Source organism: Conger conger, chromosome 14 (genome assembly GCF_963514075.1).
Source record: "Conger conger chromosome 14, fConCon1.1, whole genome shotgun sequence".
In the NCBI taxonomy this organism is placed as follows: domain Eukaryota; kingdom Metazoa; phylum Chordata; class Actinopteri; order Anguilliformes; family Congridae; genus Conger; species Conger conger.
Genome location: NC_083773.1, coordinates 23,282,790 through 23,339,336, shown reverse-complemented (window position 1 = coordinate 23,339,336; position 56,547 = coordinate 23,282,790). Strand labels below are relative to the sequence as shown.

The 56,547-nt window shown below is 44.5% G+C and overlaps 6 protein-coding genes across 11 annotated transcripts; 2 read left to right on the top strand and 4 right to left on the bottom strand.

The window, feature by feature from the left end:
• Nucleotides 1-3,824: 3,824 nt before the first annotated feature.
• On the bottom strand, nt 3,825-10,027 carry fblim1 (filamin binding LIM protein 1). Its single transcript, XM_061218704.1, has 9 exons — nt 9,974-10,027; nt 9,570-9,688; nt 7,027-7,404; nt 6,447-6,610; nt 5,567-5,687; nt 5,298-5,467; nt 4,941-5,119; nt 4,522-4,642; nt 3,825-4,403 (listed from the first exon to the last, which is right to left on the bottom strand). Exons 3-9 carry the CDS (start codon nt 7,397-7,399, stop codon nt 4,290-4,292), a joined length of 1,242 nt encoding a protein of 413 aa, XP_061074688.1. The 5' UTR covers nt 7,400-7,404; nt 9,570-9,688; nt 9,974-10,027; the 3' UTR covers nt 3,825-4,289.
• Nucleotides 10,028-12,031: 2,004 nt separating this feature from the next.
• LOC133110505 (transmembrane protein 82-like) lies at nt 12,032-16,687 on the bottom strand. 2 transcript variants are annotated; one of them, XM_061220675.1, is made up of 6 exons: nt 15,992-16,530; nt 15,755-15,827; nt 15,228-15,414; nt 14,608-15,025; nt 13,806-13,990; nt 12,032-13,466 (listed from the first exon to the last, which is right to left on the bottom strand). In XM_061220675.1, exons 1-6 carry the CDS (start codon nt 16,071-16,073, stop codon nt 13,317-13,319), a joined length of 1,095 nt encoding a protein of 364 aa, XP_061076659.1. In that variant the 5' UTR covers nt 16,074-16,530; the 3' UTR covers nt 12,032-13,316. The 2 variants fall into 2 exon arrangements, with proteins under 2 accessions (XP_061076659.1, XP_061076660.1); XM_061220676.1 differs by lacking the exon at nt 15,992-16,530 and adding an exon at nt 16,543-16,687 and having other exon boundaries at nt 12,033-13,466.
• Nucleotides 16,688-17,135: 448 nt separating this feature from the next.
• On the bottom strand, nt 17,136-26,176 carry slc25a34 (solute carrier family 25 member 34). Of its 3 annotated transcripts, none has more exons than XM_061219362.1 (7): nt 25,679-26,170; nt 24,308-25,372; nt 22,831-22,887; nt 22,259-22,324; nt 21,074-21,226; nt 20,511-20,645; nt 17,136-19,329 (listed from the first exon to the last, which is right to left on the bottom strand). In XM_061219362.1, the coding sequence occupies exons 2-7, from the start codon at nt 24,788-24,790 to the stop codon at nt 19,141-19,143; spliced, it is 1,083 nt and encodes a 360-aa protein (XP_061075346.1). In that variant the 5' UTR covers nt 24,791-25,372; nt 25,679-26,170; the 3' UTR covers nt 17,136-19,140. The 3 variants fall into 3 exon arrangements, with proteins under 3 accessions (XP_061075346.1, XP_061075347.1, XP_061075348.1); XM_061219364.1 differs by having other exon boundaries at nt 19,190-19,329; nt 22,809-22,887; nt 25,679-26,176; XM_061219363.1 differs by lacking the exon at nt 22,831-22,887 and having other exon boundaries at nt 25,679-26,166.
• Nucleotides 26,177-27,828: 1,652 nt separating this feature from the next.
• On the bottom strand, nt 27,829-37,388 carry fbxo42 (F-box protein 42). Of its 3 annotated transcripts, none has more exons than XM_061219359.1 (10): nt 36,901-37,388; nt 34,990-35,291; nt 34,740-34,856; nt 32,830-32,964; nt 32,442-32,595; nt 31,980-32,090; nt 31,043-31,139; nt 30,235-30,291; nt 29,993-30,109; nt 27,829-29,693 (listed from the first exon to the last, which is right to left on the bottom strand). In XM_061219359.1, exons 2-10 carry the CDS (start codon nt 35,285-35,287, stop codon nt 28,638-28,640), a joined length of 2,142 nt encoding a protein of 713 aa, XP_061075343.1. In that variant the 5' UTR covers nt 35,288-35,291; nt 36,901-37,388; the 3' UTR covers nt 27,829-28,637. The 3 variants fall into 3 exon arrangements, with proteins under 3 accessions (XP_061075343.1, XP_061075344.1, XP_061075345.1); XM_061219360.1 differs by having other exon boundaries at nt 34,990-35,288; XM_061219361.1 differs by having other exon boundaries at nt 34,990-35,271.
• A 1,969-nt stretch (nt 37,389-39,357) lies between these two features.
• On the top strand, nt 39,358-46,730 carry LOC133110668 (SUZ domain-containing protein 1-like). The gene is made up of 4 exons (XM_061220921.1): nt 39,358-39,488; nt 43,063-43,112; nt 43,213-43,482; nt 44,411-46,730. Exons 1-4 carry the CDS (start codon nt 39,438-39,440, stop codon nt 44,520-44,522), a joined length of 483 nt encoding a protein of 160 aa, XP_061076905.1. The 5' UTR covers nt 39,358-39,437; the 3' UTR covers nt 44,523-46,730.
• A 1,308-nt stretch (nt 46,731-48,038) lies between these two features.
• necap2 (NECAP endocytosis associated 2) lies at nt 48,039-55,074 on the top strand. Its single transcript, XM_061219691.1, has 8 exons — nt 48,039-48,221; nt 49,823-49,923; nt 50,641-50,745; nt 51,221-51,302; nt 51,805-51,913; nt 52,001-52,151; nt 52,412-52,496; nt 53,286-55,074. Exons 1-8 carry the CDS (start codon nt 48,127-48,129, stop codon nt 53,326-53,328), a joined length of 771 nt encoding a protein of 256 aa, XP_061075675.1. The 5' UTR covers nt 48,039-48,126; the 3' UTR covers nt 53,329-55,074.
• The last annotated feature ends 1,473 nt before the right edge of the window (nt 55,075-56,547 follow it).

Here is a 56,547-nt window from a genome sequence, read left to right as displayed (position 1 = left end):
AAAAGATACAAAGATATGTGGTTCTATATAAGAATACAGATAGTGGGGTTGAGGTGGAGAGATTAGCTGTCAAGTCAATTTCTACAATTTGTGTGCACCAATGGATCTCAAAACCATTTGCTTGGAGAAAAACTTTTTCATCAAGCCAGAAGGCACAATTGGGGAAAGTATATCATTTTGGCTTCATCAACTTAGCTTGTTCTAGAACTTAGGTGAAACTTAGATCATGACTAGTAAAATGTGCACAAATGTGTTGTTTAGAATTTTGTGCACATTTAACTCGCTAAGTAACAGTTGAAGCCAAGATTGTATATGTTCCCCAACTGTGCCTTCTGGCTTGATTTTTTTTTTTTAAGTTTAAAAACATAATACATAATAAAATATAACAACCCCTTGATTTAGTTAGACCATGTATTGTTTGCTTACTGTTAACATGAATGTCTCCAATTCAATCAGTTGAATCCAGTCTCTACTACATATAGCCTATTGCATTACAGACTACTTTAAAAAGCTTAAAATATGTCAGTGACAAGCCAACTAAAGATGTTTTTTGTAGGCTAGTTAACTCTAATGCAATGTGTGTGGTAGAGATTTGATTCAATTGATTGAATATTCATGTGAACAGTGAGCAAACAATACATGGTCTAACTCAATTAAATAGATCGCTGTGCTTTATAATCATTCAGGTTATTATGCACACATAAAAGCTATTGAAACAGAATACCAACGTTTACTCCAAGTCAAAGTTTGACTGCTTCAGCTGCTGTGGTCTGTCAGCACTAGTATCAAGCTCTCCTTGTCTCTGCTGGCAAAAGCAAAACTGGGCAGCTTGCTACTATGCGGCAAAACAGAGTTGGTATGCTGGTGCGTACGCATGCGTGCTATTTGCTGTGTGTGACTGAGTTGTCGGGTCGGTTCATGGCATAAATCAATGTGGAGTTACTTTCTTAAACCGTGGTCATCAAACAAAATCAAAGCAGGATTAAAACAGAAAATGTTTTGTCGTTTTTCTTCCACAAATAATCATTGAGGATTTATTACAAGATGCAAACCCGGCGTTGAACAAATTTTCTACATTCACTTCACAAAACTGTTTAACCTCTGAGGAATGTAGCTATTGTGGAGATAAATGGCTATTATTTTAATGTTCGCCATGGAAGCAATCTGGTTACACCTGTTGTGATTTCCTGGATTTAAACGTTATCGTAACAGTTTCGCTAAATAGTTCCTGTCATTGGTTCTTTGAGAGGATAAGCTAGTGTGATGTAAAATATAAATAAATCGACGTAAACAGACGAATCGACTAAATCCTAAATCTAGCAATGTTTTTAGAAGCTTTCAGCTATTAGCATACAAGTAAATGTGTATTTGCTTGGCAGTCACTTTGCTAGTTGGTACCTACTAAAAAGTGGTAACGCTAGCTAGCTAACTTTGGTGATGTTGACTAGTCTAGCTCTTGTCCTAGCTGTGATAGCTAGCGCTAATATATTAACAATTTTGCTAGCTAGGTAACGTAACTTACGTAACGTAAATATTAAACGTATTAAATACGTTTAATATTTGACATTCTAGGGAACAGGGTGGTCTTGGCACAATTCAATTATTGAGGTTGTTTGTGGTGTTTCTGTGTTCGTCGTAGCATTTCAAATCGCCTTGGAGGTGTAGAAAGTTTGTTGTGAGCTTCCATGCCAGACGCCATTTCGTGCGGGTGGGTATCCGCCATTTTGGTTTAGCCAACTAAAATGTCCTGTGCGTAGATCGTAAGTCAGTAAGCTTGTCGGCAGTGCGCACCCTGAAGTCTAGGTTATTGTTATGGTTGTGATTGGGGATAATTAAATATTCAGCCAGGGTAATAAGTTAGTAACTTCATTTCGTTTTTGTTGTAAGTGAAATCCATTCTTATTACATGAAATAAGAACAAAGTCATTTGTTAGGTTTCCATATAATGAATTGTATGTGGTTCCTGTCAAATTAAGCCGTCCCATTGCTTTCACAGATCCAAAAAGTATATGCATTAGACCCATAACTAGGGGTACAATTCTTTATAGGGTTATCTATAGGGTACCACCCCAGTGACAAGCATTGTACATGTTCAGGCACTTTTTGGAACCTTTTTCTTTTTTGTGTTGAAGAGTTTATGTTCAGTAGCCGCATTTATTACTATATTGTTTTTTTCCCCCCTGGTTCTGGTTTAGCTTTTGAATTTTGAAAATGAAATGTTAACAAGACCACAGACCACTTGCTCTCAATTATATTTTTTAACTGTAAAAATAATACATTATTTAAGATGCTTTTCTGCTTGAAAATGGCTGTTGACTATGGTTGTTATTTGTCTGAGGTATGATGTAATTTTACCTAACAGTCCTACCACACTGTAGTCTTCTTGTCATAAACATCTGAGGCTAAGCATGGTTGGACTTAGTTAATTGTATAAATCCCATGGGAAAACCATTGCATACAAAAAGCTAAGCACCACAGACTGTTTCGAAATGGAATGATGGATGCTGAGGTCTGCAGCTTGTCAACCATTCTTTAAATACTAATAAGACCTCACCCATCCATGTGCTCTTTGTGAAATGATTTCTGTTGGCTCCACAGGGAGTCAGTTTTCCTTCCAAATTCAATTAATTCAGTGCATTGATGGGACATTGTTCTTTATATTTATCAACATTTCTGGGTGTAAACCAGTACTAAAAACTTATTTTTATAAATAATATAAAATGTAATATTTTAACTGGCTCTCTTATTATCAACTAATCTCCAATTATTATGTCGCACAATCCTTTGTGTTTTGTGCCCACCCTGATTCCCCAGGTAATTATTGTAAAAGATAAGTGCATTGTCATGTGATTTGTTGAATCATTAGTACAGTATTATGAGCAACATGGAGTTCACTTTTCAAATTTGCTTCAGGGGAGGTTATTTATAGTCGATATAAGTGTAGACTGCCCCCTGGTGGAGAAGGTCTAGCCTGCAACTCCGCAAACAGTAAGCAACATTTTAGTGAGCAGAAACTGTTCTTGTACAATATATCTTGATGGCAGAAACAATGTGGGAATTATGAGCAATCAGAAGCAATAACCAATGATTTTGTCGTTGAAAAATACAGACAGCATAAGTTTGGCCAGAGTTTAAATGATAGTAATCATAGGTGAATGAGAAGTTGTGTACAACAAATTTTGAAATGATGTTTATCAAATTATTCCCAATGAAACACAAATATCTTTCTCTACCCAAATTTTATACAAAGTAAATTGTAATATTTGTAATGCACAATAAATATAAATTTACTCTCAATAAACAACTGGACAGGTGAGCCTGTTTTTTTGGACAAATACTTGTATCAACTCTGCTGGCCACATATTACCAATGTCATTTTAATAAAATTGTTATTTCACCCATGGTCCACCAAGTTTGCATGCACAATGATGGACAGACAAAAAAATAGATTCCATTATTGTCACTGAAGAGATTGTGGTGAAAGTGAGGGAACAAAGAACTCTGGACAGACATCATTTAGGGGAACGTTTTTTCTGCCAGGCCAGGACACAATAAGACATGAGATTCAAATGGGTTTACAGCAAGATTAGATGTAGGAGTCCTTGATTCAGGAGAGAAGCCCGAAAGTGAAAAATATAATGCCTTCACTGGAGTTCAGATAATAAGAGAATCCACAGGAGGGGACCATGGCCTGGAGGCAAGGTGGACTTTACTGAAGCTTGATCTGGAGTTCTGATAAACATGGAAGAGTCATGGCCCAAGTGTAGGCAATATTAGTGGGAGTGTACAAGGAACCACAAAGTCACACAATCCACCAAATGAAATAGATTCAATATATTAGTTTTATTATTTTTTTCAATTATTTTTTTGAAATGATATAATGGTGATCTAAGCATATAGTGTATGGCATAAAAACAAAACATACATGAAATAACAAAATACTTGGAAATTGTTAAGGAATAAATATCTTTGGTGCATTGAAATTCCTGGTGCATATTGAAAAAGAGTGCACAATACATTTATCAAGTAAGAGTTGGGAAACATCAGAAATCAAAGACAAACATACACATTGCTACATTTATCATTTATATAAAAAAAAGAAGTTATGGGGACAACCATCTTTTTTATGAATACTAAAATATGAAGACATTCATTGGTCCCATTTTATGCTCACATATCATACTGAGAAATACGCAATGCACAAGCTCAGCGCAAAAGGAAGTTATTTCCCCTGGCACTGTCCACACCCTGCTCTCCGGGCTTGTCCTTCTGCCACCCTTAGAGAAACCTCAGCGATGGCCTTCCTGGACAAGAGTCAAGTGACACGGCTTGCAAAGAATCTGTCCGTCCAGAGGAAAGCAGCCTAGCTCATTTGGCTCAGTTGAGAGCAAGATGCTGCAGACCTGTGTGAATTAGAGAGGGGAGACACTGTGAGATGGACAAACTGAGTCGTTCTTCGATATGAAAAAGACATGGATGTTCTGGAAACAGTGGTCCCACACAAGCATCTCAGACGTATACCTCGCAGCGATAGCAGTCCTCATGGAAAGAGCGGCCCAGACACTCCACGGTGTAGCTATCCCTGCCGTCCTCTCCTGGTACGATCGACTGCTGGCAAACACTGCACTGCGGTGCGTATTTCCTTCAGTCCCCATGTACAGAGAGAAAACCATGAGTTATCAGATGTTCAGAGCATACAGGCAAACGTCACATATTTTCAGTGCTGGTTCTGCAGTAGCTATGTGTCTCTAATAAAGACTTTATTAACATGAAGGCAATCACAGTTGCCTGCATTTGTTTGCATGCTTCATACAAAAGGTTTTCCATTTCTTGAATAACATTAAAGCCATTGCATGCAGCAACAACAAATTTGGGCCTATTTTGTTAGACCAAGAAATGTAAGGGGGAAAAGATAAGGAATAAGCCCAGTGTGTATTTACCTGTAGTAATCAGGAAGGCAGTACACTTCTCCAACATCCCCCTGAGCAAATCTCTCCTCCCCGATTGGTCGGCTGCACGTTGTGCAAATAAAACAGGGTGGGTGGTAAGCTCGTCCTAGTGCTCGGATCACATGGTCCTTGATTGGCTCTCCACATGCCCAGCACTGTTCCAGACTAGCCTATAGGAGATGCCAAATGGAACAGCATTTCATTAGCACCACATTGTAATATGGAATAATACGGAACTGATCCTCTTGAGAAATATGTAGTTATTATTGATACAGTTGTATTCATAAATACAAATAGCAGCAGATATATTTAATACGAGTGATGATAGTTAAAATGATCTCCATGTACCAGATAGCAGTCCTCACAGAGCGGTATCCCTGCCTTGTTGTAGTACATCTTCCCAGCTAAAGCGGTTTGGCACTGCCTGCACTGGAAACAGCTGGCGTGATATGTCCTGTTCAGGGCTTCGATGGCCGAATCGGTGAGAGCCACTGCCTTTCGACAAAAGCCACACACATCTAGGAAACACACAGTTCAAGAAAACAAGAGTTCATTTACAGGGAAATTGCTGATATTATTCTGATTCCTGTGCACCTCTCCACCACCTCTAAATTCACCTCGGCTGCCTTGTTCTATCTCTTCTTCCTGGCTTGGCTGAGCCGGCTGGACCAACTTATCCTGGTTCCCACCACCTGGGGGCGATCTCTCTTCAAGCTCCCTTACAGGTACATTACTCATCTGTGAATACCACAGGGGACAACATTACGACACTTGAGTTAACACACTGCTTACTGGTTTCCTTTGATATACAGTCGACAAAGGAATAAGATTTGGACAAAGAGATGGACAAAGAGTCAAGGAGTTCTTTAGATTTCTAATGAAAAGCAAATGTAGCTTATGGGTCACAAAAATTAACAATGTGTTCTTGTGTCTGAGACCAGTTTCTTTTTGGCTATTTTAAAAAAGGAATTAAAAAGGAAATCAGTCATAAATATGTCAGTTCTCAGAGTGTTCAAAACCACTTTCTAAAAAGCAAGAATTAATTTCAGCTGGTTAGCATGACCACCTCCTTAATATGCACAATTCTACCTCCATAATAATGTGGATTAGTGGCAATCACTGACCTATAAAAGGTTTTGGGCATCAGGGAAATTTTTTTTCAGGAGAATAACAAGTTAATAAGTTATGGAGAACTCATTACAAGCAAATTCCTTTTTTACCCACAGAGAAAGAATGTGGAACAATAATCAGTACAATGTTCACATTAAAATATTTCTTATGAAGTGCTGAACCACACAGCTACCACATTAAAAAGGAACACAACTAAAAAAGTGAACTTGGAGAATGGTGTATACTCATTAATCACATAAAACAACCAAACTTGGATGCAGTTATTATATCAAGTTGACGTTGCAATTCACCAACGGCCAGCGAGGTAAACACTGAGAATTATTCACATGTCCATTAAAAATACACTGCCTCAACAGTTGATCTTACCTGAGATGCAGATTGAGGAGGATCACCCTGGCTGAGTGAGAGGGAGGGATCAGATGTGGCTTCGAGGACAGGTGGGGGAGGCAGGGGAGTGGTGAGGTCTGAACAGAGCTCCACATCCTGGACAGCCGGTGGGGGTGGGGACGGAGGGGGAGGCGGCGGAAGGTCTGAGAACAGCAAGAGAAAAGGAAGGCAGCATCGATTGAATGGTGAGTCCTCTTCATTTACATCAATGTGGATATTAATGCTAACAACAGTGTCAAAATGTTAACAGTGTCAAAGTGTTAAGGTGCTTGACTGAGAAGTGGAAGGTTGGTGGTTCAAGCCCCAGTGTAGCCACAATAAGATCAGTGCAGCTGCTGGGCCCTTGAGTAAGGCCCATAACTCCATATTGCTCTGGGGGGGGGGGGGGGCTGCTTAGTCTAACTAACTGTAAGTCACTTTGGATAAAAGTAACTTACTTCAGCTAAAATAACTACAATGTCATGTCAAAGGGTGTGAGTGTCAAAAGTATCGACCTCCTGGCCTCCCCTACTGAATATAAATATCACCTATGATAGAAATATTGATCAGGTTGAATCACCTTCGCTGTTCCTGATTCTAGTAGTCTCCTCCGTCCAGGATGTAGGGCTATGCAGGCTGGTGGCTGAGGGAGGAGGTGCCACCCTGGGGCCCGGCGAGAGGAGTGTCTGTGTGGGGCTGGGGGGTATGGAGCTGGAGGGGGTGGGAGTCTGAGAGCCAACGGACGTGTCTCTAGGCAGGGTGCTGTGAGTGTGGCGTGTGTCACTGCGCACTGTGGGTGAGAGCGGGCTGGGTCCGCTGTCCTTGGAGCTCACACGCGTAGCAGTGTGTGTGTTTGTGGTGTGTGTGCTCGGAGTGACGGTGGCACGGTGTGGGGAGGCCAAAGTGATGAAGACAGAGGACACCATCCGCTTCTGGGGAGCTGCCGATGCCATGGTAACTGTTTTAAAACAGAAATAAAAATAATATTACAGCATTAATAAGATTAAGATAATGTTGATAATGAAAACCTGAGAAGTAGGATTTCTACACACCCGTAATTCCTACACAATGATGCATGAAACATAAAAACCGACACTCAACTTCTACTGTATCTGGCAGGTTAAACTTAGTTAATTGACACTTATTACCTAGCCAAAACCTCTACTGAACTGAAGGCAGCTGATTACAATGACTTTACTATTACTATTCATATGCATACATCTGCAATTCATTGGCATACCAATATACTATTCAGGACTGCACACATACATGTAGAAATATGCACACAACCATACATGAACACAGCCACTCGCACACATCTATATTAGGGCATTTGGCTTCCCTCTGTCTGAGCTATGGGGGGAGCTACAGTACATCTACCCTGAGACCTGCAGACATAAGCAGAATAACCCCATAACACCTTTGCATACTGTTCCATCAAAGGCATAGTTCACTGAAGGAGCCTAGAGCTGCACCTCTGGCAAGGAGGCGACTCCCTCTATCAACATGAACACACAGGTTTTGTGTAGTGTATGTTTCTGAATGTGTGTGTTATGTGGCATTACTGTGCATTATCATACCACGCCTAGCCAAACTTCCGCTTACATTTTAAGCGTAGTGTCTAGTTGCACAACGTAAAAGCGCACTTCCGCGTTCACATTAAATAATCCTCGTCAGCGCAACACACTGAACGTGTAAAGGGCAGAAAAGGCTGTCGCCTGGACTGTGTCCTGTAACAGCAAGGGATCCTGCCAACATTGATGCCGCCACCTTTGCCCTTTGACCCTACGCTGGGTCACCGATGCTCCCCTGCCTCAGATCCCAGCAGCTTCGATCAGCTGTGAAATGTAACACAGAGCTGAAGGGGGTTGAAGAGGTGGCTTGCCATTCTTTGAGGCAGCCCGGTGTTGTAATCTTAAGTTACTGACTCACAGAGAATGCGGACGGGATTCTGACTCAGTGTCTAATGGCTGACTCAGCACAGGCAGACACACAGAGGGGTCTCTGGCAGGGCCAACAGAGACAGACACACAGAGGTGTCCCAGACTGACTGCACAGGCAGACACACAGAGGTGTCCCAGACTGACTGCACAGGCAGACACACAGAGGTGTCCCAGACTGACTGCACAGGCAGACACACAGAGGTGTCCCAGACTGACTGCACAGGCAGACACACAGAGGTGTCCCAGACTGACTGCACAGGCAGACACACAGAGGTGTCCCAGACTGACTGCACAGGCAGACGCACAGAGGTGTCCCAGACTGACTGCACAGGCAGACGCACAGAGGTGTCCCAGACTGACTGCACAGGCAGACACACAGAGGTGTCCCAGACTGACTGCACAGGCAGACACACAGAGGTCCCAGGCTAGCCCAGCACAGGGCTCAGGAGCTGCTTAGACACAGGGCAGTGACAGGAACACAGAAGAACCCTTTGTGATGTCACAATGTTGACACGCATGAGCATCACGTGCACACACACACAGCCGTGTGTTAAACTACTGCAGACAGATAACATACTGCATACACTGGCATTGTCACACATTTTTGGAACCACAAGTTTGGAACCACATTGCCAAGCTATGCATGTTCTCTATTTGAACATTTTCTATATACACACACTCTCAGATTCACCAATAAACAGACAGGCACATGCTACAGTGCCAAATCATTTTAATGCCTGCATTTTTTATATTCACAATTCTCATTTTCACTCTTTTACTCTTTTAAGTTTCAGTTTCATATTAATTTGGCAAATTAAATCTAGCGGGTATATTATACTCATGCCAAATGCTATAATTATTCCTATTGATTCCACTCAAACTCTTTGCCCAATTGCACATGATCTTGTTAACCAAGCTGTCCATTTATTGTACTGTTGTATTTTTATGTTTTTAGTGAACCTTGTGAAGCCATAGGCACATTTTCATTTCTCTGGACAATAAAGTTCTGTTCTGTTCACTTCATCCCCGACTAAATGGTTTGTAAATCATTATGTAAGAATGAGCTGTTTTGTAATTAGAGCAGCTGTTGTTTTAAAAGTGCCTGGCTCCAGCCTATCAGCTTTCTCCATCCCGCTGCTTTCCTCCGTTTCCTTCTTTCTCTCTTACGGCGCATTCTTACCTGAGGGGAGAACGTGTCTACAAGTTCTCTGTGTCTTTCTTCTTGTCGTCTCTCTCTCCCTCTCTCTGTAGAGCCCTTCCGCTCCTCTGTGTCAGTCCTGAGCCGTCACTGAGGGAGGACTACAGCAGAAAAACGGTGACTATCTAGAAAAAGCCACTCCTTTTCCTTCAACTCATTCACTACCTCCCTCTCCCCCTCCTTCTCCCCCCTCCACCACCCCACCCGATGGCAACAGCGCTTTCCCAACCGTAAAAGGTGAACAGTTAATCACTGACAAAACGCTATAAAATGCATGTACTCACATGCGCACAGAGACACTCGCGAGCGTACCCCCCCCCCTCCCCCCGCCCCTAGCCCCCCTTTCCCTTTTTTTGTTCTGGAAATCCGACAGGATGTGACTGTACCTGCCTGTTCCCTCGCTCTCCCTCTGTTTCTGTTTATTTTCCTCCCTTCTTCACTGTCTCACCTCCAACCTCTTTCACTCAACCTCCCTCATTGTGTCTGCCCTCACTGTTAGCTACTGCCCCTCTTTTTCTCCCCTCTACCCATCCCCCACTCTGTTCAATAGAGCACATGGGCAGTCGCTCCTCAGTCAACATTGACTCAACATTATTTATTCATGGTATTCTAATTTATGGATCTGGAAACGGAATCATATTGGCCAGATGTCACTGCAGACACCCAGGGCAATGGGCATTGTATGGCGCAGGGGCTGAGGAAAGTGTGGCTCTGATCTGTCTTCCCTCTTCAATGTAGAAAATGAAGAAAAGAAAGAGAGCAGAGAAGGTGGGGAAAGGGACGATGAAAGGCGAGGGAGAAGTAGGCAGGACAGGAGAAGAGAAGATATGTTCTTCACATCACGTCAGGAGATCTTTGTACTGTGTCCTGCTTCATGCACCACCTCCCACCCCGCTGCTGAACTCTGTGGGTAAATATTTTGGCCCCAGACCGACCGAGCCTTGTCACGCCAGCGGCACTATTTCTGACTAAGAATGTGGTGAGAGGGGGAAGAGGGAAAAAAGAGGCCAGTGATGGAGAAAAGAGAAGTGCAAATATTTTGACAGGCTGAAAAATGACAGATAAAAAGAGAATGCATGAATGGATGCATGAAAGAGTGCAAACAGAGAAAATGGGGAAAATCCAGAAAGTTTTGGGAATGCAGTTTTCGAAAGAGAGAAAGAAAGAAAGAAAGAAAGAGAGTGCGGGAGAAGGAGAGGGGGAGTCGGGCTGGGTCAGGGGGGTCTGTGTTGTTCCAGCGTCTGCAGAATGGAATGCCACAGTGATGTCAGAGCTGCAGGAAGGAGCATGCCCAGGAATGACATCACCCCCCCAAGCACGTACCCCTCCCCCACCCTTGTCAGTTAGGGCCAGGAGCCCCATTTGGAGGGGATAGCTGACACCCCCTGTAACTGGAACACCCCACTTTGCACTAACGTTGTGCTAACCCTGTTTGCAGCCTCCCTTCACTGCAAGGATAAGAGGTTCCCCAGAACACCACAAATCTACCCCACACAAGCATACCGGAAAAATAATATACCGCACTTTCCCTGCAATAGCAGAAGGGCATCTCAGTGATAGTTGGCCATTCTATAAGACTACGTAATACACTCATTTCAAGTCAAAAAAGAAAGTTTTGCTTTATCTGTTTTGCTCATTAATATGTTGAATCCATTAAAGTTAAACATAAAGGATCCTGTTGTGGGTGTACTACTGTGTGAGTGCTTTGAAAAAATAATACTATGTGCAGGGATGTGTCCATTGCAAGTGTGTGTACACATTACGAAAGTACATCTAGAATGTGTGCCAGAAGAAATGTGAGTGCGAGAGATTTCATATGAAACTATAATTACATAATTATGATTAAAATAATGACAGCGATTACATTTATGAATAAGTACCATGTAAATTGGTCCCCTCTATTCCCTCCCCAATTTTTAATTCCCTGCTGCTTATGTGGGTTCCTGTTTAGTGTGCACAGTCTGGGTTCATTCTTGCCTGTAGGACGCCTCACAAATTGTTACGCACAAGAGCAGTAGCTACGTATGTGTTGCTCAGGAACCCTGAAGGTATACCGGTTCAAATGCATTTAAATGATTAATGGGAGGTCAACAAAGAGTACTGCAATGGTAACAACATCAACCAGTTAAAAATACAAAGGAATCTGTTTGGTTACACTATACGTAAAATGGTAATCTTGTTAAGAATGAAACCAATCAAAAAAATCATTCCAGACAGTTTTAAGTTTACGTTTCCTATTAGTAGTGTGTGTCTATGTGTGTGTTTGCAAGTGATGTGTGTAGTTTGTCCAAATCAGCACATTTTAATGTGACTCACTGATATGCTGCACTGAATCCCACTCATTTCCCACAATGTGAATCACGGAGCACACACACACACATGCACCATTTTTTATTTTTGGAGATGGAGCAGGGTGTGACTGTGCATGTACCTGCCTATTCCTCTATGCACAGTAGTAACATGAACAGACAATATCTTGCTGATGCAAAAAGAATACCACTCTGTAAACAAAACATAAAAGAAAAACATAGCCAAAAGGTATTAACATCTTTATGAAGCAACTTTCTTTCAAACGTGTACAGAATCATTTCAACTCAAACAAAAGGCAGTGGTGGTTCAAAGACAATAACAAATAGAAAGACGTCAACTGTATGTTAGGACATCAAAGTGAATACATCTAAAAGATAGTATACATTATCACTGCAATGGACAACTGGAATATTTATAATTTATCCATAGAAGGTTATGAAGACAACTGCATAAACAAGCTCTTTAGACTAACTCATAGCATTCTATATCTTTATTATTTTAACCCCTCTACGATGTGATTACTGGAGAATTGGTAATTAGGAACATCTGGTGTTTCTGTCAGGAGTGTTATTTATTTGTCCGTATTTGAATTGCCTGTCCCAGCTTCTTTATCGCCCCTTGGCCTTACACACTTAGGATTCTGTTCCCCCCGACCCCAGTTCCCTTTATCCACCATTTCGGCTCCTGCATGTTTTCAACCCTATCTAATCCCCACTTCACTCACTTTGTTCTTAAAGAGCAATGCACACTGGGTGTGAGTGGAAAGCAGATAAAAGGCCAGGCTATTTCAATTTGATGTACAAACAGAGCAATGTCCAAAGCAAAACGCATAATGGAATTTCTTGCAATTCAAATAGACATCAGTTTTGTTCAATTCTGTGCCGACTGCTCTGAAAACACACTGGCGGTGGCGTTACAGAAAAAACTGAACCCAGGAAAAGTGATTGTTTGGGTGTAGCCAACTAGTTTCCCCTGTGGTTCATTGATCTCACATTTTAATTCGCCATTTCAAGCTCTGTTTATATGTAACGATAATGCTTACTCTACGAAAAATGTACGTTATTTTTTTTAGAAAAAGGAATTGGATGACCTTCGTATTCACCTCTTCCTATTTATCTCCATTTTCTCAGTCTGTGTATTCCAGCGGAATTCCAGCATACAGTCTGGCCTCCCCACTCCCTGCTCCACCTTCGTCGCTGACACGGAAGCATTTGGTAAATGATTGAAAAGGACATTGAACACAGATATGTATCAGCACACAGGTCCTACAGAGAACATAGTCCCATCTCACATTTCTCTGCACCCAGCACCACCTTATCAGGTGTGTCTCTGCCTGCTCAATGCAAGTCTCTATGGGTGCAAATGTGCGTGTGTATGTGTGTTTTGTGCTTTTGTGCTTGTGTATGCATGTGTGCGTACTTATATGTATGTGGACGTTTTGCGTGTGCTCTTTGGGTGTGCACACGTGTGGGTGATTTGTGTGTGCAGTGCTTTGCTGGAGGGCATCACTGGTTTAGAGTCCACTGTCCAAACTTTTGGGGGTCTGCTTGGAGTCTCGTCATTCCCTTCCTATTGGGCAACACCAATCACCAATCAATACAGTTACAGTTTACAATAACCTTGAAATATCTATGATGTCTAAGGCAGTGGTCTCCAACCCTGTAAAGATACAGGGTTCTGCTGAGGTTTGTGTTTGCTTTGCAGCAGTTCAATCACTTAACTAGTAAATGCCAGAGCACTTGAGTAGTGTTAACTCACACCTGGTTACTTGGGTCTCAATGGAGTGCTGATTTTAAGATGAAAGTAAAGAATTAGCAGAGCCTGTGGCTCACCAGGACCAGGGCATTCCAGGACAGATATGGAAGAGCCGCAGGGGCTGGGATCCACAGAGAGGCCCAGGAATCTCACCTCCGTCATGCAGTCAATCAGGTCCTGCGAGGGGATCAGGCAGGCCGCCTCTCCTAGGAAGCACAGGAGGAGGTGTCCCACGTCCGCCCAGGTCCCCAACATCAGCATCAGCCCCAGCAGAGCCCCCAGACGCATCACCGCTGTGTGCAGAAAAACCTCTCCACCAGGGCGGCGATGCTGCTCCTCTGATACAGTGGAGAGTTTATGAGAGAGGTGTTTATTACGCATAAATGCATATGGAGATGGAATCAAATCCTTTGTGTTTAGTATGTACCTTTCATAATAAGTCTTTCAGGGGTGGCCTGTAGCGTATTGGTTAAGGTAAATGAGTGGGACACGCAAGGTCGGTGGTTCTAATCCCGGTGTCGCCACAATAAGATCCGCGCAGCTGTTGGGCCCTTGAGCAAGGCTTAGTCTAATCAATTGTACGTCGCTCTGGATAAGAGCGTCTGCCAAGTGCCAATAATGTAATGTCTCTGAACAAGGTTTCTATCCAAACCAACCCTTCTCTCCTCCCCATCCTTGACTCCTCTCCAAATACCCCTGTTCCTTTTCTATTCTATTACATTACAGACACTTGTATCAGACATTCTTATCCAGAGGAATTACACAAAAGTTTTGCATAAGATCTATTTATACAGCTGGAAACATTCTGAAGCAATTCAGGTTATTCAGGTTCAGGGAATCTGGGAATTGAACCTGCAACCTTTGGACTACAGTGTCTTGCATAAACCATTACTCTGCCTCCTTACACCTTCCACTAAGCACATCGTACACTGTGCAACTGTCAGCTCTCACTCACCCTGCATATACACCACCAGCAAGGTGTAGCATATAGTCATTGGAGTCCAGAACCTGAAAGCTTCTGCCACAGACAGGAAGTGTTGGTGGACAGTCGAGGTGGCGGCCACAGCGGCCACCGCGAAGGCCACGACCACGGCGCGGTGCAGGTGGGACAGGAGGGCGCGGCCCGACGCCAGGAGCCCCATGCACAGGCCACAGTACCGCTGGGAGCTGTGCAGCGGGTAGAGCGCTGCTGTGTGCCGCCACAGACGCTCGCTGAGCCTGGCCAGGAGCCAGCTGGGCCCCGCCGCCGTCAGCAGGCTGAGCGACCGGTGCAGTGCCCCCTCCTGGAGGAACTGCAGGCTGCAGCTCAGAGCACAGCCCAGAGAGAACTGGCACTGGACCAGGTGTGACTGGATATAATTTGACAGCCCATCCTGTTGGAGGGAAGGGAGGGGCGGGGCGGGATGGAGGAAAATAATGGGAATTACAGAAAGTACACAATCAGCGGAAAGAGGAGGGGTATTGTGATACATCCAGGGAAGATGGAGCAGGAACAAGGTGGGCACTGTCTCAGTCTGTGGGCCAAGGTCAGTTTTACTACAACTATCTTGTCATCAAACGCAAACGGGGCCTTACCGATCCGGTCGTGATCCTGGCTGACGCAGCTCGGAGACAGAATTCCAGAACCACAAGGGAAGCAACTCGAGGACCAATTAAGCCCAGCAGCACGGTCAGAAACCAGAACTGGAGCATCTCACCCAAATTGCCCTTAGCCCATCCCTTGGTGCCCGGTTGCTTTTCACCATATCTTTCCTCCTTGTTGCTACAGGAGGTGAGAACACAAAATTCTGGCAATGAGAATTCAGCAACCTTGAAATGAAATGAACAAGCATTTATGGGACTTAAAATGTCTCTGACTGGTGCAGAAATGACTACAAATCAGCTGTAAGTGGAGAGAACCTAGGTACTCTATCATTTGAAATTAGACATGAATCATGTTCACACACAATGACAGAAAAAAGTACACAACTTCCAAACCAGGTGCCAGAGCTATCATACATTTTATACTAGCTACAATACAAGGGGAACAATATGTGCGCAGGGACTCAAGCACACACACAGCCTGAGACTGAGGGATCATCAAGTTGCTCTGCCAGACTCACCTCGTAGCTTTCAGGAATAGGTGAACTCTCATCAAACTGCAAAGCACTGAAACACCGCACGCACCCACGAGTCCTGCACAACATGTGAATCGCATTACTGTCAGTTTCAGCAGTGTTCACCCGTACAGGTGATTACTAACAAATTATACACGCCTGAGCAATTGCTGCTGTAGTGGTAGTACGATGTGAAGAACTGAACGCAAATGGCCTGCTTTGACATTAACAGCAGCCGCTCACCTTGTAGGAGGCTATCCAGTGGGTTCGCCTGAAATGCCAAAAACCCAGGTACAGGCAGCCAGGAAAGTATGAAGGATAGCATTTTTCTTGAAATGTTAAATATTAGTTAACGGTAATACAGCATTAATTAAGTAAATTATTTTGTGCAATATTAAATTAGGTTAAAGTTCAAGCTACCTAAACCATAATGAACAAAGTCCAAATAAAATAACAAAAAACTTGAGCGAACAATATTCTGCGGTTAGTTATAGCAAAGTGGCAAACACGCACGCTTTCTTTACTGCCCTAGATTAAATGACAAATATAAGGACGTTTCGCTGTAATGTAGCATTCAATTTAGCCACGTGTATCCTTCTCTTTGTACAGGTCTCTTTTTCTTCAGTAAGTTCGTGTTTCAAAGGTCGCCAGAGATTGCTCTCCCAATAAATCATTTTTTCCTCCGAGCAGATTGAGTAATTTATCTGCACAGAGGGGGCAGAATGACCAAGGACAAGATTACATCGTGAGGGGAGATTGCACATGGCAACACTGAGCATTTAATCGCCCTTTACCTCATTACCAAAACACTGTTTCAGAAATCCCTGTGCTTATTCCCAGTGTTAACAGAAGCACAATATCCACGTGCATTATTCCACACGTATGTCCAGTGTTGGTTTTAGTAGACTGCAGAGTTGAAAAATTCGACAATTTGCATTAAAATCTTTTGTCGAGTGTTTTCTTTGAGTGAGTTTATTGGTAAAACGGCGCCGCCTTATGGTTGTCGTAACGCACATCAGTTAAATTGGACCTGAGGTTTAATGTGATGTGCATTCGTATGAGGCTATTTTGGTTATTCTGCCTTTGCGGCCAGTTGAATCCGATACAGCGTATGGTTGGAATCCAAGTGACAAATCTTATTGAAACAAGGAATTTCATTCATAATTTATCATCCAACGGATTACCAATGGGCTTTTCTCATACCTCATTCTCCGACATTCACGAATCAGTCAGGAAGACTCTCACTTCTCAGAAGACACCTTTTCACCTCACATGGCGCTTATATGACTGTAACTGCACATCTCTCGTTTCTTGTTTCTTGCTAAATGGCGATTTGATAAATGATTAATGTTATTACAAATTGTTCACACCAAAAAAACGAAAACCATTGTTCTTCAAAACTTGCCTTTATTATATTTCAGAATGAGATTCACATCAAAAAATTAAGACATAATTTGCAAAAACGTCCAGGACTGAAAGGTACAGGAAACAGAAACAAGAAGAATTAAAAAGACACAAACCCCTTCCATTCCTAACAAGATACAGTTTATCATTATGATAAAGGCCCTTTGTGAGTACGTACAGCAGCATATTAATAATATTACAATATTGCACCCATCCGTCAGTAACCCATCGACCACTGCTTCTCGTAGCAATGGGACCAGACCTCTGGGTTCAGGGAGCTTCAAAGGGAACTTCATTGATTCATGGTTCTAGTCTTACATTATGTGCAACAGAAGTGTGTTACTAAGGAAAATGTCCAGAGCTCTTTCTTCAGTATTCTGTATGAGGCAATTCTGGGGAGTGTGTGCAGCACTTTGTGAACCTGAGACAAACTTAAGAGGTCACTCTTTAACACTAGCACAGTACAGGCTGAGTGAGCACAGGTGACTGTACTGAGTATACATTCACAAGGCTGTAAATGGCACTTCCAATCAACAGCTGCTTAAGCCATGTTAGATTTCACTGGAAGCTTCAAAATGTCAGCAGTATCACACTGAGCCAAAGCCACCAGTGGCTGGCGGGGTTGTACTCCAATAGGATGGCTTACATTGCTTTGTGTTGGGAGAGCAACGTCTGCAACAAACAGAGCGGTCTTTGGACAGTGACACCATTTTTTGCAGTTTTGGCTCTGTATTGCAGCACAATTGAAATTGAAACAGAATAATGACTACAAGCTCACAAGTGCTTCTTAACAATGTACCAAACTGTTTATTTTGACACACCCAAGCGGTCTCTGATCGATTCTTTCAGATTTGAAAGCCTCATGGTGGCCTGCTTTAATGGCACTGACATGTCTTTGGTCCTCATGCTGAGAGACAATAGCAACAAATGCTTCAAATGCAAATGCCACACTTAGAATCAACCCCGTGACCTTCCGTACGCCTTATTGTGCATAAACTAATGATGCAATGACACACAGCTGGCCAAGAAACCGCTAAGCAGTCACCTCTCCATTTACTCAGGTCCCCTCAAATGGGACATTTATAAAAAGGGCTGCAGTTCCAAGCAGGTTCGCCAGATATGGATGTAAATACCCTCAGATTAGAGTTCACTTTAACCTGGTATTTATAGTTTCATTTTCAATCCAATGTGCTGGCATACAAAGCCCAAAAAATTTCATTGTCCACATATTTATAGACTACACTTTAAGTGAATTCTGATCATCCTCAGTTGACAACTCTTCTTGTATAGTTCAGTGTTTTCCTGTGAGGTATTTCGTCAGCAGTGCAGTCTTTATGTTCAATGTTTGGTTTGAATCACTGATTTTTTGGCAATTTCAGGATAATTTATTTGTCCGCAATCCTTGTGGACTGACATATTATGCATGTGATGAGTGATGACAATGAACCCACTACATTGAATGATAATCCTTGTTTTGACTCATTTCATGGCCAATTGGGTCAGTGCCCACAACGGCATGGCTGTTAAACTGGAGATGAGATGTGATGCGATGCCTGTAATATAGTGTCATAATGCCTGGCCATGGAATGGGCTGTCTGGTGGAATATGACCATAAGAAAGAAACCAGGCAAGGAGATGTGGACCTAAACTATTTTCTAGCCTGACATGAATGAGTTGACGGAAAAAAAATATAAATGGAAGCTAAACCAATGATTTATGAAGGATTAGCTTATGTTAATACTAATATTTACTAATTATGTCAAATTTAGTCTCTTGCTCTTCTACTACACCACCTCCCACCACACATACAAGCACACACACTCACTCTCACACACACTCACCTCCCTTCCTTCGTGAATTGGTCAGTCCAGCATTTGTTCCCTTTCAGGCCATATTTCCAAAAACCAACCTCTCGTGCGATGTCCATACCCTAAACCCCACATCCCCCCACTCTCCGACCCAAAGGCCTTAAAGTACCGGTCCCTTTCTCAGTTCTGACCCTGGCCTCTGTAGTACCGAAACGCCCTTTGTCTCAGCAAGTCCCAGAAGAGCATGCTGAGCACAGTGTGAGGAGCCAGGCGGAAGAACACGGGGCCCATTCCTTTGTACAATCCCAGGAGCCCCTCTGTCTGATACACCTTCAGCAGGCAGTCCAGGAAGCCTCCATACAAGCGGCCCTGAGTGGGGAGGAGGGAGAACGTGGGTAAAGAAAGCAAAGACATTCTTGCTTTTCTGTTCGCTGGCTAGTAAACCAGGGGCATGTTCCACAAATAGCTTTGTGCAGCTATCCGGCTAACTCAGTAATCCTGTTTTGCGGAACAGGTCCCAGGTCACAAGGAGTGATGAGAAAAGTTCTCAAACAGCAAGCAGGTCTCAAAAACAAAGCATAACATAACAAGAACGGGCCATCCAGCCCAATAATGCTTACCATTTTCCGACCACTTAAGTGTACCTAGTGCTTAGTTTACCTAAAAATAGACGATATCCAGCACTGCATCAAGCCTGGTCTTGAAAACCCCCAGAGTTTCTGCCTCTGCTACATGACCTACATGACAGAGAGCGCAAACCTTGTATATTAAGAAAACTATTTTTAAGTTATACAAACTTACTAAGTGCTGGCGTATGGACCACAAGCCAAAGGAAATGGTACAGTCAGTGACGCATTTCGTCCACAGACTTAATCAAGCCGTTTGATATACGATTTGTGGCAGTTATTCACCCAGAGGGAATTCACTCACTGCGCCTATTCTACCAGCACCTGCAGACAGCACTGAAAGCCAAAGCTTTCCTCCTACTGTATACACTTACTGTATCTGCTACTCTCTTCCACTTTAGAAGCCATACAGCATAGTATGGACGTGCCTGCCCCCATCAGAGAATAGATGGATTTCATACTGTCACACAGCTGTGCTGCCCTGTGTTATTTTTCATCCATTAACTCATCCAGCTGATTTCACTAATTAGTTCTATCTCCTGGCTGAAAAATTGTGCTAATTAGCAAAACTGAATTTTATGAACCTAGATTTCCTACCTCTGCACTGACAGCTGGTGGACCTATAGGCATCTGATGAATAGCCAAGTAGCACACAAGTCCAAAAAAAACCCAAGGAATCCCAAGGCTGACCAAGCCCAATGGGATGAAGCCAGTCCTGGCTAATGACATCTCCCGGATTTACACTAGCGATATCTTGGTTATATCATAACCAGGAGTCCAGGAGATGGGACATACGCAGAGGACTAAATGCTTGTCATTCAGTGGCAAACAGCAAGACCAATAAGGGCCGGTAAACTGGTGACAGGCAGGGACAGTTTGGTGGGGGCTGACAATGGCGCAGGGAGGTGGGGGTCACAGGCTCACCCTGTGCAGCTCATCCACAGGCTGGTTATAGAGTCGCGTGCTGATGACATCAAGTGGCGTCATGGTGATCGTCACGGCAACTCCACTGATCATGGCAGCTGTCAAGGCTATCAACCAGCTGTCTGGACTGAACCACTGCAAATGACCAAAAGTGGGTATAAACCAATCACAGATTAGATAAGAGAGAGGCAGAAACAGCAACTGAGATCTATTTTATTTTCATAACATGCTCCTCTTCCTTAACCTTAATACAAATATGAAACTTTAGTGTCCACAAAGTGGAAATGTGCCCTTGGTTTCACTATAAAAAGACATAAAAGAAACATACAAAATACACTAAACATTTTAAAAGACAGTCCAAAGATACAGTAACTTGGGCACTGACCTAAAAGCTGTGCGAGAGCTGCAGCAGCAGTCTTCGGTTCAAAATGTCAGACCCTAATAGCATTTGGGACAAAACCTTGTACCCCACTCTGCTCTCTCCTGTATGAAGCAGAGGTACAGCCTCTGACAGCAGTCAGGAGCAGGTGAGCTGATCTCCTTGCACACTCATCCCAGCTCACCCGTGTCTGGGAGACCCACTCCTTGGCAGAGCTGAAGGTGGCAAGCTGGCACGCCGACCCCACCATGACCCTGGGCACGGCTCCGTTCACACCCCTCCACAGCCCAAGCAGGCCCTCCCGCTGGTATATAGTGGCAAACGCGCTTGATACGCCCTGAGGGAAAGGGTGAATTAATTACAAAGACACAAAGGGAGAGAGAACGAAAGACATAAAACATAATTCTTGAAGGTGGTCTTGCAACACGGTGTTCATGTCTTTGGTGCACAGAAATCTGCTGTGTCAGAGACAAGGCAGACAGAAGGAGCCTCTCCCAGAAGTGGGAGAAGGGGCACTTGTTACAGTTTTTCTTGTTTTCTTTAAAGAAGAACCTACTCAGTACATTACTGCAGCTTTGCATTGCATGAAATGAGTGAAAATTTACGGTCTTCCAAACTCAATTTGCAGAAACTCAAATGACAGTTCCCATTAAGAAGGTATAGACACAGCAGAGACCTTTCAGACCTTTCACTGATAAACCTTTTCACATATGAACAGCTCACGGTCCGGGGGGTGGGGGGTTATTTTTATGAGGCGGGTGAGACACTCTTGAGTTATATCAGGACTGTCAGAGGTCATTTTGCACATAGTGGATTTGTTCCTGTCTCTGTGTGCTCATCCCTGATTGGCCAAAGCTGTGAACATCAGGGGGTGTTTCAGCAGTGGTGTCACGGTTTCAAACCCCCACCCTAAAACATGCACGCCTTCTCAAACGCACACATACATATATATGTGCACGCACACTCACTCGCACGCACACGCACACACACACACACACACACACACACACACACACACACACACACACAAAGTCCTTACCGAGCACCTACAGAGCCAGCTGCAACAGAATGGGAGAGAAAGTCGGACAGAGAGAGGGAGAGAGTGATGCGAGTAGAGACTTAACAGCACATATCTCTCAGGAAATGTACGAGACAGTAGAAAAATTAAGTCAATAGCACTGTATCCGGCAACAATGAATAACATGGAATCAATTTGCAGTGTAGCCAGATTTGGAACAGCTTTAGTTTCACAGGATGTTCAACATGAGTACATAAAATCAATTAAATTCACCTCTCTCTCTCCCCACCTCCCTCACCCGCTCTATAACCCCTGCCTCTCTCTTTCTCTCTCTCTCTCTCGGTCTCTCACCTGATGGTTGTGCTGGTGGCCCACGGCAATGGTTTCCACTGTCTGAGCCTGCAAGTGAGTCTTCACCTGGGGAAAGACACAAAACAAGCTCAGAGAGAGTCCTTAATCAGCTAAAAGGCCTTCATCATTGCCATGGGTGTTCTGTGTTCATGTTTGGCAGCTCTCATTCAAATCATTCATGTAAATCACTAAGTAACACAACACCTTTTCTGCCTTCTCGTAGATCACCCCTGCTTTTCTGTGGAAGAGGCAGCCCCCCCTCAGTGGGCAGAGGCTGTTCATTGTGTGGGGTTTATATTAGCAGTGTACCTAAAGCATAAAGACATTAGAACTGTGCACACTTCAGTATTTGTCATATTGTCATCGCTATATTCAGCATATTCATATTCTAACTGCCGGTGAGTCGTAGTTTGTGCCAGATGCACACTGAAGAAGGGCTCTGTCCGAAACATCCATGCAGTATTAAAAAAAACTACCGATGAAGTAGCGGGGTGCAGACCGTTTTTTGCCACGTCTGTTCCACTTCCACCCCTCCCTCCCACACACACACCCACGCGCTCTCTGAATGATACCGGTGACGAGAAGATGACTCTCCATCCGTAACTTGAGTGAAGGTCTCTCAGGACGAACTGTGAGTGACAGACACATCTCTTGGGTCACATGACCACAGGGCTCAAAATAGCTGTCTTATGCCCCCGGGTCAGTGTTACTTTCTGACAGTGGAAACAACACTGAGGGCAAATATATTTAGAGACCTAGATATACACAAACAACTCACACAACATAGTACTCCCAAGGAAGGGTAGATGAAGTACTTGGTTTGATATATTGATTGACAGGTGGATTTTACGCCGAAAATATTTAAAGGTCACTCATGTGTACTCACTGTACATTTATTAAGCAAACGAGTTTCACAGGATTTCATAAGCATGTGTCAAACAGGCGTATTAGGTGGCACACCCTTTGCCCAAATGAATGAATGTCTACATGTGTGTATGCCAACTGATACAAGTAAGATGGAAAATATGTATTACTACATTTCCCAGGGAATGCAGCTTTCATTTCTACACTTTCAGATTGCATAAGTCACTTTCATCTTTGCCAACTGTTCTCTATCATGGAAACAGTATCAAAGAACAAATAGCACTTCCACATTTAACAGGGGCATTCAGAAACCACACATGTCTTGAAGAGTTTTCTTCCCAACCCCTAGGACAAGGAACATCTACATACACTGAAATCAGCTTATTTTGATGTGTTAATGATAATTCACACCAATGTGTGAGAACACAAGCAGTGTGTTCTCACAGTTTACAGATTTCATAGGATAGTGTATACTGGAAATACGGACTGCAACAGTGACCTTCATTCCTGGTCCCGGAGAGCCACAGGGTCTGCCGGTGTTTATTTTTATATTACATTACATTAATGGCATTTTGCAGACGCTCTTATCCAGAGCGACATACAGTTGATTAGACTAAGCAGGAGCAATGCAGGGTTAAGGGCCTTGCTCGAGGGCCCAACGGCTGTGCAGATCTTATAGTGGCTACACCCAGGATCGAACCGACGACCTTGCGGGTCCCAGTCATGTACCTTAACCACTACGCTACAGGCCTCCCTGTAGCTATAATATCAGCAATTGCCATAATATCAGCAACCAGTAATCAATCAATTGCGGAGTAACAACAAAAACCAGCAGACCCAGCGACTCCCCAGGACCAGAAATGAAGATCACTGGACCAGAGTGTATCGAGACAACAAGCTCTTAATGGGGGCCATATATAAAACTTGCTTTGAATTGAAAATCACTGAAAATGCGATGGGGGCCTCAACCATCAGCAATGTTTAACCTTCTGCCCCACCCCCCCACAGTCTCTTCCTCTTCTACCCTCCCCACACATACACACATACACACATACACACATACACACATACACACATACACACATACACACACACACACATACACACACACACACACACACACACATACACACATACACACATACACACACACACACACACACACACACACACCTGCCCACTCACCAAATAGGCAGGTGAGGCGATGAAGGCACCCAAGGCTCCAGCGGTGGCTCCTGCGAGCAGGCTCCCCCCGGGGGCTGAGGTGAAGCTGGCAGCCTCGGCGTAGGAGTAGAAGCCCAGCCGCACGCCGTTCATGACGGCCTGGTACAGCAGGCCAGCAGAGAGCCCCTTCTGCAGGCCCCGGAGCCCATCGGTGCGGCCCACCACCCACAGGGCCTGCAGCACCCCACGGTAGTGCCTCTGGTACGAGCCCCTGGCCCGCAGCTCGCCCTGCAGCTGCAGACGTGTCTTCACCACCTCCAGGGGGTTGGTGAACACGCAGGCCCCACAGCACGCCAACGCCCCCAGGGCAAAGTCCAGCGGGGGCCAGGGTGCTACTGGCAGGGCCAACGGGAGAGGGGGGCCCGAGGGTGACAGGGGGCAGGGGGCAGGTGACCCGAACCGCCCATCTCGGGGAGTGAATTCCAGGAGTTGGGGTCTTGTCATCCTTGGGTTTTGAGTGCTGAGTGACCTTGGCAATAAATAAATCCCTAATGAGAAACCTGGTCAGGCTCTGCAGGACTGTCAACAAGTAACTTCTGAAGCTGGTCTGCTATTGCACAACGTCAGACGTTTTGGTGAAGCAATTTGCACCTCTTGAACCATTGCACAGTGCTACATCTGTGCCTGGCGAAACCCGGACTGCCTGTGTCCTCTTCAGCCTCACTGACTACTGGCCTCACTATACATGAGAACCTTCACCTAATTTCCCATATTTACGCAACCAGACTGCATTTAACACTGTGCCCATACAGCCCATAAGTGGACCACGTATATTTAAACATCAAATTGTCTTCATCCTTGATGTCTGTAAAGCATCCAAAAAAGTAGAAATGTTAGTCTGGATTTTTATATAAAGACTAAACATGTCTGCACTTGTGTGAAGACATGGTTAGTTGCCATTGCTTGAGCGTGCAGGTTGACTTTTGTGCTGACGACAGCTAAGCTGACTCAGTCTGCTTGTGGAGAGGATGGAATTCCGTCAGCAATAAAAGTCTAGTTGACTCCGGTTTTCAACCATGGCTGAACCTGGGAAGGAAATGGAAAATGTCCTGGTCAAGTCAACTAATTACCGTAGCAAGGTGCAACTGACATGCATTCGGCTGAAAAAAGGTAAATTATTTGTCATTCTAATCTCACTATTTCTCTCTGTAACACAAAACACACACACACACACACACACACACACACACACACAAGGAGCGAGCGAGAGAGAAACAAAATTGCACATGCAATGCACGTGGCAAATACAATGCGAAATCATTGAAGAAAGGACAATTTAATCTAATCAATCTATGATCCGTGTTTCAGTAATTTTCCCATTTACAAACTCACTCTCTCGTTGTTGCTCGTTTTTCCTCCTCACCGAAGTCAGCACTGGTAAACATGTGAATGCTCTAGTCAAGTCCATTGTGATAGGCCGACCCATGGCTTTACCCTCCAGCCAATCGCGTCCCGGCGCGTTCGACCACATCAACCCGTTGCTTGTCACCGGCCAATGAGGGTTTATGCTGGCTGTTCCTTTCATGCCATTCATTCTCTCAGTCGAGGAAAGGGGAGGGGTAAATTGGACGACTCATAAAAGATGAACTAGTACTTCTTTGCCAGACGAGAATTGTGTCCACAGATGAACACACGGAAATCGACTGACTAAATACCTCGTATCCGCCCACCTGGGGTGCTATCATCCAACCGTAAAAGGAATCTCATTTTCGACCTCGGTGAATGTGCCTGAACAAAATATTTCCTTCATTCTCAAAGCGTACGAGTTTGTGTTTTAGCATCACCAACAGGGCGATTGACGTGTAAGCGAGGGGAGTAATCAGTTAAACATACGTATTTTAATGGCCTAAAGTTATTTAATGTCATAATTCCTGTGGCGATTTACAGTGACATAAGCTCACTGCTAGCACACACTGCTGAAACGTTCCCATGGTGCAAAATATTAGACTGAGAACATTGAAACCCTGTTCCTAGAGATTTACTATCACTAGCTCATTCACGTTCCAAAGGGCACAATTATTTAAATACATTTGTATTTCCACCGCTCTTTAAATGTAGGCTACACGTGTAAATGAACAAGCTCCAAAAGCGAATTAACTAGACCGATATACGGTGCATCCGGAAAGTATTCACAGCGCTTCACTTTCCCCACATTTTGCTATGTTACAGCCTAATTAAAAAATGGAATAAATTCATTTTTTTCTTCAAAATTCTACACACAACACCCCATAATGACAACATGAAAGAAGTTTTTTTGAAATTTTTGCAAATGTATTAAAAATAAAAAACTAAGAAATCACATATACATAAGTATTCACAGCCTTTGCCATGAAGCTCAAAATTGAGCTCAGGTGCATCCTGTTTCCACTGATCAACCTTGAGATGTTTCTATAGCTTAATTGGAGTCCACCTGTGGTAAATTCAGTTGATTGGACATGATTTGGAAAGGCACACACCTGTCTATATAAGGTCCCACAGTTGACAGTGCATGTCGGAGCACAAACCAAGCATGAAGTCAAAGGAATTGTCTGTAGACCGCTGAGAGAGGATTGTCTCAAGGCACAAATCTGGGGAAGGGTACAGAAAAATTTCTGCTGCTTTGAAGGTCCCAATGAGCACAGTGGCCTCCATCATCCGTAAATGGAAGAAGTTGGAACCACCAGGACTCTTCCTAGAGCTGGCCGCCCAACCTGTGAATACTTATATACATGTGATTTCTTAGTTTTTTATTTTAAATAAATTTGCAAACATTTCTTTCATGTTGTCATTATGGGGTGTTGTGTGTAGAATTTTGAGGAAAAAAAAATTAATTTATTCAATTTTGGAATAAGGCTGTAACATAACAAAATGTGGGAAAAGTGAAGCGCTGTGAAGACTTTCCGGATGCACTGTATGTTAATTATGCAAGGCACTTAGGTATGGTGTCCATGGTGCTTTATTCAGGTTCCACTTGGGGAGTGTTTTGTTGGGTATTCGACCCAAGCAGTTTAAATGAACTGCCAAACACGTGTTGTTTCTCAACCTACATAATACTTTGAAGGATTTTTTGTAGTATCCTTAAATCAGATTCCCATTTAATACATCCAGTGTTCATACATTATCTTAACCAATCAGCATAACCATACTACAGCCTTATGCTTTTATGTCCGTTTCACTAATGAATGGAAATTAGCCTTTTATTTTTTTGCAGACCTCCCCAGAGTAATATGAAGATTATGGAAAACTCAAAGAAAAGATGAAATGCATTGCATATAAGTCTATAAAAATGAACATGATTCTTTTTTGGGGGGGGGGGTATTTGAGTTGTAAGATGGGGAAAATGAGATCTGGTTTCCCCCATGTAAAAGAAGCATAATGTGATATAGCATTAATGTAGGGAAATAGAGACTTTTAAACTGGAGTTGGATGCATGTACATGCTCTGGAACAGTTTAAGGTTGTTTGAGAAACGGGTACAACAAAAGCAAACAAGCCACTAAGAAGTCAAATTCAGTCTCCATTTTATTCTCTGTGATTCATTTCCTTATTTATGCGCTGCCTTCTTCAAATAAAGTGTTGCTACCACATTCGCTCCTCTTCAATTTCAGCGCTCACCAACCAATCATCAACCCCACGAAAGCAGGAGCATAGCGCAGACTGAACACTTCCACTCGCTCGCACGCACGCACGCACGCGATCATCCTTGTAAACAATGCACTTTGAAAGTGCTTCTTCATCAACGGAAAAGGCTGATTAAAAAGCACACGCACATGCACGCACGCACACGCACGCACGCACGCACACGAGCAGTCAAACTCTCCGTGTCCTTATTTTTTCCCCCTCTGCATGGACACGGAGAGCCCGAGAGAGAGCCGTGGCTGAAGCCTTGATTTCGTCTTGGTTTTGGCCATCTCTTCTTCTTCACCTCTCGAAGAGTTGCGTAGGTAGGAGGAGACAAGCTTGAGGTCACTCACTCGTTAGCGTTATAACAGCTGTGTTCACACACAGAAAGCGTCCACAAAGTCCAATGCACATTTGAAGCCTTCAGAATTCGACAAGACCTTTCAAAATTTGAAGAGAGGAGGGGAACAGGGGGCAGGGGAGAGAAGAGAATTAGAAGAACCATGACAGCGAGTGCGCTCGTTTCCCTCTCCCGCACACCTGGAGTAGCACAGCCCTTTACAGCGCTCAGACGCAGTGGTCTACAGAGCCCCTCTGTTTCTGAAGCCAGGGCGGACCACCCCCACACTTCTCCCTCTAGGTCCCGCTCTCTCAGACGCAGTTCTCTGGACCTCCCACACTGCACTGCAGCATTATCTCTTGGCTCGCACAAAGTACAAGGCATTGGTTTTTGGGTAGTACTTCACGTTCTGCTTCTTGTCCATCAGGCCCCCGAAAATGATGAGTTCTCCCCGGCCCTGGACCACGGTGTGAAGGCTGGTTTCCGGTGGTCCCACCACAGCACCCCCGCTCCCGAACACCTTCCAGGACACCACTGCGGCCGTCTTGGCTCGGGACACGTCCAGCACGTACATCTGCATGGGCTTGCAGTTGAGGGACTGGTACAGGGGCTTCCCCACGTTCAGGCTCTGGGGCGGGTGGTGGCCCAGACGGCGTGCGATTGGAGGGATGGAGTGTCCGTCAACCCCTGCCCCTGCCTGGGGTGGGCTGGAAGACGAGGAGGAGGGGGGCGTGCCTGCAGAGGCCCCTCCCCCAGGGGCGGGGCCATGCGACTGAGACAGGGAAGAGGAAGACAGGGAAGAGGAGGACAGGGAAGAGGAAGACAGGGCTTTAACGGCCTCCAGTCCTCGCCGCAGGGCCCCGGGAGACACAGCCCCAGCCGGGCTGCGGGGGGAGCCGGGCGGGGTGTGGAGCCCGTTGGTGCTGGCGTGCTCCAGGGCGGTGACGGCGGTGGAGGAGGGCGGGGACTCCCAGCCGAAGTCGGGGGGCATGGGCGGGTGCGATTGGCCGGGGGGCTGACGGGGCGGCGGCGAGGCGGCCTGGGCGGGGCTGGTGCGGGGGGAGGGGGAGGAGCCGTTGAGCAGCGGCGGTAAGGGCGGGCTGTCAGAGCCGCGGGAGGGAGACTGCTGCTGGGATGAGGAAGGGCTCCAGTCCCTGCCCCCGCCTCGGGGGGACGGCCGCGGCCTCAGTGTGCCCCAGCGCCCATTCACACAGGGGGCCTCCTCAGCCGCGCCCAAAACCACGCCCGCCGCCCCGCTCCGCACCGGAGACTGGGAGCGCAGAGAGGGGGGGTCGGGGCCCAGGGGAGGGGGGGTAGCACTGATGGGCGAGGGGCGGGAGTTGAGGCTGGGGCTGAGGGGGGCACGGCCAGAGGGAGCCTGGGAGAAGACCACTACACACAGGCCCACCTGGTGAGACACAGGGGATGGAAGGTCATTACAGGACAGTCACCATCGTGACCCTCCGTTCGACCAGTGGTAACCAACCCTGTTCCTGGAGATCTACCATCCTGTAGGTTTTCACTCCAACTCTAAGAAAGCACAATAGCTAGAGATCTTGTTGAACTAGTATAAATGCATTAGACCATAAATGCAGGAAAGGCAGTGAAGTGGGCAGAGTGAACGGTTCACAGTGGGGAGAAGTTCAGCTGTGGGGAGGGGCAGGGAGAGACAGGGGCAGGAGGGGGGTTATAGAATCTCAAACGTACCCTGCAGGCTGGGTGACACCACAGCTCCGGGGCACCGTGCTCATCGTTTTCAACCCGCAGCTGCTGCCACGTCCATGGGGGGGCGCCCATGTGCAACAGCCAGGCATCCTTCAACAGCTGGGAGAGGAAAGAGGAGGTTCAATGCAGAGTAGTATAGGCAGGCAGTGTGGACAGGAGAGAGAGAGCGAGAGCGAGAGAGAGAGAGAGACGCACACACACTTTTTAAAAAAGATGGCACTTACTGCATTGGGACCCCCACAGCCTCCCAAAATCAACAAGGTCTCATGATCAATAACAATCTGTAAGAAGGAAAGAAACAGACAAGAGAACAATAACTAACCCTGTCAAAATGTGGTTAAGCAGGCCCCTGCACACGGAGATAAGGTTGAAAAAAACAGGATTCACTGCCGAGAGGTCAAAGTTCACACATTCAGTGTGCGCAGACATTAACAACTTTTCAGACCTTTGACCTCTCTCAGATGTCTTTGAGTGTGGACTGCTAAGAACTTAAAGCGAGGGTAAAAATACATTCGCAGCCATGATAACATTTGCTGACAACTTGTTTTTGTCCCATGGTAAGAAGATATACATCTCTGCTTTTACAATATACATAAGGTTGGTAGGAACATGCTCATGAAATCTCTCCATTGACATAGGTCAACAGCAAAAAAAACATCTTTACTTGCAAATGTGTCAATATTTCATATTCATATTCATTAAAAAAAAGCCAAATTTCACTTGAGATATATCCTTTATCTCCGCTGTACTGAGAATTACATTAACATTATTGGCATTTGGCAGACGCTCTTATCCAGAGCGACGTACACTTGATTAGACTAAGCAGGAGACAATCCTCCCCTGGAACAATGCAGAGTCAAGGGCCCAACGGCTTATTGTGGCTCGAACCGGGGATTGAACCACCGACCTTGCGGGTCCCAGTGATGCACCTTAACCACTACGCTACAGGCCGCCCTGAACTGCTTCAACATTTTTAATGCAGACATTAGCCTAGATTCGCCAGGAAAGCTGGGGATTGGGGGTAGCAGTTACCTGAGACTGCCCCCCACGCGGATGGGGAGATGGGCCTGTGATGGGGGGTTTGGACCATGACCACTGCTCCAGATCCAGAACCCAAAGCTCATTACTCCTGAAAGAGGGGAGATTTAAAAATGAGAGGTGGTTAATTCAACACAGATACACACCAATAACCAATAAAAATTAGTCTCTACTGTAAGCTGCTTTCAGTAGTTGGTGTGACGCACTAGGTAGGGCCCATTCAATGGTAATGGTGTTTAAGGCCATTTTCTGAACAGTTACCAGTTGCTAACACCAGGAATAAATCTGACCTTTTTCTTTTTTTTCTTGTTGCAGAAAATGAAGTGTCATTTCTTGATCCCCTGGGGAGGCTATTGCTGAGACATTGCACATTGCAAAAAAGCAGCAGTCTAATATGTGCACCTGAATGAGCAATGGTTAAACCATAAGCTGAAAGACTGCAGTGAAAGACTGGTATAAGTGTTACTTAATGGAGACATTCATCAGTTACAGTTCATATTCTTACTGGAAAAAGTGCAATTTTGTGCATTCCTTAACAAGTATGTGATTTTCTCCAGTCCCTACACATCGCGAGTCCATGTTTTGAAATTCAGCAGAATGTCATTAGCTGTTTGGAGTTCACTTTTCAGCCTGATTTACAAAGTGTCCCGCCAAATGACTTCCCTGCTGTTTATGTACATGTAGATTACCGCCTTGTGCCTTTTAACTTTAGAGGCCAAAAAGTGTGTTCGCACAAACGGCACCAAAGCAATGGCTTCTCTTTACGGCTGCTTTTTGAGAAATATTCCAGCATTTCTGTAAGGAGAGTGACAAATACATCATCCCTCTTAAACCTCCATTTTAAGGCCTCATCCTTAAAGGCTGCATCAGCATTCAGTGTTGAGATCAGATGAGCGCTGGGGCTCGATGTTGACTCCGGAAGGCCACTCACATCTGCCGAGCCCCGAGCGAGCCCCCGAACACCACCATGGTACTCCCGATGACCGAGGAGGAGTGCCCCGCCATGGGGGGAGGCCCGTGGGTGGTCACTATGCAGTTCCACCTGCCAACAACAAGGTTGGGGGGAGAGGGGAAGAGAAAGGGCATGGGTAAGAGAGGAGTGCAGCCACGGAACCATAGACTGTAGAACAATATGGACCAAGTGCCTGTGATATCACCCACTGACTATCCTTTGGCTTTATGGGTGCCTCCATGTTGTACAACTTGGAGCCAGAGACTACACAGTAGTTCTCCTCCACTAAGCATGTGAGATACAGCAACTCGGCAGAGATGCAAATTGTCCCTGATTGCTGAGCAGTATTTCTGTTTCTGAAGCCAAGAGCCAAGAAATGAGCCTCAGAACTGAAGCCTGGTTTTGGCTGCTTGCAAGGAACTCTATGGTTCCCTGGCTCACCAGTTCTTCGATGGGGAGTAGGTGTGGATCTCGTCGAAGAAGCGTTCTGGCTGGTGCAGAGGGTAGGGGCTGGGCCGGGTCCAGCCTCCGAACAGAACCAGCAGGTCCCTGTACATCACCAGAGTTGCCCCAGCTTTTGGGGAGGGGTACGACCCTGATTGGATAGAAGGACAGGGGGCATAGTATTATTTTCAAATTGTTAACCAGTTAAAAAGAGCTTAAGATCACTAGACACTGACAAACTATATTGCGAACAATACTGATGTAAAAATATCAAAATGGATTACTGTACATTTGCTCATTCCACTATGTAAGTAACTTCATGTTTTGAATAATAAATTGAATGCAGTGAGCACAGGCCTTAAAGTGATGTGAACTGGGTGTGTACCAGAAGCCAGGGGCCGGATCCACTCCTTGCTGTTGAGGTCAAGTCTCCAGAGGTCATTAAAGGCAGCATTGCAGCTGCTCTGGGTGCAGCCACCAAACACGTACATTGACTGGTTTGAGTCGTAGTAGCACGCACCTGTCGCACAAAGACTCCCGTTTAGACAACAAACCCAATCCCTGAGGCAACTGCTACCGTATTCACACAAAGCCCCTGTAGGTTACAGATATGTGATTAGCTAGGATATTCTGAAGTGAATATTCTAATGCTGATGTAACTATTGGTAACTGTAAGCAATGGAGTTCTAGAACAGTGTCTTTAAAAGTTTTGAAAGAACATTCCAAAAAAAAATACTCTAAGACATAGAACATAAACATAGAAGAAAGGCTGAGGGCAGACTGAAGCTCTGCAGCTTGAGGAGTGGGCATGAGAGAATGAACAAAAGAAGGAAGAAAAATTCTACAAATCAAAAATATCAGAACCAGTGGAAAATTATGATGGCTTGGAAGCAAGTGCATGCCCTTGGGTTTGTGTGATGTGTATGCATACATAGTCGTCATTATAGTATGACGTGCAGATATTCTCCCATTCTATAATCATAAATATGTGACCAAAATGATCAGGTGTTTCTTAAATTACCAGTACCTCCAATTAACAAACAATAAAACATGCAGCAAGGCAACATTCTAAGTGGACTGCAATAATAATCGCAATTTCACCGGCCACGTGTTGCCTTGAACAACATATTGCTACATTTTTCTGTTAATTACTTTGTCATGTTGGCTACATTTCTTGCACTTCTCATCACCTTCTGCAAGGTTTGGTATTGGAAGTAAGACTAGGTAAGTTAACTAGGTAGCATTATCTTAAAGAGTAAGGGTTTGGCTGGTTAGTCAAGTCTAATATTTCATTTAGATTTAAAAAATACTAAAGATGAACCAAAATGAGTCTGTCCTCCTTTCATACTGCATTTTGCCTCACTCAGACAGGGAGGGAGCAGAGAGAGAAGGGACCACAGCAGAGAGTGCCATGGCAGGGATTGTATCCCCGCTCACGCAGAGCTAATCATGTTGAGTCAGCTGCCCGGGAGACTGCACCACACACCTCGCCCCACCCTGCCGTCACAACATTACACACTGCATAGCCAAAGCACATTTACTCACATTTACTACCCTCACTGTATTAGCCAAGATACCACTAAAGCTCTCCCAGTGTGTGCAGATGTTCACTACCCTCACTGTATCAGCCAAGATACCACTAAAGCTCTTCCAGTGTGTGCAGATGTTTACTACCCTCACTGTATTAACCAAGATACCACTAAAGCTCTCCCAGTGTGTGCAGATGTTTACTACCCTCACTGTATCAGCCAAGATGACACTAAAGCTCTCCCGGTGTGTGCAGATGTTTACTACCCTCACTGTATCAGCCAAGATACCACTAAAGCTCTCCCGGTGTGTGCAGATGTTTACTACCCTCACTGTATTAGCCAAGATACCACTAAAGCTCTCCCAGTGTGTGCAGATGTTAGCCTCTTTGAAATTAAATGTCATGGTACCTCTTCAATGTGGCTTCCTTTGTATTCACACCAATGACTATCATTGTGTAGCTGGGTCCAGGCATGGGAATGCTGTGCTTTGGCCCATAGAGCAATAAGACATTTTTTTTTATTTCACCACCGAATGTTGTTCGGTAATTTGCAGTTAAGAACTGCCACCTATACATCTATTCAAGGGAGGACCATGTGAAGCCTTTCCGCCTTTCTCTTTTTTCCCCCCCAGACTGCACTCATTCCTGCACTCAAGAGAATTTATTGGTTGTCCAGAACGAAATAATGCCAGTCCGAGGCATGTGGGCCAGTGTGGAGGAGTGAGCATGTGAGAAAAGGGGGAGGAGGAGGAGCAGGAGTCACTGACTGTGGGAGAAACGCTGCGTGATGGGGGTGCCAGGGTACGGGTACGTCCGGCTCTCCCACTGAATGTTCCCCTCCTGAACAGCCCTCAGAAAACCATGGTAACACTGGTGTGCAACACCTGGAATGGAGGGAGAGAAGAGGAGAACATGTCCACTGTTAGGCAAGGGTTCTCAACACCACAACCTTATCCAACATGACACATTCCTGCTTTGACAACACACAAGTTTGCATATACAGTATGCAGGGCTTACCTTTGATCAGCCTGTACCACTGTTTACACACCAGGGCTGCGGTCTTGTGCTCCTGATATGGCGAGAGGAAGGACAGGATATACTCCAGCACTTCCTCAGGCAGCTCCCCCATGGCCCTCCGGCATACTCTGCCCCTCACACGTCCCTTCTCCCTGGCTCTCTCTCCGCCACCTTTACGGGCCAGAGGCCCCGCCTCTTCCATTGTGACACGCCCTGGCCTTGGTCCCGTTTCTGTCGCGCCCTCCTCTGTGTCCATGGCAACAAAGTTGTCATCCTCACTGTCTGAAGAGCAGGACATACTGCTGATTGACAGCAGAGTGACAGAGGAACAGTGGAGGTGAACAAGGATATTTTAACTTCATTTGATTAGTTTTCCTTTTTTTTTAAAAAGAAAGAAAGGAAAAAAAGGCCTGCATTATCTATTTTTGGCAAAGACTGCATGAGCCAGGTACTTCTGTGCCAAGTACATGCTCTCTCTTCACCAGTATATTTTCCTGTTTTCAGCCAAAAATAAATAATACAGTATTTCTCGCCTGTTACATGTTTTAACCAAAACTAAGCCTGCATCGATATAGAACTGCCTCTATAGGACAATTGTGTGCAGGTTATAACTTATGCATTTCCATTAACTCAACGCAGTTCCCAACCCTGGTCCTGAAGTACCTCCATGTATCCATGTACATTTTTAAACCAAACTCTAGACTGTTTACGATGACTGGAAGTTCTGACAGTACCATCATTTTGTGCTGAAACGGATAACAACACAATATGGGTTTGGTTTTACTTTGTCTTGAAACTGTCCATTTTGAACTACTCCACAGGAATCCATACTTACAACATTTAGGACTGCAGCTCTAGGTCGATCAATAGGTCTGTCATGAGCATAATTTGCTACAGCACATTCCAGTCCTCGTTTGTGACATTATATATTGCAATGGTAAATCATCTGAACATTAACACAGTCCGATTAAGAACAATGAACAGATCGCTTATTTCAGGAATTGAAAGTAAGGTTGGACATAAAACCAGCGTGCACATTGGATGCCTACAGGACCATCGATGGGAGCCGACACGTTAATTAATCGCTGAATTAATCGCATTGCTAAGTGCTGAAACACAGTAGGGAAAAAAACCCAGCAGACACTGCGGCCCCCCCAGGACTGGGGTCAGACAACCCTTAGTTAGATGTATTCAGGGCAGTTTAATATACCCGTTTTAAATAAAAATTCAATTGATTTTAATCTACCGTACCATATAGCATACGATGTCATGCTTTACCGGAAAAAACAATGACAATGTAAAGATGCACAAAGACATAGCTGTGCTGCGAAGTAGTTGAAGCGTAGGGAAATGCTAAATAAATACTGATGACATATAGCTAACCTAGTTCATTTATTATAACGTCAGCTAGATTTATTTTGAAGACTTCCATACCTAAAGTTAGCAATAACAACAAAATAAACCGTAACGTCAGGGCCTGCAACGAACAATGCCAACTGTCATGGACTGGGGTGTGGACAGACAATATGTGTAAACACCACAATTCCATCCAAATTTAGCCAATTTGCAAGCTAGCAAGTGAATCTGGAAATTCTTTGCGATAGCTAAGTTACCCATCTTTCTTGCTATCGGCTATATAGCTAGTCTTAGCAAGCTATGCACAAACAAGTTAGCCAGCCAGCTAGCACTTCGATATGTTACCTCCCATCACCAGCAGCTGGTGTTAGCTAGTTAGCAAGTTACCATGGTAAAATTCAGTTTGCTTGTTAAATATAAGTGACCGGTGGTAGTCAAATTATGTGAAATGCTGTGGTAGTCAAATTATGAATATTTAACATTTTATTAGCAAGCTAGTATCACAGAACAACCCCACTCCCTCCCACCCAAAAAAAGCTCGCCAGCTCCTCTTACCTTGTCTGATAGCTAGCTAGCTAACTTACTAGTTAGCTAGGTAGCAGTGCCTTCCGACCACCTATCCTCTCTCCTCGCCTCGCTGCGACCCCAGCAACGAGCCCTCGCGTCTTTAAAGCGTTTAATTGGGGTGCTTCCTTCGTGGCGGCTCACTGGAACCACCACCCCAACACCCCTTAACCTCACCAGTTAGCTAGCTAGCTAGTTAGCTGGAAAACGTATGGACTGGGGCAATTTATGAATCTGTCTGGGAAGGGGGAACTGGGATGGAGCGAGTTCTATTTCCCGATCAAAGGAGCCGTATTACTTAGCAAGGCTGCCGCTCTTTCTTCATTATCTAGTTTAATTTCACACCCTCTCCTTCGTAGTGTTTTCTCTCTTCTCTCCCTCTTTCTCAGCTTCTGCAGTGGGTAACCATACTCCACAGATTCGCCATCTTCCCCATCGGCAGCATCATAGCTCCGCAAGGTTTCGGGTGCGCGCACGCAAATGCCCACGACAACAGACGAAAGCACTGGGAATAACTAATCGAGTCCAGATTCTTGCGTGACCCACGCAGGGAGGTCTTCTTCCCACGGAACGTTATTGCTTCAAGCCAAAGTCAAACGCAATGAAAAAAATGTGTGTATATGAATGGCTTATTGTATCCATGTTCATGCGGAATATATAGGCTAACTGACTGTACAAAACGTTGTTAAAATGAATGTCTGATGCAATGCAATGGCAGCTATTAGGCGCATTACTGCAGAGAGCATAATTACGTTTATCATATATTCCAAACTGCGCGGCACGGATGGTGCAGTGGGTAGCACTGCTGCCTCACAGCAAGGAGGTCCTGGGTTCGAATCCCCGTCGGCCAGGGCCTCTCTGTGTGGAGTTTGCATGTTCTCCCCGTGTCTGCATGGGTTTCCTCCCACAGTCCAAAGACAAGCAGGTTAGGCTGATTGGAGAATCTAAATTGCCCGTAGGTGTGAATGGTGTGTGTGCCCTGCGATGGACGACCTGTCCAGGGTGTATTCCTGCCTTTCGCCCAATGTATGCTGGGAAAGGCTCCAGCCCCCCTGCGACCCTGTTCAAGATAAGCGGGTTAGCATAATGAATGATATATTCCAAACTTGTTCACTGGTTATACAAATGCGTTATTCTTATAGCTTGTGGGTTTCTAGACCAATAGTCCCTACATTGTCCTTTTCTGGATTGTGTGTGAAGTGTGACACATATTGTACTATGTAATTATCCATAAAGTTTGTTCTGTCCTTTTTCATCCTGAAACTGTCCACTCTGCTCTCTAAGCTTTCTTGTCTGTCTCTCTGCCTCAAACATGTGAGGAATCTCAATCTACATGTGCTCAGTAAATATATCTACTGGGTTTGGGTATCTGACCCTAAACCAAGCACTCTGCTGGTTGACATCCCCTTTGTACCTTGCACTGGTCTGGTTTGCGATCCTATTTGTGCTGAGCGGTGCTTTCCTGACCTTGGGGAGAGTGTACTTCCCAGCTCCTTGGTTCAGGCATTGGTGACAATGGGAGTCATCTGCTTTTGCTCATTAAAGAGTATGCCATTGATCTTTGTGTCCAACAATATTCAGGAGCAGTCAGACATGGATGCTGTTTTAATTCAGCAAAACTGTCAGTTTCAACACATCGAATGCGAAGAGTGAAGAATGTGAAGTTTGATGAAGGATGTGGTGGAACTGAATTGAAAGTAACACACAATGGATTTTAAACTGAAAATAAAAACCCAGCATACATTGCTTTATGTTTTAAGTGTGCGTCCTCTAGAATATGAGTTTTTACTGGTGTGTATGCTGTTTTCAGTCGTCTGAATCAATATATGACTTGATCAACACTGATAAATCTCTCTATATTCTGTGTTCTAGTCAAAGAAAAAAATGACAAAGACTACTGAAATTCATTTCTATTCTATTCTATATAACCTTCTGGAAATCATTACAACCAGCATAAGTGATCAAAATGGTAATAGTAAAAAGTATAGTTGAACTGCATATTTAATTAGTGTGATGGTATGATTTGACAACATAACATTTTCTGCCTACTCCAATCTTGTGGACAGGTTCATGATCCAACCTGAATTTAAACCATTTTGGTTATTATGATTCCCTTTTGATGTAATCTATTTTCCGAATTCAGGCAATAAATACAGATTTCAAAGAATGTCCTCTATTTTAATGTGCCGAGGGGCGAAAGAAGCCAAGAGAGTACGGTTTTCATTTACAAATCCAAAAGTCTTGAGATGCAAGGCCAGCAGTTCGATATCAGTAACCATTATTGATGTTTAAAATGAGGGGACCAAAGAAATTCCATGTTCAATTTTATGTTCAGTACCTTGGGTGAGGCGAATAACTGTTGCGCGTTCCCGCGGACCATCGCCTGACTACGACGCCCCCCCCCCCCCCCCCCCCCCCCCCCGGCGCGGCGCCTGCGCGATTGCGCACAGCCATTCTTGGCCAGAGTGTGTGTGCGTGTGTGTGTGTATGTGTGTGTGAGCGTGTGTCTGGGTCTGGGAGGCTGGAACATGGAAGATGATGAGGTTGCAGAGAGCTGGGAGGAAGCAGCGGACAGTGGGGTAAGACGACTTGGAAAGACGGTAGCCACAGGTCTCATCTGAAACCCTGGAAACATAGTGGAGTTCCTGAAAACAACAGAGAAAAGGCCATAGCCGCGACAGACAGGCCCATGATGTACACAGGGGTGCGTGCTGTGGAAGTAGGCCACAACTTAAAGGGTCCCGTACCTTGGTGGTTATTTTTGGGAATTGGTGGAACTAGAGACGGTGGGACAGAGAGCAACGGGGGATGTGGTTTGCTCTACGGCAGGTTGATCATTAACGAGAGTGTTGTACGATTCCCTAATTTCCCTGCGTGAATAGTTAATTGGACTGGCAGTAACCCTGGCTACGACGAGTGAGGTAACGTTATTTTTGCCGGCTAGCTATTGAGAAGCCATCGAAAGATTGCTGCAAAAGAAACCTGAACGAATAATGCTAGCTAACATTTCAGATAATCTAGTAAGATCGCAATAATAGTAAATAATTAACTAGATGGTTTGACTTGTTAGCGAACTGTTAGCTAACGTTACCTGTAACGTTATCTTCACATTGAGTAGGCACCGATTATTTTACTTTGAATCAATACAGTTCGTAGTCTGTCGCCAAGCCAACTGAATTTCGCTTAGGCAGCCGATATGGGCAGCAAGATAATACTCAGATGGTTGTTCATACCTGTATAATGGGTACTATATGTAAGTCGCTTGTTGGATTGCATTACGTTTTGCCTTGACATTTGGGCATTTGATACGTTTCTTAATTCTGCTTCACTGCAACAAAACAGGTAGCTTAAATAACATGAAATGGTGTATGTTCCATGGTGGGATGAATGGGATGTCGTATGAGATCGAAGAGTTTTTCGGAACAAAGCTTAGAGCATACATCTATGAAGATAGATAGCCTCTTTGAAGTCCCGGAAGAACTGTTGCAGTTTTTCTGGTGTCAGGTGGAGAAGAGGTGAGAGTAAGTGGTACAATCCTGAAATTATGGGACTGCCAGGCAACCAGTGGTGGAGATTGTTGTTGTGGATGTAGCCATGTAGCCTTGCTCTCCTTCAACTCTTTAACTACGTTGTATATGCCTTGCACCCTGGTGTGCATCTCCTCACAATTCCAGTAGTAAGATAGTCAAATTCACTACTGTACTCATCTACTACTGATTTGTTTTTTCTTACGGCTGCTCTGACTTCATCTGTCCAAGGCTTTCCCACTAGTTTCTTTGTGTTGTAGTTCATAAGTAAACAACTTGCCAACTGTTGAAGATTCTTTAATCATTGATTATTGAGCCTTCGTGCTCCATTTGTTAGCTTGGTACATGACTTGCCATACATTGAAATTAAGTTTTGTACAGTTATGCACAAATTTTATGCGATTAAATGAAATAAAGAAAGGCACATTTGTGACAATCCCTGAAAAACCCCTATTGATTTCTCGGTCTCAGTGTTTGCTGTGATCACAAAAACTCCTGATAGATTTTTCTATTTCCAGTCCCTAGCTTGCCAAATTCTGCATGGATTTTATTGAAACTTGATACATGTCATGAATTCACAATTCCTCTTTTGTGTCCATGCATGTCATTAATATAGTCATGCAACTACTGTTACACAATAGATAATCACGGAGGCCAGGTAGTCCATTGCCTCAGTGGAAGTGTGCATGGATACACAAAGCCGTGTCATGTCTTATCATATTTATTTATTGGACAGTTAGCCGATAAGTTTTCTGAATTTTGCGTTCATATTCCTCTTATCCTTGCTGTTGTGTGTAAAGATCAGGGACTGGAGTGCAGTACTCTTCTTGAGGGGGAACGTGTGATCCCAGGGGAGACTCCATGTGCAAGAACTTAACTTCCCTGTTGAACATTAAACCAGGTTAAACTAACAAGAACAGAACCACCATAATGAGCATTAAAATCAATTAAATACAAAGCACAACAAGCACTGGAAAATAACAAAATAGGATAAATCCTGTCTGTACACCCTCCAAGGACAACCTCATATTGACTATCCTGTCTGGTGCAGCATTGTGATCAACTGAATCTTGTTTTGACACTGGCATGATCCCAACAACAGTGCTGTTTTTATTGGCAGATTTTCTATGCTGCCAAACCCAGACTGAAGAGCAGTTAATATAGCTAACTCAGCATTCCAGTTCTGAAAATGGAAATGTTACTCTGAAAATACGCTTTAGTTTTCTGGTTGAAACTACTAATAAAAATTGTTTTGGTTTGCCTTGTTATTTTTGGAATGACTTATTGGCTAAAGCAAAGCCAACACCCTACATCTGGCACATTGTTCACTATTCAAAGGCTGATAATGGACTTTATACAATCAAAAGTAACAATTTTATGGTTAACTAACAGACAAGCACATTTCAGCCAACACCACATCCATACTTGGAGATTCGAATGTGACCTTTCATTTCAGAACAATTCCATCCCTATGTATGTACACTGACTACAGTATAATATGGAGACTGCAATACCTGTACATTTATTCTAAACAGTGGTGTACTTTGATGCCATGATCTTGCTGGGGTTGTGTGTGCTTACATGAGTGTTACAGTACATGGAGCTATCTTCAGTATATCTATTGATCCTCAGAATGTTCTGTTCTATATTGAGTAAATGTCATTTGAGGGGGGGAAAAAAATCAATATTTAATGCTATTTGAATATAAAGCATTATAAACCATAAGATGCACTCACATTTCCCATCCTAACTTAAAATAAAAACGAGGCAATCTGAGGCAATCTATTATGTAGTGTTAGGCATGATGGAATATGCAACTAGCATTCCAAACAGACAGCCATCGAACAATTTACCAAATTAATAAATAACTACACTAACACTAACTCCAAACTAGTAAGCCCCAAAACACTCTAGAAAACCAAATTAACAATCTACTTTTTCTTGCACCGACATGATTTCTACCATGATCTGTCAATCCATGTTCGTTAGAAAAAAAACCAGTCACTTTCTGTGATACATTTTAAAATAATAATAGAATTGAATATTGTAGCTAACTGCATGAGGACTATCCATCCAGCTCTGCTTTAAATCTAAATTGCAGCACATTGACGGCCATGTCCTCTCTGTGTGGGTGGGGGGTAGCGGGGCACAGATTCCTGATGCTAAAATAGAGCGGGCCAATCTAGGACACAAGCTCAGAATCTGTTAAAAAGGCCCATACATGGGCTTGTTATTCTGGAAGGCTACAGTGTTTGCATGACACCGGGAGGCATTCGGAAACCAAAACCTAGTAATTATGAAATCGGCTGGTATCAATTATCATACAACAGATTTAACATTGTTTGCACACTTGGCACTGTTCTGCATGAAGGGGCTTATCTCCCTATTTTACTTTCTCACCTACTATGTGAGATCCTTCAGTACTTTGGCTGCTGTCATTTGTTAAAATGGTAAGCATTAGTCACTCCAACTTCTTCCATTCACTGTTACTCCAGTTCAGCCTCTCAACATCTTTTCCACCCTGTTTCTGAGGCTTATATTCTTTCCTTGCACTTGTATGTGTAATTTCAGTGGGTAGCTTTGGGTGTAGTGACGTGTACTGCATATTAACAGTTTTTTCCTTCAGGAAATAGAGAGAAGACTGGAAGCAAAACTAAGGATCAGTCAGAAAGAGAAGTGAGTGTAGCCTGCTTCAGAATGTACAATCATAAAGGGTTCAAAGAGCCATTAGGGGGCTCCACCCCTCCCCCCGGCCTTAACTCCCTCTCTCCTGCAGGAGAGCCAGTGCTGGCTCTGGACGCTCCCCTGTAAAGACTGCCATCGTGATCCAGGACGACTCCCTCCCTGCGGCGCCCCCTCCCCAAATTCGCATCCTGAAGCGGCCCTCCAGTAATGGGTCCCTGGGGTCGTCCGCGGCTTCCACACGGGCCGCCCCGCAGGTGAAGTCCCTGGCCCAGCGGGAGGCAGAGTACGCCGAGGCCAGGAGGAGGATCCTGGGCAGTGCCAGCCCAGAGGACTCCCCTCAGGATAGACCCAACACAGACAGGTACAATACTCACACTGCAGACTCAACACAGACAGGTACAATACTCACACTGCAGACAGATCCAACACAGACAGGTGCAATACCTCACACTACAGACCCAACACAGACAGGTACAATACTCACACTGCAGACCCAACACAGACAGGTACAATACTCACACTGCAGACCCAACAGAGACAGGTACAATACTCACACTGCAGACCCAACACAGACAGGTACAATACCTCACACTACAGACCCAACACAGACGGGTACAATACCTCACACTACAGACAGATCCAACACAGATGGGTGCCATACCTCACACTACAGACAGATCCAACACAGATGGGTGCAATACCTCACACTGCAGACCCAACACAGACAGGTAAAATACACTGCAGACCCAACACAGACGGGTGCAATACCTCACACTACAGACAGATCCAACACAGACAGGTTAATACCTCACACTACAGACAGATCCAACACAGATGGGTACAATACCTCACACTACAGACAGATCCAACACAGACGGGTGCAATACCTCACACTACAGACAGATCCAACACTGACGGGTACAATACCTCACACTACAGACAGATCCAACACAGACGGGTACAATACCTCACACTACAGACAGATCCAACACAGACGGGTACAATACCTCACACTACAGACAGATCCAACACAGACGGGTACAATACCTCACACTACAGACAGATCCAACTCAGACGGCTACAATACCTCAGACAGCATTTTTTTAAACTTATACAGCTATACAGCTGTATATTACTGAAACAGTTCAGCTTAAGCACCACAATATAGAGCTCAACCTGAGCTACTGGTGATTGCCTGAGCCACTGAGGAGCCCCCAGATCCAAATTGAAGTTTACTAAGGTGGCTTGTCTCTCAAACTTCATCATCTGGCTATCTCCTGTTTCTGCAGATCAGTGCGTGTGAGCGCCCCCCAGCCTTCGGAGGACCTAAGGACAAACAATCGCGCGATCCGCCAGCCAGCTGGACCAGATGGCACACAAGGCTTTCACCAGCGCAGATAGGAGGGAGAGAGGAATCCACTATATCATTCTGCCCTGGGTGGACCAGGGTGGTGGGACAGGGGGGTGCTGAAATGGGTTGTATTAGCAAGATTATAAGGATGAAGTATAAGAAAATGAGTGAATACTCCCCTCTGACTATTCCTTCCCTGCAGATATCTGGCCCTGTGTATGTGCATGCGAGAAAGAGAGCAGTTGGGTAGGGGCTGAAAACATGGGGAGGAGTTTGAGGGCCAAAACGTTTCTCCCGATTGACACTGTGATGAGGACATTGCCTCTTCAGGACTCTTCACTGTGATACCCCCCTAGATATGCCCAAAAGTACCCCCCCGCCCCACCGTCCCTCCCTCCCTCCCTACTGCTGATCAGGACCCCAGTTAAGGCCACCTCCTTGAGATAAGGAACACAAAAGACTTGAGTGTGTAAGCTGGAGCAGGAGAAATGGTGGTCAGGTGTCACCATTGTCTCTCAGCAATAATACTAATATCATCACTGAAGATCATCCCTTCCCCTCGACTGTCCGCCTGTCTGTGTGCTGTTTATACTGCCCATCTGCTTTTTATTTTTAGTTCATACTTCGATGACTGATTACATTTGTTTGTTTTTGTTTAACTGGGGGGGTGGGGGGATGCATTTGAACAGATGAAAGCATAAAAGTACTACTCTTGTTTGCTGTTACATTTGCATTTTTTTTATTTAGCTATTCCGACTTTTACTTTTGTCGTTTCTATTTAAAACAAGTATTGACAACAAAAACAAAAAATTAAATGACAACAAACATCTAAAAAGTGGATTCCAGTCGATTTTAAAGTTTATGTTTTGAGGTAGTGATTACAGAAGTAGTGTTTTCATTAGAAAAACGATAGGAAATTAAAGATCTTGAAGAGGGAAAAGAGATTTTAAGAAGGCCAAAAAAGTACTGTAAATATGCCTGTGGCTGTCTTGCTGGTAATAGCAGATGGACATAGATGGAGATATATGTGAACAACACATGAGTCTCCACAAATTTGTGTGGAATTAAAGCAAGTATTAAGAGATGTATATCAGCATTTGTATTTCACATTCTCTTTTTTGTCCCGAGTTGTCCACTAGAGTGCATCCCCATCTGTTCTAATGTCTTACACAAGTATGCGAGGTCACTTATGCTGCCTAAATGGAGAGTAAGAACTCAGCCTGCGTGTGGAAAGAAAAATGAATGTTCAACTTTATACCGCAATGCCACAACAGTAATGTGTGGGATTAGGGTGAAGCCAAAGGAGAAAATGCTGATTTCTCCAGCATTTCAGGCCTAGACAATTTCACAATTATTTCCCTTTTGAGAAAAGAGAAAAAAGGAAAGGTTTATTTTGGCTGCTTGAGTTGTGTGGGCATGTGCGCTCGTGCTCAGATCAGTTTTGAGTCAGTCGGTGCATTAGGGACATGAAGGCCTTAACTATGATATACTGGGACCTATTTTGTTTGTGGATCATCCTAACATTTCTAACGCACCTCGGATTCTTACCCAGGGGTGCTGCTTAGACACGGCATGCTAAAGCTGAAGGGAAACGAAACCCCTCTCCCTGTCATCCATTGACTCCCCTCATTTTGCCTTAGAGAGACTGGTGGGTCCTCAGGCACTGTGCCAGAGCCCCTTCACACGAGGCACCATCACAGCCAGCCTGAAAGCAGGAGAGAAAGCCCTGATTTTTATTCTGTATGACAAACGGCCTGTAAATACTTTTAAGATGTGCCCTTTAATAAGAGATTGGGGGGAAAAAATGAAAATGGCAAACAATGTGTATGTATATTTTTGGTTGGTTTAGAATATTTTATTTTTTCTACTGTGTAAAATAGCTTGTGTATGTATGTATGTATATGTTGACTATTTGTCCCTCACCCATTTAACAGCCAGTGTAAAACATGAGCTGGAACTTGGCTTTAATTATAATGTGGGATGTCATGAGGATGTCGGATTGAGGGGTCCCAATGCAGGCAAGTGGGAAAGGTATATTTACTTAAGTGCCATACAAATGAGAAACAGTCCCTTTTCTAACCTTTTGTGTATTTCTGTTCTCTTGGAGTCACCAAAATGTAGTGAACAACTGAAACCCACAAAGAGGGCTGTGTAAACATCCTTTAAATAAGTGTCTGAACAAGAAGCTATGCCTTTTTGTACCCCTTGCGCTTCACTGTCAGGTTGATCTGTAAATACATTTGTCTGTCAGAACTGTATCCATCCATGTCTTTGTTTTTTGTCAGTCAGGTGTTTTCTGTATGGCTGGGTAGGAGCTGACTATCTGTACCCCTCTGTCTTAACTGTGTCGCTCTGATGTCACCATTTCCTTGTGTTCTAGCTCTTATTTGTATGTAAAAAAAAAAAAAAAAAGAACTTGGGTAGGCATTTGTAATAGCAAATAAAAAAAAATTACATTTCAGGATGGTGTTGTTGTACAATATATTCTGAGACCTACTGAGCTCTGCTAATCCTCAAGCCACAGCCAGATGATGCTCTGCATGACAGCCTGCTTCAGAAAGGGGTCCATACACCTCTGTCATGGGCCCCCTCCTGTCTGCGCTAGTCCCAACTTGGATCATTTAGTTTTCCTTCGTCTAGCTTACATTTGCCCTATTAAATGTAAGCTCATGTAAGCTAGCCCTATTAGCAATTAGAAGTCAGGGCTGCACTGATTTTACCTGTCAGTCTATAATCAGTAAAATCCTTTTTCTAAGGGAAAAGAACATTACAGAATTACAGTTAAAATTTCAGCTTGGGCCAGGACGCTGTTTGAAAACCCCGGCCCTACAGTTGACAAATTGGATTTATGTATATCCTGTATACATGGTTGTGTGATTACACTCAATTTTCCATGTGCAACATATCTAATTCTGTGCATTAGTTCCAATTTGCATATCATTTGAGCACTTGTAGGATGCCTAACACAACAGTGTGTCTCATGGTAAATGGTTCATTCACCCATTCATACACATATACATATACACACACTCACACACCAACAGCGATTGGCTGCCATGCAAGGCACCAACCAGCTCATCAGGAGCATTTGGGGGTTAGGTGTCTTGCTCAGGGACACTTTGACACACCCAGAGCTGGATCAAACCGGCGACCCTCCAACTGCCAGACAACTGCTCTAACCGCCAGAGCCAATGTTGCCCAATGTCATCTCATGATTCCTGCTAATGACAGAAGAAATGTAATGGGGCATTCACACTAAGATCCGGTACCGTGGAATCCAAACCAGACTATGAACTCCAGATGGGAAACAATCAGATATGCAGCAGCACATTAAAAAGTCAACATACAATCAGCTGCATTGGAGCTTCGCCAATTGTATTGGATATGAGTAACAAATACAAAAACCCAATCTTGCTCCCAAATATATACTGTCCGGTAGATTTTCACTCCAGCCCAAACAAAGCACACCTCTACTGCTAATTGGTATAATCAGGTGTGGCAAATTAGGAATTAAATGAATGATGGTAGATGGAAGAATATACAGCTATATCATCCTACCACAAGGAGACGCTGTAGTCCATTTGCGAGCTTGATCCTTCGTTTTGTCTTCTTCCTTCTACTTCAGAAGTTTGGAAATTCGAAGTACACGAAAAAATGGCAGAAGATAGTGGTTACGAATCTGTAATCTGCGTCAAACCGGAGGTCCATGTCTACCGGATTCCTCCCCGCGCCACGAACCGAGGATATAGGTGAGAATTTGGACAGCAATTTTTGGTGGTCCAGTTTCTAAACAGTCTGTCACGAGAAACACTGGCACTGAATCCAGGAAGTTTTCCCATGTCCATTGAAAGTAGCTGCAGCGGTCTGCATGGGTCAGCTGGCGAGTTGATTAGAAAAATTTCTGAAGCGGATACTGACATTATAATGTTTGAATCTGAATGTTGGTTACATTAACTTGATTTAGCGTCACTATTTATTAGGTAGTTTGTGCTGGCTAATTTATACTGCTTGCGATATTGTTTTATTTCATTTTGAACGTTTGCTTTCTAGATTATGCAAACAACCTGTTAACATGTAGCGTCAGGTATGTTAACTCTGTAAACTTTCGTCATTAATCCTAGCTAACGTTACAGGTATTGCCAGAAAACACTTGTTTATCTATTTTTATGATAAATTGTTAAATGTGCTACGTCAGCTGTGCCGACCATACTAGTAGCTAACTTAGCTAGCCTGCAGAGACCGTTGCTATTTGTACGACTGCCCAGGGCACTTGGCTGCATGCCCGCTAACATTTTTCTCATGAGTGATAATAACTTCATTTCGGAGTTATACCGGTCGATGACGGTAACGGTAGTTACAGGCCTGGTTGGCGGCACATGCAAACATTACGAGCTAGCACTATCCGTCTAATCTACCTGTGTTATGTTGGAGAAAATATCTGGGCGTCCTTGTTACATAACCCCAGCTGGCTATTTGACTAAAAGTAAAATGTGCAACAACGGAACTTCTGGTTAACGCTGACTGCATCATTTACCGTTCTCAGACCAAGTGTTTTTTTCCGATAAGTTAGCTAACTTGTAAGTTAGGTTAAACTGGGTTCCCTTATCAGTTTTGGACACGGAATGGCCTAAGTGCGTCCACTTCAGTCCGCCCCTACCCGTCAGTGCCTGGTATTTTAACTGATGATGTTATGAGATCATATGGTAGTTTTAACTGAAAATTGAAGGCGGTAAGGTGGACAGTTGGACAATATGTGTTTGTTGACCAATGCTGAGGAAAAGTGTTTTTTTTGTTTGTTTTTGTTTTTTTTAAAACCGTGAACTGCACCTGGTTGTTTTAAAATCCCATGTATTAAGTGGACCATTTCTCAGATTTCAGTGCCCTCTCGTGGCATTTTGCGTTTTACGTCTTCCGTGCACTGCGGAATTGCAGGCCATGGAGTTCTCACCGGACACTCAGCTGACTGGGCGCAAACGTGCACTTCGCAGGAAATGAATTCAGCAACTCTAGGCTCACACGGTTGGCGTTATGGCTTGACGGCGCAATATTTTTCTTAAGGACTAGGCAACTCAATATAAGGCAACCCCCCCCCCCCATTGCCAATGACGATGATAATGGTGACAACTATTACATACCAGAATTAAAGGCACACCGCAACACAGTCGTATTGGATTCCAAACTTAACATTTTCTAGCATGGCAGCCAACCCATCTACAGTGGGTGTTTTTATAAATTGTTATGGGGGGGGGGGGTTATTGTATTATTATGGCTTTGGATAATAGCATCTGTCAAAAAATGTTATGTATTTATATGTGCTGTGTACTCATTTGTGATGGCCTGTGTCACACAGGGCTGCTGACTGGAAGCTGGATGAACCAGCCTGGACTGGCCGGCTGAGGATCTCCTCCAAGGGCAAGATCGCCTACATCAAGCTGGAGGACAGGATCTCAGGTCAGCATCGCGTCTGCAGTCTGTGACACGCGGCCGCGCCCCGCTGCAAGCGCAGTTTCTGCAGTCATGCACGGAGAGAGGCACCTTTCCTCTAGGCCAGCGTGTCTGCAGGGCAGACATTTACTTCAACTGTGCGCTACACCATCTGATTTCCCTAATTAGCTTATCTGAACCAATCAGGTAAAATTATTAGTGAAATCAGGTGGTGTCGCGCACAATGGGAGCCAATCCCTGCAGACACTGCGGCCTGCAGGAAGTGGATTTGAGTAGTGCTGCTCTAGTCACTAGTCAGAGAAAGTTTGTTAGTACGAAACCGAGACATTGAACTAATATCCTCAGAGGTAGCTTGCAGGTAGTCCCAGGTGTTTTCTAAGGGCTTGTATTGTACCGCTACAATATTGAGCTACATTCTGCTTAACCTACCCCCACATGCATTGAAGCTCATGCCGCTACATAAAATGTATAAACAGAGGAAGCTCATAGGGATGGTTATGCAGGCTAGCCTCTGTAAAAATGGTGCTCACGTTGAAAACATTTGAAATAAAAGTGCTGCTGCTGTACATGTGAAAATGAAGGTGTGTTAATGCCGTGTGCATGTGTCCTTATTGAATGTGCTGTTGGTCAGAGCCTGTCAATCCTCGGCATTAGCCTGGTTCTGTGAGCACAGGAGTGGCTAAAGCTGCTTTGCGTGACTGAACTGTGTGGTCTGTCTCGCAGGAGAGCTGTTCGCCCAGGCTCCAGTGGAGCAGTACCCTGGGTCCGTGGTGGAGGCCGTCACAGACTCCAGCAGATACTTCGTTGTCCGGATAGAGGACGGCAACGGTAGGGTTTGAGCGCCGGGAGACCCACACCGTGAAAGGCCTGTTCGTGTTTAATCTGTAAGGCAAATGTTAGGCAAAATATACAAATATGATTTTGTGGTGTCACAGTATCTGCTGGGTAATCATGTACAACTTACAGTAGGCTCATCGTACAAGTACAAATGTATTATCTTAAAGACCCTGTGTAATTTAAATCACAATGTATGAATAGCTGTGCTTAGGAAAAGGATAAAGGAAAATAAAAAAAACATGATTCCCCAGGGTCAAGCAGTTTGATATGATGAACAGCAGGTGACACCTACAGAATAAGTTTGATCAGAACATCAGAACGTGGCCTACCCGTTTATATGCCCTTTGTATGTACCAGACCTTGTGTGCTTGCATGCGTTCAGCATTGTTCTTTGTATTCACTTATACATTTCCTGCACCGTTTCTTTGTTCTGTGTGTTATGCATGCCCTGTCTTTTGTATTGAAGGGCGCCATGCGTTTATCGGCCTCGGGTTTGCTGACCGCGGCGACTCCTTCGACTTCAACGTGGCTCTGCAGGACCACTTCAAGTGAGTGTGCTGCTCTGTTGTGCAGGGAAGTGAAACCAGTGGAAATCCCCATACAGGCTCTAACGGTCTAAACTGGAGTTCAAAGCATGGGTGTTATTTTCTGCCAGTTCCTCCTGACATCAGGTTTCGCAAACGGTCAGGAAATTGCATTCTGGGTCACAGTTCTAAGATCTACCATCAGAGGGTGCTGTTGAATTGTAATTTTGTGTCAACGTGCTTCTGAGTGCTTAAATCATTGGTTCCCAAACTGTGACACGTGTGGGGTCCCCTGATTTGACAATGGGATTGTCTGAATGTTGGGGAAAAAAGTGTGGTAATAATGCCGTGAGCCACGAGAGGTTGTGGTCTATCAACGATAGTGTTAGGCACATGGTATTAGGCACACGGCTTGTGTGTGTGGGTGGGGTGTTGGGGGTTGTGTAAATTTGTGAACATGTGGGTTAACCCCTGGCTTAATCTGTCCTCTTTCTAACCCGACCGTACCCCCCCTTCTGTGTCCTAGATGGGTGCGGCAGGAAGGCGAGCTGGCCAAGCAGGAGGCCAGCCAGAGCACAGCTCCTAAACTGGACCTGGGCTTCAAAGAAGGGCAGACCATAAAGATCAACATTGGGGTGAGTGCCAGAAAGGGTGTGGTCATTTGACGGGGGCAAGCTAACGAGAGCATATTCATTTAAGGCCAGTGCCACCTTTCCTTCCAGAACATAAAAAAGAAAGACACCCCCACAGCTGGAGCCAAGTCTCGACCGTCGGGCAGCGGACTTCTCCCTCCTCCGCCCGGGGCAAGGGGGGGTAGTGTCATACCCCCTCCTGTGGCATCTCAGCCTGCACCACCCACACAGCCCAACGCAGGTAACCCCTCTCTGGTCATGCTGACATCACTTACCCTTCCCCTTTGTATGCACTGTAAATGAACCCCCTGTATAGTAGGTTATTTGGAATATTATTTGCTTTCTGTTGGCAGTAGTGATTGTTGCATCAGCATTAGAATGTTCTGTTCAGATGTCTGCTAGTTTTAAATGGGGTTGAAGTATTGCTGTATGTGCGGGGGTACAGCGTTGTGGTGCTTGACTGACAGCTCTCTCTCTCTCCCTCCCCCTCTCCCTCCCTAGCTGCTGTGTTGGATTTTGGGGATTCGACCCCCGCGGCACAGCCAGGTCTGGATGCGTGGGGAGACTTCACCACAGCTTCTCCCAGGTATGCCATGGGTGGGGTGTTCTGTCAGTACATGTAACAGTGGGCAGAGAACACCTGCTTATGTCACCACCGCCAATAAATGTACTTATAAATGGCTGTTGCCCTGTGATTGTTTCCAGGGGCATAATGGTACACTTGTGAAGTCCAACAGTAACAGTTTAATGAGTGGAGAGCAGAGCACTGGCTGTGGGCCTTGATACACACACGTACACACACACACACACACACACACACACACACAGCGGGCAGGTCTGAACATGCGCCCACGCCCTGCTCGCACGCAGTCCACTCTAATTCTCTAACTCTAAACTATAATTTCACACCCATTATTGTAAGCTCCGCCTACTTTTGCTCACAACAGAAGTGTGAAATTCAATCGAGTGAATATGCGAAGTGACTTAAATTAGACATCTCAGATTCTCAGAATCAGTCCCAGTTTAAAGTGGCTGGGTCCAGTGATGGGCGTTCTCATTCAGGTAGCAGTTGAAATTGTACTTCCCTCCAGGGTCTTTCAGCGAACTTATTCCTGGTTATGGGTATGCACTTTGTTGTACGTCGCTCTGGATAAGAGCGTCTGCCAAATGCCAATAATGTAATGTAATGTAATGTCATTCTGAAGAACATGACATGGTCTTGCTCAGTACTTGCACACATTTTCCCAGCCTGGAAACGTTCCTAGGTGCTGTATAAGGAAAACCGTGTTCTTGACACTGTAACGCATGGCTTTCCTAAACTGCTGTGTGATCTGCTGCATTTATAACTGTATCTCATGTCTCCTTTCTTTTTCAGCTCCAGCAATGAAGCTGCCAATTCTGGATGGGTGCAGTTTTAACTGTGATTGGTTACATGCATGAACACACACACACACACACACACACACACACACCCCTCTGCATTCCCTGGATGGAAGGCGCAATGGAAAGAAATTATCTGGCAAATACAACTGTGCAGAATTTTCATAAGCCCAAACAAGTGGATTGACTGGTGGAACTATACACCTTCATTCACTAACAAACTCAAAGCCAGAAAATGGACTCGCACACACTAAGAAATATTACCAGCGCCTGTTTTTAAAGTGTAGGTTGTTTTGTATTTTACTATGTATGAATTTATATTTTCTCTCTATGCAATCAGAGTTTACTTTATCAAACAGATTCTCACTGGAACTGCAGGCGTCGAGGCAGGTTTCTGTAGTTCTTAAGTCCCCTTTCCACGAGTCTTTTGGAAGGCGCGATCGGAGGTGGAAAGAAGTTGCACCTCAGATGTTTCTCGCGTTTCAAAAATCGGCCATCGACGCTGTTAGTAATGTTTGAAGAGTGTAAATGCATTCCGTATCAGCACACCCCACAGGGTGGGTGAGCACTCACTCTCTTCTGTCCAGAGTTTCAGTGCACTCGTTTTTCCTCTTTGTTTTACTCCTCCCCTCTACCTCCCTTTCCGTGCGTGTTCACCCATCCCGCGTGACCCTGTACCGTTGCACGTCTTTGGTGACTTTTGGTAGAGCTATTTTCTGTAGTTGTAATCATTGTAGCCAGTGTGTTTCACTCTTATCCCTCCCCCCCATTCAATTTCAACAGAGGTTTAAAAAACAATAACAAAAAAAAACAACAAAAAAAACCCACCAACCAATATTTATTTTATTGGCTGGTTTTTAGTATGGGGAGTTTGCATGAAGGGCAGTGAGGGCGGATGTTCCAGTCCATTCTTATTGCTCTATGTGACTGAACCAGGGCTGACTTCTACAGATTTTCCCTTTATTTTTTCCTCCTCTCTTCATTTGTCAATCAAGGAAAAGGCCCTTTGGACATCTGTTGAAGACCGAACCATAGATTCTGTTCTTATTGGTTTAATATCTGAGCTGTTACCTGTGTCTGGGGCACCAGAATCATCTTTCGATATGCTATGTTCTTTATTTTTTGTTTTTTTTGAACAACGGTATCTTAATTCTTCGTAAATGTTGACTGTCCCATCCCTGCAGTATCCTCTATGAGTTTGGGGGGCTGCACATGAGGACACAGTGAGGGCAGCTGGCTGCACAATCTATGATTGGGGCAGTTATTTCACAGGGGCCTGGTCAACTAGAGAACTATATTGCGGGAAGAGGGAGGCGCATGGCTCATCATTCCTCCTTGTAGGTGTGTGACACTGGCAGGATCGGGACTAAATTGCCAACCCAGGGGCGTATCACTAAAATCAGCTAGTCCTTCAGATCGATGCGCCACCAGGGAGCTCTGCTGTCGGCCATTTTAAAAGATGAAGTCTGTCACATAATTTGTTGTCTTCCTGTCCGTTTGTCAGTCCAGAGTAAATTGGCCCCAAAGGTGGATTTGGCTTTTTGTTTTTTTTTGTTTTATAGAAGACCAGATCAGCCTGTTATGAATGTGTGTTAGTGTTAATCTCTTCTCTTCATTATTGTGATTTATTTTAATCTCTTACTGTGCCTTACAGGGGGATCGGGGTCATTTTGGTGGGTGTGGTGGTGTGGGACTGATTCCTCCCAAGTGCCTTCTTTCATGTAATAGCACTTGTATAAATGTAAAGCAATGCTTAATTGTAAATACATTTCTTCTGACAATCATAGTGGTGCCTTTGTTTTATTTGAAGTTTCTGGGTACAGAAGAAACTGATGTCAATTGAGTATTAATTTCTTGTTGCAAAATGAAAAGTAAAAAGAAAAAAAAATTACTCTTTGCTTTCCTCATGTTGTTCATCTTTGTGGTTTTCTATGGCTTGGGTCCATTAAGCCAGAGACCACTGAGAAAATGTACAGAGCAAATAAATATCCATACAAACTGTACAAGCAATATATTTTTCTGCACCTGAGTGTTCCTAACTGCTGAACTTTAAGCTATGTTTGTAGAGAGTATGCCATTGTAGAGAGGGTGCCATTGGAGAGACGAAGTGCCATTCAGGACATTGGTAAATGTCCAAAACCTGTATGTTACCCACTTGCTTTGTTCTGTGTCCAGCTTTGTTTCCTGGATATCAGTATTTCAATGGGAGTGATTGGCAGACCCATAACTACAGTTTAGCTCCTCCCCTGGGCCTTTAGTTTGACATTTCAAAGGTTCACAATGACTATCAATCACTCAGCTGTGTCAATGGTAAGCATGGCTTGGATAATTTGTGATATCCTATGAAACTACTCCACCGTGGTCTTGCGGGAGGCAGGGCATTGTAGTTTGACCTGCTGAACCACCCCTGTCTTGGATGCAATACACAATCTTACCCACATATAGGGCATTTGCTTGAGAGAGGCAGGCCTAGGGTTGGGTTTGAAAAGATTGGAGATATCCCCCTGGTTACGGCTTCTGTCTCCACGGTGCCTTGGACGTTTGTGTAATAAAGGGGCCATTGTCTTTAGCCAGTGTGTACTTCACTGATGCACTTCATTCATGCAGTACACTGGGAGATTCCAGCATACAGTATTACTGAGATTAGGGAATGCAGTGATTGTATTCACTCACAGTAAACAAGAGAAATTTAGTGTTTTGAGGGAATAAATACAGAACATCGCCTGGGAGAAGAGGTATGTATATCAACACTGCCTGAACAATAAATCATGCACATGCCTGACTGCACCTGATTTTCACCTGCACCTTGACAGTACCATGACTATACCCTGACTGTTCGCAATATGTGATTGACATTTCCTTCTAACAAATCTTTACTTGGCTAAGTTGCAGCTCAATGTATTTAGCTTGATGCATATCATAACTAAAATAACACAAGGCACACGTCTATGGGAATTTCTGGCTCTGGCTTAGGACTGAAAATAATGATTTATGTATCCCCCAGTCTTGTTTTTATCTGTTGAATGTTTCCTGGACACAGATGCCTACCTGTATTTTGAAATAGCCAACTCTGCTGTTAGAATGTAGGCTACAGCTCTGAGACGACAAATTGGCTTTTTGCACATATGAATATTGGGAAAACTTAAATTTCTCAAGACAAACTCGTCAAAATCCATAACAAAAGAAGATTTCATCAGGAGGGTTGGAGCGCAGAACAGCTGAAGATTGGGCTGAGCGGGGAATGGCTCTATCCAAGC

Coding starts and splice junctions, on each gene's coding strand:
- fblim1 (XM_061218704.1), bottom strand. CDS start 7,399: ATGGCATCGGCAGCTCCCCAGAAGCGGATGGTGTCCTCTGTCTTCATC. Junction 6,611..7,026: donor TAGAATCAGGAACAGCGAAG/GTGATTCAACCT, acceptor TGCTGTTCTCAG/ACCTTCCGCCGCCTCCCCCT. Junction 5,688..6,446: donor CTCCTCAATCTGCATCTCAG/GTAAGATCAACT, acceptor TGGTATTCACAG/ATGAGTAATGTACCTGTAAG.
- LOC133110505 (XM_061220675.1), bottom strand. CDS start 16,073: ATGCTATCCTTCATACTTTCCTGGCTGCCTGTACCTGGGTTTTTGGCA. Junction 15,828..15,991: donor ACTGGATAGCCTCCTACAAG/GTGAGCGGCTGC, acceptor CATGTTGTGCAG/GACTCGTGGGTGCGTGCGGT. Junction 13,991..14,607: donor GCTGGTGGTGTATATGCAGG/GTGAGTGAGAGC, acceptor CCACTGTATCAG/AGGAGCAGCATCGCCGCCCT.
- slc25a34 (XM_061219362.1), bottom strand. CDS start 24,790: ATGACAAGACCCCAACTCCTGGAATTCACTCCCCGAGATGGGCGGTTC. Junction 22,325..22,830: donor GAGTCATCTTCTCGTCACCG/GTATCATTCAGA, acceptor GTCTTTCCCCAG/GTGAAGACTCACTTGCAGGC. Junction 19,330..20,510: donor CTGTGGATGAGCTGCACAGG/GTGAGCCTGTGA, acceptor CTCCCCACTCAG/GGCCGCTTGTATGGAGGCTT.
- fbxo42 (XM_061219359.1), bottom strand. CDS start 35,287: ATGTCCTGCTCTTCAGACAGTGAGGATGACAACTTTGTTGCCATGGAC. Junction 32,596..32,829: donor GATCCGGCCCCTGGCTTCTG/GTACACACCCAG, acceptor CTATCCAATCAG/GGTCGTACCCCTCCCCAAAA. Junction 31,140..31,979: donor TCGCTCGGGGCTCGGCAGAT/GTGAGTGGCCTT, acceptor CCCCTCTTTCAG/GAGTAATGAGCTTTGGGTTC.
- LOC133110668 (XM_061220921.1), top strand. CDS start 39,438: ATGGAAGATGATGAGGTTGCAGAGAGCTGGGAGGAAGCAGCGGACAGT. Junction 39,489..43,062: donor AGGAAGCAGCGGACAGTGGG/GTAAGACGACTT, acceptor TTTTTCCTTCAG/GAAATAGAGAGAAGACTGGA. Junction 43,113..43,212: donor AGGATCAGTCAGAAAGAGAA/GTGAGTGTAGCC, acceptor TCTCTCCTGCAG/GAGAGCCAGTGCTGGCTCTG.
- necap2 (XM_061219691.1), top strand. CDS start 48,127: ATGGCAGAAGATAGTGGTTACGAATCTGTAATCTGCGTCAAACCGGAG. Junction 48,222..49,822: donor GCCACGAACCGAGGATATAG/GTGAGAATTTGG, acceptor TGTGTCACACAG/GGCTGCTGACTGGAAGCTGG. Junction 52,152..52,411: donor ACCCACACAGCCCAACGCAG/GTAACCCCTCTC, acceptor CTCCCTCCCTAG/CTGCTGTGTTGGATTTTGGG.